At 34.7% G+C, this 72,089-nt stretch overlaps 1 protein-coding gene, 1 long non-coding RNA gene and 1 pseudogene across 3 annotated transcripts; 1 reads left to right on the top strand and 2 right to left on the bottom strand.

The window, feature by feature from the left end:
• Positions 1 to 4,969: 4,969 nt before the first annotated feature.
• LOC129901216 (uncharacterized) lies at positions 4,970 to 7,197 on the bottom strand. Its single transcript, XR_008769792.1, has 3 exons — positions 6,973 to 7,197; positions 6,067 to 6,108; positions 4,970 to 5,228 (listed from the first exon to the last, which is right to left on the bottom strand). It is a non-coding gene; the product is annotated as an uncharacterized LOC129901216 (long non-coding RNA).
• A 4,563-nt stretch (positions 7,198 to 11,760) lies between these two features.
• LOC129899824 (long chain base biosynthesis protein 2a-like) lies at positions 11,761 to 48,543 on the top strand (annotated as a pseudogene).
• On the bottom strand, positions 46,975 to 52,569 carry LOC129900850 (cyclin-dependent kinases regulatory subunit 1-like). Of its 2 annotated transcripts, XR_008769710.1 has the most exons (4): positions 52,304 to 52,569; positions 52,150 to 52,210; positions 51,208 to 51,440; positions 46,975 to 47,810 (listed from the first exon to the last, which is right to left on the bottom strand). XR_008769710.1 is itself a non-coding variant. In XM_055975929.1 (3 exons), exons 1-3 carry the CDS (start codon positions 52,354 to 52,356, stop codon positions 51,288 to 51,290), a joined length of 267 nt encoding a protein of 88 aa, XP_055831904.1. In that variant the 5' UTR covers positions 52,357 to 52,569; the 3' UTR covers positions 50,973 to 51,287. The 2 variants fall into 2 exon arrangements, 1 of the variants encoding a protein (XP_055831904.1); XM_055975929.1 differs by lacking the exon at positions 46,975 to 47,810 and having other exon boundaries at positions 50,973 to 51,440.
• Between the last annotated feature and the right edge of the window lie 19,520 nt (positions 52,570 to 72,089).

Below are 72,089 nucleotides of genomic sequence, written 5' to 3' on the forward strand. Positions count from 1 at the left end.
TTGAGAGTTTTCCCAAATTCTCAAATTATAAAGAGGTTATGGCCTCCCGAAGTCAGCTTACCCGAAACGTGACTTTAAGAAAAACATATTTGATGGCTTCTATTTTGATTTGGCTTAAGGGTCCTTCTTGAGATGTATTTTACTACACATAAATTATTCATATAACTTGGCATCTACAACGAATCATGTCATTTTAAAATTCAAAATTAAAAGTCCTTGAATTTATAATCGTTAGCTTACGAATAATCCAAAATGCAAAAATACGGAATGTAACATTCTTCCCCCCTATTTAGAACATTCGTCCTCGAATGTTAAACCCGCCTCATAAAGTCTTATAAGAGATTTGGGGGAATAGTCTCTTTTTTTTTTCTTTTTTTTTTTGCAACAACAAATAGTTTCATATGTCAATCAATATAATTAATCGAGAGGTTTAGATTACCTGTAGGCGTAGAAAACAAGTGAGGATACTTATCCTTCATCTCTTCCTCGGCTTCCCAGGTCATCTCTTCTCTATTGTTATTTTGCCATAATACTTTGACGGAAGCCACATCCTTAGTACGTAACCTTCTGACTTGGCGATCAAGTATAGCTATAGGGTTTTCCTCATAAGAAAGTTCCTCCATCACCTGGATATCATCCATGGGGAATACTTTAGAAGGATCACCAATGCATTTGCGAAGCATCGACACGTGAAAAAAAGGGTGCACTGCTTCCAAATCAGATGGTAGGTCCAACTCATATGCAACCTTGCCTATTCTCCGAGTAACCTGATAAGGGCCAATGTAGCGCGGGCTAAGCTTTTCTTTCTTACCGAATTTCATTACCCCCTTCATGGGTGACACCTTCAAAAACACCCAATCACTAACCTGAAACTCTAAGGGTCGACGTCGATTATCTGCATATAATTTCTATCGACTCTGGGCTGCTAATAACCTTTCCCGAATAAGCTTGACCTTATCAACAGCTTGTTGAATCATATCAGGTCCGATTAACTTAGCCTTACCAACATCAAACCAACCAATAGGTGACCTGCACTTCCTGCCATATAAAGCCTCATACGGTGCCATCTGAATGCTAGAATGGTAGCTGTTATTATAGGCAAACTCAATAAGTGGCAAATGGTCATCCCAAGTACCTCTAAAGTCAATAATACAGGCCCGTAACATATTTTCTAGCGTCTGAATAGTGCGTTCAGCTTGCCCATTAGTCTGAGGGTGAAATGTTGTACTAAGATTTATTTGTGTTCCCAATCCCTTCTGAAATGATCTCCAGAAGCTAGCTATAAATTAAGCCCCTCTGTCTAAGATAATAGATATGGGAATCCCATGAAGTCTTACTATCTCTTTGATAAATAACCTCACATAGTCCTCTATTGAATATGTAGTTCTAACTGAAAGAAAGTGGGTTGATTTTGTCAGTCTATCTACAATCACACATATGGAATCATACTTCTGTGGAGTGCTAGGTAAGCCTGTAAAAAAATTCATATTAATTGCTTCCCAATATTTTCTCAAGTATTCTCTTAGTTAATTATGCCGTTCATAGACCTCCTCCGTTTGTCGACTCGCTTTAGTTCATTATAACGCACTCCAAGTTCTACTAGTAAATCGAAATTTCACCAGGGTAATATTTTGGTACTCCAATATTCTTTCTTTACCCTACTATGACAATCCATATTCTGGAATCCTCGGCATCATGTGTAACTTTCTGACTTTGACTTGAAGGTCTTTAACTATCATTTGTTTTTACCTCTTGATCTTGATCTTTTGGGTTGGTTATCAATTAGTGTTAAGGTTCCTTCATCTTATAACCTTACCGTCATCCAGTAACCAGTAATCCGCCTATTCTGATTGTCTCGGTTAAGTCATTTCATAATTTCCTTTACCCTAACTGGCAATATTTTAGGCATAATATCTTGAGTCATTTCTCTATTTTTGACTCAAACTTTTCTATTGCCCCTTTACTCAAATTTTCTCTTACTTCTCTTACCACACATACTATTGCAATCTTTATACGAATATGTGTAGGTGCTTAAATCAGCCCAGAAAATACCTAAATGTCGCCACGTTAGTCTTTATGCAGTTCCTATATTTTCTCTTACCTCTTTCAGTTGATATCAGAACTTACCTATGGCTTTTGCCCCCAATACTAATTATATCTCTATAGTTTTTCCTCAAACCATCTTATACTTTTTTTTGATGTATCCGGAATATTGCAATCGCATTGTGGTTACTAAATTCTTATTCTACTTATCAAGTAATCACTTGATATCACCCTTAGCATACCAATATTCATAGGCTGCATAACCAATCTTGTAGAATTTGTACAACGTGTATTCAATTCTAATCATAGTCTTTCCTTCTCTTGGCTTATTCTGCTATAAATTTCTTATTGTACTAACACTCACTTGCTGTCTATTTTGTCATACTTGCATCCCTTCCTTTACTTACTATTAATTTTTCTCATTTTCTACCATATGAGAGATTTCTCTCCTTTGCTACTTGTATATCCCAATCTTATTAGCCGATAATTACGTTGCCAACATCTCAACCTCTAATCTAGTATAACCTTGCTATCATTTATAATATCTTCGAGCTACTTGTTACTATTCTCATGTTGTATTCGTCCTTTTTATAAGCATCCATCTTTTGATGTCACACTATCCAAGATTTTTACCAATAATTCTGAGCACCGTCTCAAATATCATCTTGGTTTTATTTTTCCATTTATTGCTGACTTTCAAATTTTTCTAACTTGTTCCAGCATGGGATCTCATATGAAGTTTAGGTGTTCACCTTAACGTGTTGCAGTGTCAGTTAATTTCATCTTACAGTTATATTTTTCTCATCCACTTCCCCCCTTTAGGGTGTACCCATATCATTATCTATTTATATTCTACTCTATGTCCCCATTTCAAATTTTCAAATTCATGCGATTCTTTTCCAATACATTATCTCTGTCTTTCTTTATATCATCAATAACTTAGATTACCCATGTACGAAACCTTAACACAATTACAAGGTGATGAGAATTCCCGATATATAGTACAAAATCTCGTCTGATAAATGGTACTCAAATGATATAATTAATGTAGCAATTCATTCAAAGCCACATTCCATTTATTCTAATCAGTAATTAGCTAGTGTTTATAATCGTTTTAAATTCTCTATTCGGTAGCACTTATATTCTAGTGATCAGTGTTCCAAGCTTTCTTATAACGCTATCTTTATCTCAATAGATATCACATGTTCCTCTAGTAAACTCACAATACATCCGTTATTTTTGCAAATCTACATTTCCTATCATCTAAGGATTTCACTATTTTTCGAGGTGAAGTCACATATACACAATACTCCTTTATGCCTTATACGCTTTCACCCTTGTCGTGTACCCAATACTAACTTTTAATCTTACTCAAAATCATATCCATTAGCCACTTTTCCGCCAGACTTTACTTATTTTCATAACGATTCTCATCATACTCACATTATATTCTGTTCTTACTCAATCCTATAGTGTAACACTTTTTAACCTTATTCACGATTCTTACTAAGGGTCAATTATACTCGATGGACTAAGCGTACTTAACCTTTTTGTAAATTATCCCTTAGTATCAAAACCCCTTTCGAATCATCCTAGCATTTAATGAACAACACATGAAATACATGATCCTGAATATTCCACAAGTTTATGTTTTTCATTCACCAGTTCCATCTCCAATTAATTGGTTAAGGACTAATAAAATGTTATCATAAGGCATTCTTCAACCACCACCAAAAGGAAGCTAGAATCCAACGAGCACCACCGGACCTCTTAGTGCTTGATGCACCTGGTTTACCTCCAAGGTTATTCTTTAAATTTTGAATGAATTATTTAATTCACAAACTAATTGTTGAGTGCCTTGTACTTCTCAATGGAAGTAAAACTTAATTATGAGACGTATTTTTTTTTCCTTCAACAAAAGCTTCTTTTAAGGAAAACATGCGATTGGAAGTTATCTTGGTTCGTTTAAATCAATTCTAAATAGGCTTTTTCCGAAATAAAATTTCCCAAATAAAAATGGTGTCCCTTAATGATGAGATTGGGGTATTTCTTAACTCTTTACTACAACACAATAAATTTACCTCATGGTTATCAACCTTCAAAATATATTATGAACTTATGTCCCACTTTCTCTTCTTTTTTTTTTTCTGAAAAAAAAATGGGCAGAGTTTCCTCTGTATTTCTTACTATCCCAAAATCTGCACGCAGAAAATACCAACAATGCCTCACAGGTTCATCATATATATATTCATATCATATCGCAGCCACACAGGGCACCCAATATCAACAACAGTATGAAAATGATGGACTTACCTCTTATGTCTGACTCGAACTGCACCTGTTACACTTTCATGTCTACTTTTTCTTTCAATTTTCAACTTTACATTTCAATCATACTTCAATATGCTTACCTTATCCACCATACCTCTTTCGCATCATTACTTACCCGTATATTGTGTAGCTTCCAATATCATCAATCGTTTTCTTCTATCGATGTCGTTCTTCAGCTGAAATCAAAAGATAGAAAAAAAGAATTTCATGTCCTATGGCTGGGCTCTATCGCACGATCTTAGATATGAAAGAAAGGCAACGTCCTAAATGTCCTGTAGCCTCCTGTTTATAGATGTGGTGCACAACACACCGATAAACAAGACTCTACTAGACACGGTCTGTAGACACTCCGAGGATGAACTGCTCTGATACCACTTTTGTCACGACCTAGCCCCGTGACTAGTGTCCAAATTGGACCCTCGTATACACACATATTATCTATAGTCAATCGGCAATTAAGCATGATAAAGTATTTATATGGGTAGCACGTTGTCTCAAACTGTTACTTATATATATACTAAAATCACCTATTTCTTGGGGAGTCTTAATTGTCAAAAATAAGATAACATAATATGTAAGCCGACAAGGCTTCCATTCTGAATGTAAACGTCCAAAAACATAAGTCATACTAGTACACCGGACAACATCTATATACAACCCACTCATATGTCTACAGACCTCTAAGAGAATTAACAATAGCATATGACGGGACAGGGCCCCGTCGTACCCCTAAATACACAAATATATACATTATAAGGATTAGTACCCAAAGTTTGGGCTCCGAGACAATGGAGCACTTCAAACCCATTGAGTAGAATCCTAAGTTGGCGGCTCTCCAAAATGAGTATTTGTACCTGCAGGCATGAAATACAGCCCCCCGAACAAAAGGGGGTCAGTACGAACTATGTACTGAGTATATAAAACATAAAATACCGTAAAGGAGATCACATCTGAAATAAAGATTCAGGAGTCAAGTATCATAATCAATAAATCATTGTACCTGTGTCTTATAAAATGAAGACATGCATATCATCATCATATATCGTACCTGGCCCGTTATGGGACTCGGTGTCACAATTATATCAATATATCGTCATATGTATATATATACCATACCCGACCCTCTAGCAAGGGACTCGGTAAATAGAGTAGTGTACACTGATACCGTACCCGGCCCATTATGGGACTCGGTGCCATAATTATATCGTCATATCATCATAATATCATATTATCATATCACGTACCCGGCCCTCTAGTAAGGGACTCGGTGAATAATATAGTGGAATCCATACATGATAACATACCCGGCCTATCGTAGGACTCGGTGAATAATACCATAACAATATGCACGAATAAGGTATCATTAGCAACCTTGCGAAATTTGATCATTATCGGAGACTTAATAGAATAAGCAAAATAGTCCATCATTTGAAACCCAAGACAATAGTCATTATGAATCACACCAATTATGGATTATACTAAAATATGAATTATACCACAACATGAGTTATACCAACTAGGATGGCTGGAATCATACACATGAGTCAAGACATAACAATATAAATTTGAAAATCAAGAACGGTAGCCATCCGAGTATATCTACGAATAAGAGTTTCTTTGGAATTTAAGCATACGTCATTCGTTCGTTTCATATGGATCATGCCAAAAGAAGAAAATGTTAACTTTACATACCTTTAGAGTTTATACGTATATGTTGTCCAATATTGTCTCAACCTATATTAAAACGTTAAGCACTATGATTAAGCTATGGACAAGAATAAAACGTAGTCTATCGTTAGTAGGTTATTTCTAAAAAAAAATGGACAGCACCTCCCCTATACCGCTCACTTTTCCCACTTTCAAACCAGCCATATAATCATCAACCAACATCAACAATCCAAAATATTGACACAAAATAAGATTTATTATTCATGTTACCAAAGCAGTAAATTCGGAAAGTCAAGTACCTCACGTTGTATCTAAATTTTGAAAATGAAAACGGCAAAAATGGACTTTATAACCTTCATGAAACATTTATATCTCTATCTTAAGTTTCCAATGCAAAAGAAATCAACTCAAAATTCATTTTCTACAAAGAGATATCATCAAAATACGAACAGCTATACATGAAGGAATTTTCAATCCAGAATCTGGACAGAATTTGTCTTATGATTCATGCTCAGTTTTCGACATAATAACAGCAGATATAGACTAAGACATAAACATAAGAGTTGTAGGTACGTGTATTAGCTTTCCAAAACATGTTTAATATCTAAAATCGAAGGTCTACACAATGAGATATTTCAGAATTACTACCAGCTACTCAATTCCAAAAACGGGTTTGAACATTCACAATCTTCATACACCTTTTTCCTCCAAATTCAAGAACAACAACTCGTCAACAACATCAAAACAATATCAACCATTATTATACATCATCAATAAGATAATTCCATCTATTTAATCTACCTAAAACAACCCTTTAACCCATAACTCTCAACAAATCACCAAACTAGTTTATAACACTATTTTCTCCGTTTTAATCCGTTAAAACTCTAACTAAACTTGTTAACAATGAAAAGGAGACTTTAATATTACCTTAAATTTGCAGCACCACATAAAATCTTCTCCTTATTGGCTGATTTCTAGCTCAAATTGAAGCCAACGCGACGTACAACAATTTTCTCTTCATGAGCTTCGGATTTCGGGACTTGAATTTTGGTCGGATTTGGGATTTCTCTCAAGAACTCCCTTTCTCTCTCTCTCTCTGGAAATTTCCAGAATTATGTTGGTCTAAAGTATGAAGGAATAGTTACAAAAAATCAGATCTAATTTCGTGGGTATTGGGCCTGACCCGAATTAGAATTGGGTTGGGCCGAATTCACTATTTAGTTTGGCCTGTCAGACTTAAAACGTCTATATCTTATTACTCCGATATCACATTTCGTCCTACGACCTATGGTTGGAAAGATATTTTAATTATCTACAACTTTCATGTTGAGAGTTTTCCCAAATTCTCAAATTATAAAGAGGTTATGGCCTCCCGAAGTCAGCTTACCCGAAACGTGACTTTAAGAAAAACATATTTGATGGCTTCTATTTTGATTTGGCTTAAGGGTCCTTCTTGAGATGTATTTTACTACACATAAATTATTCATATAACTTGGCATCTACAACGAATCATGTCATTTTAAAATTCAAAATTAAAAGTCCTTGAATTTATAATCGTTAGCTTACGAATAATCCAAAATGCAAAAATACGGAATGTAACAGGATGCCTAACCCCTTCCCTTTAGGATAACTAGAACCCTTATCTAGAATCTCATAAGCTAAGTAGACCACTAATCGGAGATCATTTTTAGCATTAAATAAGTTAATTATTTAGGTATCCTAATTTACCTTTAAAATAATTAGGTGGCGACTCCTTAAAATTAAATAATTTAGGAATCATCAATATGTTGTACACCGTTTGACCTCGAATTAAAATGGAGTATAACAATATGGATGAGAATCCCTCTACAAACCTTTGATAATACCCGGCCAAACCCAGGAAGCTCCTTATCTCTGTCGGGGATGTGGGTCTGGGCCAATTCTTCACAGCCTCAATCTTCTGGGCATCAACCTGAATACCATCTCCGGATACAATGTGGCCTAAGAAGGCCACTGATGCAAGCCAAAATTCACATTTAGAGAACTTTGCATACGGTACCTGGTCCCTCAAAGTTTGTAAAATGACTCTAAGATGATAGGCGTGCTCCTTTTCATTCTTGGAGTAGACCAGAATATCATCTATGAATACAATCACAAACATATCAAGATATGGTTTAAACACTCGGTTCATGAGATCCATAAAAGCCGCGGGGGCATTAGTCAACCCAAAAGACATGACCAAAAATTCAAAGTGGCCATAACGAGTCCGAAAAGCAGTCTTCGGAATATCACATTCCCTCACCTTCAACTGATGGTAGCCGGATCTCAAGTCTATCTTTGAGAAACACGTGGCACCCTGAAGTTGGTCAAATAAATCATCTATTCTGGGGAAAGGGTATTTGTTCTTTACGGTGACCTTGTTTAGCTGCCTGTAATCGATACACATTCTAAGGGACCCATCTTTCTTTCGCACAAATAGGACGGGAGTACCCCATGGTGAGACGCTCGGCCTAATGAATCCCTTATCTAACAAGTCCTTCAACTGCTCCTTCAACTCTTTCAACTCGGCTGGAGCCATTCTATATGGAGGGATTGAGATAGGCTGGGTATCAGGAAGAACATCAATCCCGAAGTCGATCTCCCTATCAAGAGGGACTCCAGGCAGGTCCTCAGGAAAGACGTCGGGAAACTCCTTGACAATTGGAACCGACTCAAGGGATGGAGACTCAACATTGCCATCTTTCACTCAGACAATGTGATAGATACACCCTTTTGAGATTAGCTTCCTGGCCCTAAGGTAAGAAATAAACTTACCCTTAGGCATAACAGGACTACCCCTCCACTCTATTACAGCTTCGTTTGGGAATTTGAATGTGACAATCTGAGTTCTACAATCAATAGAGGCATAACAGACATAAAGTCAGTCCATGCCAAGGATCACGTCGAAATCAACCATGTCTAACTCAACCAAGTCGGCCAAGGTATCCCTGTGATGAATTGACACAGTGCAATCTCTATAGACTCTCTCAGCTAAGACAGAATCACCGACAGGATTAGCTACACTGAAAGTCTCAAGAAGACATTCGGGAATTTTATTGAATTTACTAGCCACATAAGTAGTCACAAAAGATAGGGTGGCACCCGTATCTATCAACACATAACAATCAAGAGAAGAGACTCGAATCATACCCGTCACGGAGTTTGGAGAGTTCTCTTGATCTTGGCGACTATCCATAGCATATAAACGATTTGTACCTCCGTCGGTGCCTGAAGTAGTGCCCCTTTGATTAACTCTAGTCGGTGGTGCGGTGGTAGAATGCTGGGCCCTGCTCTCCCATGCTGGACACTCTCTCTGAAAGTGGTCTCTTTGGCCACACTTATAGCAACCAGCCCTTCCCGCTCTGCACTCTCCCAAGTGGAACTTACCACACTTGACGCATGGTGGCTTCCCTTGCGAGCCTTGACCCACGCTAGATTGGGATTGCGAACCCCGGGGTCTGAAATCCTGGCGACTCTGTCCTTGCCGATCATACCTGTTCTACGGCATAGGTGCACTGGCGGTGGATGAGGCATAGTTGAGAGGCCTCTTCTGGAAGAAGGACTTGTTGCCCTTGCTTTGTCTCTGTTCACTCTCATGGCCCGCGGATTTTGCCTTCTTACTCAGATGCTCCTCTCTGTCTTTTCTTTTCTCATCCTCTACTTGTTGAGCATACACCATTAATCTCGAAATATCCATGTCTGAGATCAACAATGCTGCTTTGCATTCCCTCTTCACATGCCTCCCTAATCCGGAGATGAACTTTCTCATCTTTGACCTCATATCTGGGATTATTTCTGGAGCATACCTGGATAGCTGGATGAATTTCAGGCCATACTCCTTAACTGTCATACCCTCCTGTTTCAGATTCACAAATTCCTCCACTTTTGCTTCCCTCAATTCTCGGGGAAAGAAGTGGTCAAGAAAGGCTCCCTCAAATTCATCCCACCTAGCAGGTTCAGCATCTTCACCTCTACCTTGTTCCCATTGGTTATACCAAATGTTCGCCACATCCTTGAGTTGATAAGACACCAACTCAACCCCCTCAATTTTCGTAGCATGCATAGCTTTTAGAATTTTCCATATCTCATCAATAAAGTTTTGAGGGTCTTCGTCAACCTTAGAACCCGTGAATGCCGGTGGATTCATCCTCAGGAAGTCTCTAATTCTAGTGGCAGCAGATGGCTCTTGGGAGCTAGAGCTAAGAGTCGGCGAACTTTGATTACCACCTCGGGCAGCCATTAGTTGCGTGAGCATTGCAATTGCCCCCTGAAATTCTGCCTCTGATGTGGGTGCAGGTGGAGTAGCTGGCACTTGGGGTGCCTCCGAGTATCTCGCAGGTCGGCCTCTAGCCCTTGTCGGGCGTGCCTCGGACTGGGGCATCTCGGCGTTGTCAATATTTCTCTGGCTAGCCGTACGTTTAGGAGGCATTATCTGTAACGTACAAACGCACGAATTAGAAAGGAGTTTTATAGAGTTTAACTCTATCGCACGAGTTCAGAGTATGAAAGAAGTGAAACAATTCCTAATGTCTTATAGCCTCCTGATTATAAGTGTGGTGCACAACACACCCATAAGCAAGACTCTACTAGACACGGCTTCATAGACTCTCTAGGACACTTGAACTCTGTGCTCTGATACCATGTTTGTCACGCCCCGGGAGGGTACCCTAGACGTAACCGACACCCAAAGGCCATTTCTGACCTTCGAGCGAACCACCTGGTCCAGTCACACATTCATTCAATCACATTCTCTTAGCGAAAACTCAATTAATGAAATACTATTCGCAATATGAGGGCCGAAGGCCAAACATTTATAAACTCGACAAACACATAAAATAAGACTCCTCAAAATAACCGTTCAACCTCCCCACACTCCAGTCTATGAAGCCTCTATCTAAGTCCAAGAGGTGCCAATGACAAGTCCATGGCTACCAATAATCAAAATAAAGGAAATGACGACAAAACTGTACAAGAAGACTCAACATCCTCCGAGAACTAGGAGGACTCACCAACTAGCTGGGAGCGTAGGTGGATCTTCAACGGAGCGCCGGTTGATGACCGCTAGTACCTGTTTCTGCATCATGAAACGATGCAGGCCAAATGGCGTCAGTACATGGAATGTACGAGTATGTAAAATGGCCGAATACAACGAACATCAAGGAAGAATTTATCAATTCGGAAGCTCAATTCAAGAGGAATAACAACTCAATCAAATGTCCTAAGTCTAAACAAGAATATGATTTAGACGGGACCAATCACGTACAATTCAACTCAATCTAACAATAATATATTTCAAAAAAAAAAACACAGACCCACATATATACTCTATCATCCCACAGCAGTTGTAAAATTTTTTTTCTAAAAAGACTAAAGAATATAGGTCACAAAAAGCATAAACACTACAATAAATTATTGAGATATTACACAATTTATGTTGCAAAACTTATATAGAGTGAATTAGTTCCGGATAGATAAAGATACTTTGATCCACAATTTCTTATTAAACGAGTAGCAAAAACAAAAAAAAATCAAATAATTTAAAAACTTCATAATTTTTGTAAAGATACATCGAATATGCCTTTCCCGCTCCTACTAAATAACGTAGTTGAGACGACAAATTATTGAGACCTAGTCTGTAATATGGTTGTTCTTGCTTAATAGGGAAATTTAAAAGAAGTTGTCTGGCAGTGATCTGGGATGGAGAAGCAAAAGAGTAAGATGTACGTATAATAAAAGTCAACTGACTAGATGCATCCTTGGTTTAAAATCTTAACAACTTTTCCATTTCCTCCTTAATTTTCTAAGAGTTGAAGAAATGGTGAGCATTATTCCATATTTCACCTCTTTAACCACCTACTTCAGCTGTGCCATATATATATATATATATATATATATATATATATATATATATATATATATATATACACACGATTGTTTACCTATTTTTATTTTTGTCTTCTTTTTATTCTCATGATTAGGATGTTTATAGTCTTCAAGAACAATAACTATTACGGGTGAAATGAAACTTCTAAAACGATAAATAATTTGAAATAACTATTTTTAAAAATCATGATAGATAATTTGACACCGAGTCTTATGATGTTCTCTTACAGGGACATGCACCCATCAGCAAAGGACATGAAGATTTCATTATGCGGTTGTATAATCGCATTCAGGTAACAATTAATTATTGCAAAACTAAAATCACAACATTCATGTTTTATACTTGAATTGTGTAAATCCTTATTAGTTATTTAATGCTCGATATAATGTTCCACGATTCTCGACTAATTTAATCTTTGTAATGGTTATATCCGCTAAGCACCAGTTCAATTTAAATAAAAAGGATACCTCCCTCAATTTGGTAATTTATTGGTGGTATATCCCTCGTTAAAAGATGAATTATATATACATTTATTGTTATACAAATGGTCCATATATATACCCTTTTCCGCTGGCAGAAGTGAAAAAAAAATTGATTGTGAATTTATTTTAAATTTTTTATTAAAATAAAAATTTATATAGAGATATATTTGATCTTTCTCACACATAATTTTTTTGTTTTCTGTGATTCAACAACTAATTTCAATTTTTTATCGTAAGATAAAATTTATTCACTTATTTTCTTGTAAAATCTACCATAGATGTCTGGCTTGTTTTGTAGATACAAAAAAAAACTAACAATATGGCCAGAAAAATGAAATACGAACAAGAAAATTAAATTATGATAAGTAAATAGATCCATAAGGGGATATATAAATTTCAAATTAGCCGTAGAACCAAAGAAGTTAAAAAGAATTATTTGTGATTAGAAGGATCAAATATATCCATATATAGATTTTATTGAAGAGTTTAACTTATATCCATCGATATCGATGATGGAGACAATTTCGTTACACAATCAAGTAACTTAATGGGCAAATACATTTTACTAATGAGTTACCAACTATTTTTCAGCTTATCTCTTTCTTTTCTTAATTTTAATTTCTTAAACACGTCGTTCTTAATCCCCCTCTTTCTTGCAATAAATCTTCCGTGTTCATCTTCTAAGTCCGTTAATCTTTGCAAATTGGTACCTATTTTTACAAATGAACTTGTTTGAAATAAGAATTGATCGTTTGTATTATTATAAATTTCTCTTAGATTTCTGGATGCAATATAATTCTATCGACTATCGGAAAAAAAATATTTTTTATGATCAATTAAATAATAAAATTATAGTCTCATTATATGATGCAATCTTGATAAAAACTTTCCCTAGACATTTGGATGCAATTTAATGACTATCTAGAAATCTTATTAGTCTTTCGACAACTAATTTTAAAAGTGTGATGGAACAATATGTTGGCCTCATTATAAAGAAATATTGCTGATAATTTTTTTGTGGTGGAGTAATTATTTCGAATTTTTTTTTTTACTTTTAAAATCAACAATTATAGAATAACCACAAAATTGCTCTATCTCTATATTTTGATCAAGAAAAAGTTGATGTATGCCATATTAAAATAAAACTGGTGATTTTTTCAATGGTGTGTTGCGGATTGTTTCAATCATGTTAAAAATTAGAATAAAACGAAGAAGATATGGAACCCTTTGTATATTTTGTAAACAATAAATGTAGAGTCTTTGTTACCTTCTACCATTATTTTTCTTATCTATAATTTAAATGTAAAAGAAATTTAAATTCTTAAAAACTACTAGTAATTGTCCATTAAGTTGTTTGACAGTGTAAGAAAATCTTTACATAATATTAGTTAAACTCTTTATTTAATTAAAAATAAATAAAAATTAATTATTTCACTTCCATTTGAAAAGGGTATATCTGGGTCATTTATGTAAGGATAGGAGTATATATGATTATCTGTTTAACGAGAGGTATATCAACTATAAATCACAAATTAAAGAGATATACTAGTATATATTCCCCGCGCGATGCGCGGATAATATTAAAGAAAGTAATTATATTATACATTATGTTCGCACATATATATTATTTGTTTGAGCATATTAAACTTTGTTTCACAACCATATGCTCTTTCAAGTATTCGTAAAAAAAATTATTTACTTTTCTAGTAAAAATCTAAGACTTAATTTTATATTTCATACTAAAAGTCAAATTAATACCCAATTATCGTATGTAATAAAAAAATATAGAAGTGTTAAGCATAATAGTTTTTAGCTTTTAAGTAGTCAAGATAGCGTATTATTATTCTTTTGTGTGTGAAAATTTATTATCTTTAAGTTAAAATTCAAGAAAAAGATATTTTTCAATTCATGCTCAAAAGTTATCTGTCAATTCATGGCAAAGTTAAATAAGTATAATTTTTCAATTCAAGAAGTATTTGTTAGAAATTGACATTAGAGAAAGTGAGAAAATTATAACCATATCCAAAACTATATAATTTATTTTTATCTTTTAATTAATTCATATTTTATATAAAAAATAATAATTAACAATACACGTATAAAAATACCCCACATTAAAAAAACTAACACCCTTATATAACTTTTGTGATTTTAATTAAATTAAAAATATTCCTCATCTCAAAATCAAATACAAATAATTTTATCCTTTTATATTACAAAGATTTTTAAAGAAAAAACAATTTTACAATTTATGTACTATAAAATTGATAAATCCTCACATAAATAAAAATAAACCTAGAAATTTAATGAAAATAAATTTTATGCCGGTAATATTTGCCTTTTGGGTGGTTTTAAAGTTGATTCACGTGTTATCCCGCAAATTAAGTAAAGATAAAGAGCACTCGACTCTAATTGATTCCTCGCATTAATTCTTTACAACTCCTGTGGATCAAATCATATTAAAATTTTTAAAGATAATTTTGTTGAATAGAGAAAAGAAGACATCCCACGAACTTCAATAAACCAAACAGAACAAGTTTCATGACTATAATTAATAATATCAATGATAACCAAAATAAATAATTAAATAATGGCACAATGATATCAAGTATGATTATTTCTTTTGGATTTCATATATATTTATTGTGATCAAGATTTTACTTGAAGATCCAAGTAATAGAAAGTTTTCGCTTAATGATTGCATGATAATAACATTTAAGTTTTAAATCGATAACTGATTCTAGAAATTATTATTATTTTTCAATAACTTTACTGAAGAAATTATTATTAAGTTTCAAATCAATTTTAGCCATAATTTTCAATTTATGTCCACCACTTAAAGACAGGTAGAACAATGCATAATCTTAAATAATTAGTGCATTTTCATTAGTTAAAAAAAAAAGATCATAAGAGAAATTAAATATACAAAGATTTACCTTTTCATGAGTTATAGTGTTTATTATAGCCTTGGTATTTTGTTTGGTCTTTTATTGAGAAACTTGCTTTTTTGCATTGTAAAAATTAAAAAGAGAATGGAGATATGCTGTTAAATTTATTGAAGAATACGGTGGTTGAGTTTTGGGGAGGAATAGAGAAGTTAAGGCAAGTGGGTGAGAAATTTTAGGGGTTGTATGAGGTAGTTGATATTTTATTAGGTCTATCTTGTTTTGATTGATTTTATTAATATGTTTTTTACACATTACTTATTTAACATTTTTTATTATTTGACAATTGTCATTTTTAATTTTTGTGGTGATGCCATGTGCCAAGTCGTCCATAACTATAGATTTAAATAATTTTAATTTATTTTTTAAAACTTAAAAATCAAGTATTTTTAAAAAACGGAAAAATCAAGTATCTCAACTATCTTTTTTGGTCATTTTCATTTGATTTTTTATTCTCAATGTTTTGATTTAGAATGTGAAAGTGGGAAGTAGTTGAGATATATTAGAGTTGATAACTTTGAAATCTCAAATTATTTTTTTTTCTTTTGATATAATCTTTTTAATTTACAAATATCAAATTTAATTTTTTGTTCCGATATAATCTTTTAACTTTCAAATGTCAAATTTTAAAAAAAAATCCGATAAAATCTTTTTTGTTGATAATTTTAAATAATTTAAATATGGTAAAAATAGGAAAGTTATAACGACCTCCAAAATTGTAAGTATTAATTCAAATTTTTCTAATTTTTTTTATATAAATTTATTTAAATATAAAAGAGTTGGATTTCAACTCAAATTAAAATGCAGACAATTTTTATGATATAAAATTAAAGCGTCTCATAAAAAAACATATAGAATAGAGATAACTATTGAATTTTTTTGGTTATTTGTGGTTACATTGACTTTTTTCTAAAATAATTTATTTTTTCAAAAATAATTCTATGTATGAAAGATGTAATTAAACAAATGTGCCGTGAGAAGTAGTGAAGATACATTAGGAGTTGATAAAAATTAAATTATATCATCTTTTACATATTTTGTTTGGTTATTTTCATTCTCTTAATTCTCAATGTTTTGGCTTAGGATATGAAAGTGGGAAGTAGTTGATATATATTAGGAAATAATTCTTTCAAATATCAAGTTTTAACTTTTTGGTTCCTATATAATCTTATAAATTTCAAATATTAAATTAATATTTTTCCAATAAAATCTTTTTTTTTGTAAATTTAAATTGTTTAATTATGATAAAATGGGGAAGATGTAACCATCTCCAAAACTGTAATTATTAATTTAAATTTTACCTTTATCTTTGTAATTATATATATATATATATATATATATATATATATATATAAACTATTTATATAAAAATATAATAAAAGAAATATGAGTGCTGGTTATGTTGCACTTTATTTTCTAAATACTTGATACTCGTTAAAACAATTCAACCAAATAGGTAATTCCTATTTTTTTGGTGTTTGTGGATATTATGCGTTTTCAATATCATATCTTATTTAATGGCTGATTTTTTTTTCTTCTTAAAAATATAGTAGTATAATATGAGAGATATTTGAAAATATTTTAAAATGAAAAATTTTAAAATCATTACTATGATTATAAAATTTTCACAATTTGTATTTAAAGAAAATGAAAAAAATAAAATTAAAATAAATACATTATTCTGAAATTAAATTTATAAAAAAAAGGTATAAAAACTTAAAAGTTAGTTAATTATTACCTAATTTAACTAATGTAACTAATTATTTTCCAAAGATGACACATGGAAAATTCATAGGCTACCACTTGGATGAATGTGGTGGCTTTATCCTCTCATTTTAATAATATATAGATATCTTATTTAATGGCTGACTTTTTTTCTTCTTAAAAATATAGTAATATAATATAAAAGATATTTGAAAATATTTTTAAATAAAATTTTTTTAAATCATTACTATGATTACAAAATTGTCACAAAGTTTTAACTTTTTGGTTCCTATATAATCTTATAAATTTCAATATTAAATTAATTTTTTTCCTATAAAATCTTTTTTTTTGTAAATTTAAATAGTTTAATTATGATAAAATGGGGAAGATGTAACCATCTCCAAAATTGTAATTATTAATTCAAATTTTACCTTTATCTTTGTAATTTTATATATATATATATATATATATATATATATATATATATAATGTAATAAAAGAAATATGAGTGTTGGTTATGTTGCACTTTGTTTTCTAAATACTTGAAACTCGTTAAAAAAATTCAACCAAATAGGTAATTCCTATTTTTTTGGTGTTGCTGGATATTATGCGTTTTCAATATCATATCTTATTTAATGGCTGATTTATTTTTCTTAAAAATATAGTAGTATAATATGAAAGATATTTGAAAATATTTGAAAATGAAAAATTTTAAAATCATTACTATGATTATAAAATTTTCACAATTTGTATTTAAAGAAAATGAAAAAAATAAAATTAAAATAAAAACATTATTCTGAAATTAAATTTATTAAAAAAAGGTATAAAAACTTAAAAGTTAGTTAATTATTACCTAATTTAACTAATGTAACTAATTATTTTCCAAAGATGACACATGGCAAATCCATAGGCTATCACTTGGATGAATGTGGTGGCTTTATCCTCTCCTTTTAATAATATATAGATATCTTATTTAATGGCTGACGTTTTTTTCTTCTTAAAAATATAGTAATATAATATAAAAGATATTTGAAAATATTTTTAAATGAAATTTTTTTAAATCATTACTATGATTTCAAAATTGTCACAATTTTGTATTTAACGAAAATGAAAAAAAAAATATTCCAAAATTTAAATTTATAAAAAAAAGGTATAAAAACTTAAAAGTTAGTTAATTATTACCTAATTTAACTAATGTAACTAATTATTTTCCTAAGATGACACATGACAAATTCATAGGCTACCACTTGGATGAATGTGGTGGCTTTATCCTCTCCTTTTAATAATATATAGATTAGATTAAAAAAATTGGTATATTAAACATTTTTCCCTTAAAAGAATAGTGTACACTTCTTCAAAATGAAGCATACAATTTACAAAAATACCACAAAATATGAGTATGATCTTAGTACCTATAACATCAAAAAGAAATTACAATTACTAGTTTGAGCGGCTAATAAGTGATAATGATAATACTAATCCAATGAGTCGATCAAATTAGACATCACTATAGAATGTATATTTGTCACGCTCCAAACCTTATAGCAGGCAAATAGCATATGAACTCATGCTATATGAATGTCCATTAAGCTTATAATATAATTTATAACTATACAATATCAATTTATTAGTACAGAGCCCCGACATATCGAAACTCTAATTATAAGTACAATCAAAGAATACTAGACATCTTAGCTCCAGATGAAAGTGGAGCTCACCAAATATTGTGTTGAGTATGCAACAATTACCTAATACGGGTGATGGCAGGGAGCAATAATTTTGATTCAGAAAAAGATTCTTTTTAAAAGAAAAATAATAAGAAAGAAGCAAACAAAAAACAGAAAAAATGAAAAAGATGTTAAAACATTGATTCACACGCATGAATCACACTTTTTGTGTCACATTTGTACAAAATATTTAAGTGGTTCAAATTCAGAGTAGTAGAAATGTTCAATTGGTATAAGGCTCGGTTAAGATATATAAGCAAAATATGCGGATAATTTTAAGAGCCCGTCAATATCTTGAGCCAAAAAATTCAACAACATATACAGACATATATACTCTAACTAGTAAATGCTACCCATACTGAGCAAGGCGCAAGCACAGTATTGCAAACGTTAGAATGATGCCCTAACCATACTAATACAAGTAAATTTAAACTCATGGCGGATTTCAATCATCATCTTGTGAATTCTTATAGCAATTACGTCTAGAATTTCTTATTCAATTCCATAGACAAGGAGAGGTGGCGGGAATTTAACTCTCTAAATTTCACTTTTTTAACACCTTACACTTTTCTTCATGTTAGCAGAAACGTGAAAATATAAAGAACAAGGAAGAACAACATATTTAAATTAGTTCGGATCAGAATGATCTTATGTCCACCAGATAATAACTGTCTTTAGATTAACAAAGAAATGGGAGAAATTTCAAATACATCTAAGAGAATTGCTCTATCAATTCTCTACTTTTCTGATGTATTTTGCAAATGACTTAGAATATGAGAAGACAAGAGAGAGATCTGATGAGAGATGCGTTTCAAATGAATCAAGGGCTACCTATTTATAACAATAAATTCTTGCTCTTGATGTCATCCATGACATCATATTGTATCAAGATGTCAAAGTTTATCGAACTTTCACCTATCAAGTTGCTACATTAATTTATCTAGAATCTTGTCAATTTTAACAAATCTCCACCTTGAAAAGATTCTCTATTTTCAACTCTCTCAATAACTTTTGATTGTGTCTTCAACCTCAACTCTTTCAATCTCCACCATGGTTTGTGTTCCGAGCTTCCACATGAACAACTCCAGCCAAAACTTCTAAGATTATTGGGAAATTTCATTGTAAAAAATAAGAAGAATCAAACCTTTGTTGAACACACTAGCTCCACCTAGCAGTTGTTCTCCCAGAGTTGCATCAGTTGATGCATACTCCCACCAAGTCTTTGCAAGCAGGACTATCTTGGTCAATATATCTGCAGCGTTATCATTCGTGATAACCTTCTCGACCTTGATATCTCCCTCTTCAACGACATCTCGAATGAAATGGAATCTGATATCAATATGTTTGGTGCGCTTATGAAATCTTTGATTTTTAATCAAATGGATAGCACTTTGACTATCACATCTTAGAGTTGATTCTAGTTGAACCAAACTCAATTCTGCCACCAAAGCTATCTAAGCGACAATAGATTATAAAATTGATTTTCAACTAATGGCACTGCCAACGAGAGCAAAGATGTATCTAGTTGTGGACCTTCTTCTATCAAGATCCCCTGCATAGTCAGAATCCACATAACCAATAATTGAAATACCTTCACTTTTTCAAAAGGTTAGGCTAACACCAAAAGCTCCTTTGATATATCTCAATATCCACTTGACAGCTTTCCAATGCCTTTTTCCTGGATTGTCCATGTACCTTCTTACCACGCTTACAGATTGAGAAATAACTGGACGTGTGCACACCATAACATACATAATACTACCAACTACGCTAGCATAAGGAACTTTTGACTTATGCCCCACCTCATCCTAGACTAAGGCATTTGTCTAAGGCATTTGTAACTCTGAAAGCTTAAAATGAGAAGCTAACGATGTATTTACAAGCTTGCTCATATGTATATTGAATCTCTCAAGAACCTTTTTGATGTACCTCTTTTGAGAAATATGTACAACACAATTTTCTCTTGAAATCTCCATTCCAAGGATTTTCTTTGCAGCTCTCAAATCCTTCATGTCAAACTTCTTGCTCAACAGTTTCTTCAACATATTTATCTTTGTAATGTTTTTAGCAGCAATAAGCATATCCTCAATATACAATAATAGATAGATCATATAGTTACCAGATATCTTCTTGTGATACACACAACTATCAAATGCACTCCTTGAGAATCCATGTATGGTCATGAATGCATCAAACCTTTTGTACCATTGTCTAGGGGATTATTTCAAACCATGTAAAGACTTTTTCAGGTTGCATACATGATCTTCTTTCCCTCGGCTAGGAAATCTTCAGGCTAATCCATATAGATTATCTCTTTTAGATTACCATGTAAGAAAACAGTTTTGACATCAAGTTGTTGAAGCTCCAAATCAAATTGAACAACCAATGTTAGTAGCACGCAAATTGAGCTATGTTTTACGACTGAAGAGAAGATCTCATTATAGTCAATTCCCTCCTTCTGACTGAAACCCTTTGCAACCAATCTCGCCTTGACCTAGAATCTTCCACTTCTGGAATACCTTCTTTCTTTCTGTAGATCTATTTGCATCCAACTGTTCTCTTCCCCTTTGGACCCATGCCTCATTTTTTTGAAGAGACTCTATCTCTTCCATTATGGCTAACCTTCATTGTGCAGCATCTTTGCAAGAAGTTGTTTCAACATACGAAGAGGGCTCGAGGTCATTAATCTCATCTTCTACAGCTATGAACGCATATGCAATCAAATTTGCTTTCTCTATAAGACATTTTGGTTTTTATATCTACCTTTTGTCCCTTCCCTTCTCAATTGTGTATGGTTCATTGACAGCAAATTCTTCAAGATTTACATCTTTTAACTCATCAACTTGAGTCTCTTGATCCTTTTTTTGGTAAGCTCCACCGATAGCCCCACCTGCTTGTTGTTCTTGTTTCTTGATAACTCCATAAAAACTTTACAAGGATTAAGTATAAAGGATTCATCAAAGATAACATCTCTACTAACTACAAATTTGAGTAAAGACAAATACCAAAGTTTGTACCCCTTTACTCCATCTACATATCCTACGAATATAGCCTTTTTAGCCCTTGGTTCAAGCTTTCCTTCATTAACATGATAATAAGCCGGACACCCATATATTCGCAGGTATAAATAGTTAAAGGGTTCACCTGACCATACTTTATTCAGAGTCTTAAAGTCAATCATTGATGTCGAAGATCGATTGACAATATGAGAAGCAGTGTGAACTGCTTCAGCCCAAAACACTTTGGACATTTTAGCTTGTAATAGCATACAATGAGCCTTCTCAAGAAGGGTCATTTCATTCTCTTGGCAATCCATTATGTTGTGGTATGTTCCTAATCATCTTATTTCTTGTGATCCCATGAACCTTACAAATATTATTGAATTCTTCACTGCAAAACTCCAAGCCATTGTCTGTGTGAAGATACTTGATTTTTCTCTCCATTGGATTCTCAACCAAATTCTTCCATTCATTAAATGCGTCAAAAGCATCATTTTTGCCTTCAAGAAACATACCCAAACCTTTTGTGAAAAAACATCAATTAATGTGAGAAGATACCTCTTTCCTCCCTTCGATGGAAGATGAGAGGGACCCCATAAATCTAAATAGATGTAGTCTAACACTCCTCCCGTCTTATGCTTGCCAGTGCTAAAACTGACCTTCTTCTACTTTTCTAGGACACAATGCTCAAAAAATTCAAGTATGCTGATCTTCTCACTGTTCAAAAGGTTGTATTTTCTCAACATTTCCAGTCCTCGTGCACTCATATAGCTTAGTCCCATGTGCCATAATCTTGTCTTCTCATCATCAGATAACTGTTGCACTATAGATACATTAATAGAGCCAACAATGGTGTTTCCTGCTAGTGTGTAGAGGCCATCCTCCAGCTTAGCCTTCAGCATGACTAAAGAACCTTTAGCCACCTTTATTGTACCTCCCTCGCTCATGTACTTGTAGCCTTGTTTATCTAAAGTACCGAGGGAGATCAAATTCTTCTTCAAATCAGGAACATGATGTACTTATGTAATAGTCCTCATGATTCCATCATGGCAGCAAACCCAAATTGAACCAATGCCAACTATTTTACAAGTTGCATTATTGCCCATTACTACAGTTCCTCCACTTGTCTCATAGCTGCTGAATCAATCTCTTCGGAATGTCATATGCAGAGTACAACCAGAGTCTAACACCTATTTTTGTCATAGACTCCACTATTGCATGATGTTGTTAGTACATATTCATCATCAGAATTATGTACCTGCTCAACAATGAATGCAGTTGCCTTTTCTTTGGACTTTGACATAGGACAATCTCGTTCAAAGTGTCCCTTCTTATGACATCCCCAACACTCGCATTTTTCTTGTTCACATGAGAATTTGATTTGTGCTTTGATTTGTTCCATCCCTTTTGACTAGTACGACCTCTCACAAAGAGCCCACTAGCTTTATCATCTTTGTCTCTTTCAAAATACCTCCGCACATCACAAGAGTCAAGTTCTTGCCGCACTTGCTCAAGAGTGATAGGCGTCTTGATATACGTCATTGAATTCTCAATATCACGATATTTTGAAGTTAATGAAAATAGCAAAGCACATGCAAGCGTCTCTTTATCCTTCTTAATTCCAACAATCAATAAGTCCATCATAAGTTTATTGAATGCATCTAGATGGACTTGCAACAAAGTAATTGACTCCATCTTAAATGTGTGAAGACGTTGTAATAACATCCTTATTGTAACTGATCGGTCTTGGTAAAGCCCTTTCAGCCTATCCCATAACTGTTTAGCCATCTTTTCGGTACTTGTACTCACTTCACAAAGTACGTTAGGTGCAAGGGATAGTTGGACTGTACTCAATGCACTCCTTCAATCTTCTCATTGTCGGAAACTGATGTGGTATTGGGGTACTTCCCGTTAATAGCATGGATTGAACCTTTCCTCCGCAGTAACACCATTATTTGGATTTTTCAGATATTGAAGTTGTTGCATCCATTAAATCTATGAATGTCAAACTTCATGGAAATTGTTACTTGTTCTTCCTCTTCTATTACAAAGTATTTGAAAATACAGGAAATCAAAGTAATTCTTTTCTGATGTGGAAGTTCAGACTATGCTACAACCACACAGCATACTCAGACAGAACCTTGACTTTGATATCAATTGTTAATGAAAACGTGAAAATATAAAGAAAAATAAAGAAGAACAATATTTAACGTGGTTCGGATCAGAATGCTCCTACGTCCAGTAGAGAACAACTTTATTTATATTAACAAAGAAAGGGGAGAGATCATATATACATCTAAGAGAATTGCTCTATCAATTCTCTACTCTTCTAATATATTTTGCAAATGGCTTAGAATATGAGAAGACAAGAGAGAGATGCGATAAGAGGTGTGTTTAAAATGAATCAAAATCTACCTATTTATAGAAATAAATTCTTGCTCTTGATGTCATACATGACATCACATTGTGTCAAGATGTCAAAGTTTACCAAACTTTCACCTATCAAGTTACTACATTAATTTATCTAGAATCTTGTCAATTTTAACACTTCAAAACTAGGTCCTTGAAAAAAAAACACAACTTAAGAACAACATCATATCAAAATGGTGGCCTAGAAAGTGTTTGCTCTTAGGACTGCCCATGAACTTCAATGTATACATATCAAAGACTCATCTTAATCTTGAAAATGAAGATGAAAACCTCAAGAACCCTATAAAGAGCTCAAGGGAGGCCAAGAACTAAGCACTTGTATTTGTGGACATAACATAAGTGGTGAGTTTAACATCCATTAAGCATCGGGAGGCTTTCTTCCTCTTTATGCGAGGCCTTTTGGAGAAAAAATGTAGACTAACATAAAATATATATGGTCAAAATAATGGAATAAAATGGAAAAGTAATGACACCAAGAATTTTACGTGAAAACTCTTTTAAATAAAGGATAAAATCATAGGCCAAGAGGAATAACTGATATCACTATAACAAGAAATTTTATATTGTGTAGTCAATATGACTACTACACACTCAAAAGAAATAACACTCTTTTGACTTTCCACTTTACTAAAAATATCGCTCACACTCTATTTTTCTCCACACACTATTTTCTTATATAGTATGTGGTATACCTCACAACTCTCTATATTTTTTTTCTTTCTCTCTGTGGTGTGTTTTATAAATGAACTGAAGCTCTTAATTTATTAGGGTTAAAAGGTGTCAATTTTTCTTCCGTATATGAAAGTTGGTTGGTTCCATCTTTCAATTAACTTCAGCAAACTTTGCCCACCTTTTCTAGGGCCAATCAGAAAATAGGAAAGTTTGTAATTTGCAATTGGTCGATACCAACTTTCAACTAACTTCAGCAAACTTTGCCCACCTTTTCTAGGGCCAATCAGAAAATAGGAAAGTTTGCAATTTGTAATTGCAAATTGCTGCATTTTGTTGAATTAACAAAAAAGTGGGTTGCAAATTTGCATCATTTATTGACTTTGCAAAATAGAGTTAGACCCCACAAATCTCCCCCTCTAGTCTTATTCATTGGAAGGAGATAGTACCGAGCTTCTAATTTGAGTTCACGCCAGTAATTTCTTTGCATAATTCGAACTTGTTCCTTGTTTTCACTTTGGCCATCATATTTACAAGATTCTCAATTGTAGAGATCATCTCAACCTGCATAGATTTGTCTTTTATCTTTTCTAGAATCTAGTGATATCTCATGTCTATGTGTTTCGTTCTCGCATAGTACATGGAGTTCTTCCTCAAGTCTATTGCACTTTGATTGTCACAATAAACGACATACTCTTTTTGATGCAAGCCAAAGTCTTGAAGAAATTGCTTGAGCCATATCATCTCCTTGCCTGCTTCAGTAGCCGCAATATACTCAACTTCAGTTGTACACAGTGCATCATACTTCTGCAACTTCGAGTGCCATGATATAGCTCACCTTGAAAATATAAACAAATATCTAATAGTGGATTTTATATTATCAAGGCCACCTTCCATATCTGTATTTGTATAGCCTTCATGATTAGATTTGATCCTCCAAAACACAAGCATTCATCTAACCCTACCCTCATACATCTGAGTATTCACTTTACACCTTTCCAAAGCTATTTTTCTGGTTTGTTGAGAAAGTTGCTGACAACACAAACTACGTGAGAAATATAAGGTCTAGTGCATATAATTGCATACATTAAACTTTTAAGGATGGAGGAATATGAAACTTTGCCCGTGCTTTCTTTTTTCTCTCGAGCTGTAGGACATATCTTCTTTCTCAACTTCATATGACCAATAAGAGGTGTGCTAACAACCTTAACATTCTTCATGTTGAAGCGCTCCAGTACACATTCAATGTACATCTTTTGTGACCAGTAAATCTTTCTTTTTTCTCTGAGACGAGTAATTCTCATTCTCAAAATTTTCTTAGCATGACCCAAGTATTTCATAGAAAAAGACTTACATAACTCTTTTTCAACTCATCAATCTTGAAAGTATTCCTGCCCACAATCAACATATCATCCACATATAGTAATAGAATGATAAAATCATCATTAGAAAATTATGTACAAATATACAATAATCTGAAGAAGTCTTCTAGTAGCCTTTCTCCGTCATAACATATTCAAACTTCTTATATCACTATCTAGGAGCTTGTTTTAGGCCATAAAGAATCTTTTTGAGTTTGCACACAATTTTGTTTTACCATTTACTTTGAAACCCTCAGATTTTTCCATATAAATCTCTTCTTCTAGATCATCAAGAAGAAAAGTTGTCTTCACATCCATCTTCTCAATCTCTAAATTAAGACTAGTAGCCAAATCAATAATTATATGAATGGATGGCATTTTCACCACAGAAAAAAATATTTGTCAAGTCAATACCCTTCCTTTGACCAAATCCTTTAACAACTTATCTAGCTTTATACCTGGGCTTCAAGTTGTATTCTTCAACTTTATTTTTGAACACCCACTAGTTCTTCAAAACTTTAATGCCCTAGATAATTTCACCAACTCATAAGTAGGTTCTCATGCATAGATATTATCTCATCTTGCATGGCTTCAATCCGTTGATTCTTATGCTCATCTTTAATGTCCTCCTCATAACATTTAGGTTCACCCATGTTAGTGAGTAGCACATACTCATTAGGTGAATAACGAAATGAATTAATACGATTTCTTGTGGATATCCTAAGAGGAGTATTTGATTCATCCACAACTTCATGAGCAGGAGCATCATCAATAACATCATTATTGTTATCATCAACATCAATATGTTGATCCAAAACATGATTTTGTACATCACTATGATCATGAATCCCACTAACATCATGCACACTTGTATGAGGAACTTGATCAAGATGAACTACGCCATCTTAACTTGAAGATTCTAGTTTCTCCACTTTATCAATAAATTTAATGGTTTGATTTTCCATGAAGACGATATCACGGCTTTTTGCAAGCTTCTTTTCAATTGAATCATATAGCCTATAATCAAATTTATCAAGGCCATAACCAATGAAAATGCATTGCCTTGTCTTATTATCTAACTTTGACTTTTTATCTTTTGGCACATGTACAAAGCTTTGAAATCAAATACTCTCAAATGGTCATAGAAAACATCCTTGCCATACCAAACTCTATTTGGAACATCAATTTGAAAAGTAACAGTAGGATATATGTTAATAATAAGTGCAGCGGTCAATAAGGCCTCACCCCAAAAGGAGTTCGACAACTTTGCTTCAGAAAGCAAAAATCCAACTCTTTCCATCAAGTCTTGTTCATCCTCTCTGCTAACCCATTAAGTTGAGGAATCTTAGGAGTAGTATTTTGGTATCTAATACCTTGATGCTTGTAGTATTCGTCAGCTTATCCACAATATTCACGACCATTATCAGTACGAATATATTTTAGTTTTTCTTTCAACTAAAGCCTGAAACTGCTTAAAGACATCTAACACTTGGTCTTTAGTATTCAAGACATAGACCTAAAGTTTTCTTGAGCAGTCATCAATGAAAGTAACAAAGTAAAGTGAACCACCCAGAGTCCTTATTTTCATTGGACCGCATAAATTAGAATGCACCAACTCAAGCAACTATGACTTTCTTGAAGGAGGGTTAGACTTAAAGGAAAATCTATTTGTTTTCCAGCCAAGCTATGCTCACACTTTTCTAATTTAGCACTTTGACAATCTGATAACAATTTCTTCTTAGCTAGAATATTAAGTCATTTCTCACTACTATGGCTAAGCCTCTTGCACCATAATGCTGAAGATTTATCATTCTCAACTACATTCACAATATTGGAATAAGCAGAAGTCGTAGTCTAGTATAGACTACAATGTTTGTTACCACGAACCACAACCAAGAAACCCTTAATGATGCTTCATTTTCCTCCATCATTGGTAGTAACATATTCTTTATCATCTAGAATACCGATAGAAATAAGGTGCATACTTTACATTGTTCAAAACTAGTTTAGTTCCAACATTAGTTTCCAAACAAATTATACCAACATCAACCACCCTGGATACAGTCTCATTATCCATATTCAAGGTTCCAAAGTCACCAAGAGTATTGATAGAAAGAGAAAAACTCCTTCCTATGTCACGTGAGATGCAGCACATATGTCCACAACCCAACTTGACTTATCACAAACAATATTTATCAAATCTGTATCAAGAACTGTAACAAGATCCTCAGTGGTGATGGTGGCTAGGTAATTTTTGTTACTATCTTCTTTATTTTCTTCTTTGTCTTTGTTCTCCTTCTTCAACTTTCAACAAAACTTCTTTGTGTGCCCTTTCATGCCATAATGATAGCACTCAATATCTTTAAGTCTACCTCTAGATTTAATTCTGTTATGTTCCCCATTAATAGAACCACGATTCTTGTTTCTCCCTCTAAGGCCAATCACAAGGACATCCAACGAAAAAGAGCTTTGAGATTTTCTTCTCATTTCTTTGTTCAAGACACTACTTTTGGCGAAATTCATAGAGATCACACCATTTGAAGTAGAATTTGATAATAAAATTCTAAATATTTCTCAAGAGTCTTGTATGGAACCAAGTAGAAGTAAGTCTTGAATGTTTTCATCAAATTTAATTCTCATAGCAAATAATTGGTTCATAATCCCCTGAATATTATTCAAGTGATCTATAATCGGAGAACCATCATGATATTTTAAACTTAACATCTATTTTCTTAAGAATATTTTGTTGTTCCCAGTTTTGCGAGCATACAATCTTTCAAGATGCTCTCATAGGGTTCGAGAATGTGTCTCTCCATAAATATGTTTCAATACATTATCATCAATCAATTGCCTAATAAATCCACAAATTTGTTTGTGCAACAAATTTCACTCTTCATCTGTTTTATTTTCAGGCTTTATAGTAGTAAAGACTGGTTGATAAAAATTCTTAACATAGAGCAGATCTTCTATTTTTCTCTTGCAAATGGCATAATTAACGACACTCAAAGTAACCATTCTACTTGTGTTTGGCTTCCATCATTTCCTTGAAAATATAAATATTGTAAACCAACACTCTGATACCAGTTTGTTGAAAAAAAATGTGGACTAGCACAAAAAAATATATGTAGTCAAAATAATAAAAATAAAATAGAAAAATAATGACACCAAAAATTTTACGTTAAAACTCTTTTAGGCTTGAATCGGTGCAAGCTAATTTAGGAGTTCAATTATTCTCTTCATATTGTCTAAGGTTTCCCAAGCCAGGGAGAAATGAAAATAGTTAAGCTTGTACGGGCATAGCTAGTGGTGGAGGTCGTGGAGTTTCTTGACCTTCATGCCTAACATTAGATCTTAGGGCCCTTTTTACTTGAGGTGTATTATTTGGTTGACAACCTTGACCACTCTTCTAAACTACCCAGAAATTAGGCACCTAATTTGATGCAACTTTTCAGGATACCATTTTCTGTTTGGCTAGTCTTTATAGTACTCTTACGTGCCATTTCCTACAAAGTCTCAAATCACACAAAGAAATTCTAATACTCAAAAAGAGGGCTCATGTTATTTAATTTAGCTTTTTTGTCTTCTCAAATGAGATCCTATTCAACAACCTTCTCAAATCCTTTGGATACCTGAATTGCCCCGGTAAGTTCAAAAATGCAATACGAAGCTACCCATAGATCAAATCATGAAATAAAGCATAATTTCTCAAAACGGGGATTTGAATTATTACAAAGATCTATCTCTTTATCTACCTACGTTAGTAATGAAAGTTAATTAGCATGATGATAAGGAGATTAGAAAGCTTTGGTTGGATAAAAGGAATGAGCTTTGGAAGAAATGGTGGTGATAATGTGACTATGTATCATATTATATATATTTATGATATACTTTAATTGCATGCACCATATAGGCAGCGATGATTATATCTTAGAGGGATTCACTCTCTTTTGAAGAAATCTTTAGGTTATAAAAAAAACCCTGACAAAAAATAGTATTTTCCATATTAATGTTGACGAATGCATAGAGGAATTTGTTGATATCCTGGGATGTAAGTTAGAAAATACTTTCACGGTTTATCTGAGGCTTCACTTGAGACAGAAAAGTATGATAAAACTATTTGGCAAGGTCATTTCAGACAGAAAAGAACGATAAACTCACTCTATGGAAGAAACAAGATATATTCTTTGGGGTAGTAATATCATTAATAGAGCACTACTAAATGAACAAGAATTAGTGAAAGATAAATTCTATAGATAAACATCAAAATCTATCACTAATCCTATTAAGTGATGGATTAGCAACAAAGTTTTAACTAATTTCTGGTTTTTTATAGTGGCTTATTAAACTGAATGTCAACATATACCTAATGTTCCTCTTTTAAATGTAAGTTACATTGAAGAGAAAAATATATTTCTATGGAATGTTAATGCAGGTAAGGATAACTTTATTTAGTCAAATGACAGATGGTTGTGAAGGACAACAAGGGAGATATGTTGGATGTGAAAAAATTTATAGCACACAATATAAGCATGTTGTTCAAATGGCATTGGAGGTACTTTATGAAGGCCAGTGAAATATAGAAGAAATTGATTAATGTCATTCATGAAAAAAAATGGGTGAAGAATTATTATACAAGTAAAATTGGAAATATTTCAACCAGTTCACTAGACTGGAGGTGGAAAATGCATTGAAAAGTAGATTTTGGACAAATTTGTAGGTTGAAGATGAATGCTTGAAGGATAATATTCTCTTCTTCTTAATTGCTAAACAAAAAAATATGATATTGTGGCTGAGTGCTGACTTTAGAAAAAATTTGAATAATTGGGAGATAGAGGACTTTTGTCAATTGTTGGAGTTCCTGAATTGGTTAACAGGCAAAAGTGATACAAAAATATTACTTAAATAAAGCAGATGTATAGTGAAATGCTTCTTGGTCCTGTAAGATGATATGGAAGACTATAACTCTTAATTATTGTCACGATCTGAACCCGGGTGTGATGGCACCTATCCTTTCCCATCGGAAAAGTCAGCCTAAAATTCAGTATTTATAGAGAATAAAGCAGAAATAATCTAAATAAGTAAATAATAAATAAAAGCGGAAGTCTTTCAACTTAATTACCCTCAAATATTAGTTGTCACATGTACAATCGCTAAAGAAAATAAAACTGAAATAAAGTACAAGTCTCGCTATGTCTTCAACTCTCAAATAGAGTAAAACATAAAAATACAGGAAAGCTAAGAGTATGCTGGATGTCAATAGCTACCTCGCCCAAAAATCCTGAAAGCCTCGAATGCTCAGAAGGAGACGGTGATCAAAGTCCAGACTCAGAACCTATACAAGTGTAGAATTAAGAGTGAGTACCAAACAACGTGGTACCCATCAAGCTAACCAAAAAAACTAAGTAAAATCTAATAGAATACACGAACTCCTTTTCCAACCCAACCAAACCTCCAGACTAAAACCTGCACAGAAATCAGCCCAACCTAACAGTTTATACTATACAGTTCAATAAGGTTCAGATCACAACTCAATATCAAGAGATGTATCATATAAATACTCACAAGTCATAAATAGATATCAAACTGTCAACACAAATATGTAGATTATGTATATGCACACTCAAATGATCATGCATGTATGCAATAGCCGGCAAAGACCTAGGCATAATAAACTTTGATCGGAAATGAACTCGGTCTTATAATCTCTAATCGGAAATGACCTCGATCCCACAACCTCATCGAAAATAATATCGATCATGCAACTCCACCAAAAATGACCTCGACAATATTATTTCATCAAAAATGACCTCGACCTATCAATCTCTTGTCAAAAATTACCTCGGCAATATCATATATCTAATCGGAAATGACCTCGATCTCAGAATCATATACCTCTTATCACAGTGTTTTAGAACCAATGCAAACAACATGTTCACATAAGTAATGAGGAATAATCAATTCAAACAAACTGCATCACAATTAGTCTATCAAGTATTTCACCAAATACACCTAGATATCTAGATTACGGCATGTATAATTCCACTCTCAATAATAACATACATCATTTTTTATTAAGTCCATCAATTTATTTTAAGTTAGTTCATATCACAATTAAACACATAACTTCATCCCCGTACTTCCTAACACACATATACAACGGGATATTCAGAAATTCTAAGAGATTCACAGAGTTTTAAGAATCCACTTGCCTTAGCCAATATGCGTTCGATCAATCCTCATGAGCTTTCCCCTTCCGAATGCACTCCAATTCACCATAATCTATGCAAATTCAAGTTTTCAATCAAAATATAGAACCAACAATATCCAAATCATATCTTTGAAAACTGGGTCCAAACTGATCCAAAATGCCCGAAAAAACCAATTCCGAAAATGAGAAAAAAAAATCATTTTTTTTACATGAACTAAAACGGAAGTGGATTTGGACTTAAAACAAGCTCACAATCATCAAAACATTGGAATCATGTTTTCTTGAAAACCCTCAAAATTTTGACTCAAAACCACATATTGAAGATGAAAATTGCTATATAATCAACGAAAAATTAAGTGAATGGGTTGAAATCAGTTACCCACACGTTTTTACACAAAACCCCACTTGAATCACTTGCCCCCGAGCTCTCAAAGTTTGAAAATGGGGGAAAATGATCTAATTCTCATTCTTTAGGAAGAACACTGTCCAGGCACATTTTACTCTTCGCGATCGCAAGGACTTGTTCCTCGCAATCGCAATGTGTCAGAGGGTGAACTCATTAATTGACCCTCGTGATCGCGGAGTGAGCCTCACGATCGTGATGAATTACCCACGTGGTGCTTCGCGATCACGACTAGTCCTACACGATCACGAAGGACAATTATCCCAGCACCAGATTGCAAATACACAGCAGATTCTCTAAGTTTTAAATTCTCTGATTGACCTTCGAAATTCGATTGGAATCCCGTATACACAACCCATATATGCCACCTTACTAAACTCGACGTTCTGGACTCAGTGAAACCATTAAAATTTAATTTTGAGGCCTCCTATACCCGAAAACCAAAAAGTCTCAACTAAAACAACTTTATGCCTCAAATAATCAAAATGCCATCGGGGCTTTCAAACAATACACAAGAACTCTCCCTAGACCTAAAATCACCCTATGAATCTAACGAAGTCATCAGAATTTAGTTTCGAGCATCTGATCCCTAAATGTAACCAAAGTCAAACCTTTGGCCAAAACTAAAATATTTCCAACTCCACCTAAATCTATGATATGACCCCAAATGTGATTTCGTCAATTCTCCCAGACCAATTTCAACGTTCCGAAACTAGTGGAATTGATGAAATTCTATTTTGAGACTCAAAACTTTAAATGACCTCAAATACCACTTTTGAGCCATTCTAAACTTCTAAGACTCAAAGTTTACCAAAAATCTCAACTTTTCAAGAAAACTATGGAACCGTCATCAAATATCAATCAAATATGACTCGGAGAAACTACCGAGAGGGGTACACTAGTATTTTTATGAAATTTTCCAAAAATGACCTTCAGGGTCATTACATCATCCACCACTAAAAATCATGTTCTTCCTCGAACATAAAGTAAAAGAAAGTACCTGAAGCCTCAAAAATTCATAGATATCAGGCCCGCATATCGTCCTCCGACTCCCAAGTCGCCTCTCCGGCTGAGCGGTATCTCTATTATACCTTCATTGAAGCTACCTCTTTGATCCTAAGTTTACAGACCTGTCTATCAAGAATGGCTATGGGCTCTTCCTCAAAAGTCAAATCTTGACCTAACTCTGCTGTCACGATCCAAACTAGGGCCTAGATGTGACACGGCAATTAGGATTTCCGAAGAAAGCCCAACCAAGCCTCTTAGCATATCATAAGCATACATAAGGTAAACAATAAGAGGAAACTCATAAAATTCCAAGAATATAGCACATCTAAAGAGAATCATGACAATATAGACTTCTTATACATATGCCCAACATACCTCTACATGACTACATAGGCGAGGACTAGGACATGCTCCAAGCTCACCCTCAAAGAAAGTAATGAAACTACATAGAATAGTCTTTAAACATCATCGTAGTCTAAGAACAACAATAAAGAAAAAAATGACTCGGGTTTCCCTCGAAACATGAGGACTTACCACACTAATATTCAATGAAACACCAACTAGCCATGGAGAGAGGATAGAGTGCCTGACTCTACATTGTGATATAATGTAGGCAAAAAGTATGCATTAGTATGTTTGAATATACTAAGTATGTAGGCAATGCAATGCATAGAAAACCATGTTTGTGAAAATGACTATTTTAAGTAGCATGATAGAAGTAGTAAAAATTATACGTAGTCACAAGAAGGATCAAGTCATAATAAACCATAAGATTATCATATAAAGTAAAGAATAGGATTATTCATTTAAAATATAAAAAGACCATACATATGTGGGATAGAAACCATAACCGAAAATAAGACCATGCGAGTTATAACATGGAATCCCGTTGTCTCCCCATACAATGAAGAAAAAAGGGAATCTACTTGCCAAGGTAGACTCTACCCCGCTAGGCGAGTCATAACTTACGCTATATGTGGATCCACTAGCTAGGTCAAAAAGGGAAATCCTACGGTGGCATGTAGTTATGGGACAAGAGACTTTATATAAGGGACCCATATTTCAATCCCCTACCTCAAGTCCATATTTGGTGCTAAGTCAAATCTCACGAAATACATTCATAGCATGAGAATCGTAATGGACATATATCATAATCATGATCATAGGTTTGAAATCATAAAGTAGCTCATTTTCATAACATAAGAGCAATGCAGGTATTGTCGTTCCACATTACAAATCATACATAAATAGTTCATATCATTAGGCCTTAAGGCACCACATTGTTCCCTAAGTCATTTTTCCATAATTTGCATGAAAATCATAATTTGAAACATAATTATAGTCAATGATCATAATTGAAATACATAATCATAATTCATACTGTGAAATTAGGGTAAAACATGAATGCATGATCAATTGACTTGAAAATCATGAAATTGACTTGAAAACATGCATGATCATATACTTTCTATTAGCCCATACATAATTCGTAAAGATAATATCATTTGGAAGTATAATTGAAAATACACATAATTCATAACATGAACCTTAAAGATCAATATAGGAAAATTCATGGAAAAACTCTTCAATTCAATGCAATAACCATCAATTTATATCAAAATAGACTCATAATCATAATTTGAATCATAATTCATGCAATTGGAATAGAGATCATAAACCCATAAAATTCCATACTTGGAATTTAATAGAAAACTTGAGAAATTGATTGGGCTTCATGGATGAAAGAATCCATGAATCAATACCCACATACCTTGAGTAAGAAAACCAAGGAATTTGAAAGAATTTGAGAGTTTTGATGGAGGGCTTGAGTAAATTTTTTTGAACTCTTCAATGGATTCCTTGAGAGCTCTTGTAGAGAGAGAAATATTTGAGTAAGTGAATTATAGAAGAATGAATGGAATTAAGGATTTAGGGTAGTTTATAGAGTAGAATTAGGCCCTGAAAACGTCTAGGTTCATTAACTAACAATTAGGGAAAAGTCTAAAGTGCCCTTACTTAAAAATTGAATACGGGCAAAATTTCTTGCCCAGGTCTGCGATGTGGAGCTGCTCCCGGATAGGCCAATTTTTAGCGAATGGAATTTCGGCTAAATTTTGACTCGGAAAAAAATTACACTGAATGGGAACAAGTGGGCGATGCAGAGCTTCCGCACACCTTACTGTTTTGTGTAATTTTTGACAAAATTTATATTTCGGTACACAAGTCCTAAAAATCCATCGAGACCATTTTCCCGCAGGTTTTAACCCCTCGATCGACATTCTAGACTAGGATTTGCCAAAAAGAATAAGGAAAATACGTTACGCGAGCGGACTACTCCTAAGGGATTCTTAAGGCACTTATGAGCATTTTAAGGGATGTTACATCTACCATGTCAAGAGATAATACATGACACTCGTCCGAAACATACTTTCGGAGCGTGGAAACATGATACATATGATGTACCTCTGATAAGCTAGTTGGCAGGGCCAATCTATAAGCCACATCTTTCACTCACCCCAAATTCTCAAATGGGCCAATAAACTGAGGTCTAAGTTTGCCCTTCTTCCCGAACCGCATCACACGTTTTATGGGCGACACTCAGAGCCAAACATGGTCACCATCCATGAACTTCAACTGTCGAAGCCTCCTATCCGCATAGCTCTTTGCCTACTCTAGGCTGTCAAGAGCCTATCCTGGGTAATCCGAACCTTTTCTATGGCATCTATGAGAAAATCCATATCTAAAGAGTCCATCTCAGTTGAATCAAACCATCCTATAGGAGATCGACACCGCCTACCATATAAAGCCTCGAATGGGGCCATCTTAAGCTGGAATGATAACTGTTGTTGTAGGCAAACTCTGCTAAAGGAAAATGCTGATCCCACCTAGCACCAAAATCAATAACACAAGCTCGGAGCATGTCCTTCAACACCTAAATCACCCGCTCGGACTGGCCATCAATCTGTGGGTGAAAAATTATACTCATATCAAGCCTAGTTGCCAGGCCCTCCTGTAAATCCTACTAAAAGTATGAAGTAAACACTGAATCTCAATCTGAAATAATGGATACTGGAACTCCATGAAGCCAAACGATCTGACTGATATACAACTAAGCTAGTCTGTTAGCCGTATACTTCACCTTACGTGGAATAAAATGGACAGACTTGGTCATTCTGTCAACCACCACCCATATAGAATCATAACCATCCACTGTGAGAGGCAAACCCACAATGAAGTCTATGGTGATCCGCTTCCATTTCCAAGTAGGAATAAACATCCCCTGACTCACACCTCCAGACCGCTGGTGCTCACACTTGACCTGTTGACAGGTCAAACACTTGGACATAACTCTGCAATGTCCTTCTTCATCCCACACCACCAATAATGCTGACTAAGGTCATGATACATCTTTGCAGCACCTAGATGAATAGAGTATCGAGAGCAATGAGCCTCCTTTAGTATCAATTTGATCAAATCTCCCACCTTAGGCACATAAATCCAACCTCCAATCCTCAAGAAACCCTCTAAATCAAGTCTAGGCTCTTTGGCTTCACCCCTCAACATCTGTCTCGAATGAGACATTGTTTTTCATCATCAAACTACCTCTCCCAAATCTGGTCAACTAAGAAAGAGCGGGCCTCAATAAAAGCAATAAATTCTCCACTCTCCTCAGAAACTCGCAATCGAACCAGACTATTTTCTAATCTCTTAACATCTCTAGCCAGGGGCCTTCTATCAACACTAATTTCAGCGAGACTCCCCATACTAGGAGCCTTCCTACTCAAAGCATCGGCCACTACATTGGCCTTCCATGAGTAATACAAGATAGTCATGTCATAGTCCTTTAATAACTCAAGCCATATACGTTGTCTCAAATTCAGATTCCTCTGGCTCAATATATACTGAAGAATTCGATGATTAGTGAATACCTCATAATGAACACCATACAAGTAATGACACCATAGCTTCAACACAAATACCATTGCTGCTAACTCTAGAGCATGGGTAAGGTAGTTCTTCTCATGCGCCTTCAACTGTCAAGATGCATATGCAACTACCTTTCCTTTCTTCATCACAACTCCACCCAAACCAACACCAGAAGTATCACAATACACAGTGAAGTCTACACCCTTCTCTAGTAAGGTCAAAATAGGAGCTGAAGTCAATAAGGCCTTGAGCTTTTGAAAGCTCGCCTCACACTCATCAGACCAATGAAAATATACCGTCTTTTGAGTCATTCTAGTCAATGGGGCTGCAATAGTAGAGAATCCCTGAATGAAGTGTGAGTAATATCCAGCCAAACCCATAAAACTTTGAATCTCGGTAGGGGAAGTAAGTCTGGTCTAGCCTCTAACTGCCAAAATCTTGGTCGGATCCACCTGATACCTTCCTTGGACACTTGCCCTAGAAATGCCACGGAATCAAGCCAAAACTCACATTTGGAGAACTTGCCATCTACTTCTGCTCCCTTAACTTCTGAAGCACCAACCTCAAATGACTAGAATGGTCCTTCTCTATCTTAGAGTACACCAAGATATCATCAATGAAAATAATCACAAAAGAGTCTAGATACGGCCTAAACACCCCATTCATCAACTCCATGAACATTGTTAGGGGGTTGGTCAGCCCAAATAACATAACCAAAAACTCATAATGGTTGTAACTAGTCTGGAAAGCGGTCTTAGGAATATCTGATAGTCTAATTCTCAACTGATGGTACCCGAATCTCAAATCTATCTTGGAGAACAAGGCCGCTTCCTAAAGATGATCAAACAAATCATTAATACGAGGAAGAGGATATTTGTTCTTAACTGTCACCTTGTTCAACTGTCTATAATTGATGCACATCCTCATAGACCCATCTTTCTTCTGCACAAACAAAACTGGTGCACCCCAAGGTGATACACTAGGGCAAATAAATCCCTTACTTAATAGATCTTGCACCTGGTCCTTCAACTCTTTCAACTCTATCGGAGCTATACGATAAGGTGGAATAAAGATAGGCTTAGTGCCTGGCTCAAAGTTAATAGCAAAGTTAATATCTCTGTCCGGAGGAACTCCCGAAAGATCAATAGGAAACATATCGTCAAAATTCTTAACTACAAGAATAGACTCCATGGGAGGTGACTCAGCACTAGCATCTCGAACAAAAGACAAATAAGACATGCATCCTCTATCAATCAATCTTTGAGCATGCATTTAGGAGATGACCTAACTAGGGTAGGAACCACTAGTGCCTTTCCACTCGATCCTTGGAACACCCAGTATCGCTAAGGCCATGGTCTTAGCATAGCAATCAAGAATAACACGATAAGGAGAAAACCAATCCACACCCAATATCACATCAAAGTCTACCATCCCTGGTGTAATCATGTGTATCCAACTATCATACCCGGCTAAAGAAATAATACAGGATCGATACACTCGATCCACCACTAAGAACTTACCCACAGGTATAGAGACATGTACAGGCACGGGCACGCGATCACAAGTCATATTAAACCCAGATACAAAATAGGTAAACACATAGGAGAATGTAGATCCAGTATCAAATAACACAGATGCAGATTGATGGAAAATCGAAATGATACCTGTAATGACCATATCAGAAGACTTAGCCTCGAGCCTCTCAGGAAAAGCATAGCACTGAGCTCCTCTACCACCACCCGCCTAAATCGTACCCCTACCTCGCAGAACCACAACACCACCCCAGAGGCTCTACCACCTCTACCTATCTGAGCTCTACCCTAACCTTTAGTCGGAGGCACTGAATTTCTCTTTGAAGCCACTGAATAAGTGTGATAGGGCCCTGAATGAGTCTGTAGTGGGCATTGGCACATCAAATGACTTGAATCTCCACAACTAAAACATGACCTTGGGATAGGAGATTGCTGTGATGACACTGATGAAATACCATAACCACCTCAGCCCAAACTCTGAGATCCTCGGACTAACTTCCCATCGTTGGCTGCTAGCATAGAAGCATGAACAGGCCTCTGGTGCTAAAACTGATTGTCGCCCCTATGTGAACCTCTACCTCCAGATGAGGTACCCGAAAACTAACCACTAGCACGGGCCCTCTTGGGGTCCCCAAACTCCTCTCTAACCATCAATTTTGCCACCTTAGTGGTACTCGTAATGGATTAGAAGGAATCCCCCTTACGGGCCAATCTGAACACATAGGATCGAATAGAGAAGGTCAAACCCTTCACAAACTTGCAGACTCTCTCCATATCATCCGGGATCAACATTGTAGCATGCCTCAACAACTAGCAGAAATGGGTCTCATACTCAGCAACTGACATTCTGCCCTGATTCAAACTCTCAAATATTAGTCTACTCTCCTCCCGTACGCTTCATGGGATGAAGCAATCCTCAAAAGCACTAGAAAAAACTCCCCACTCAACCGGAGGGAATCCAATTTGTTTGGACCTCATGAATATCCTTCACCACTCCCTGGCTGACCTACGGAGCTGGAGTGCAACAAATCAAATACCCCAGGCATCAGCCATGCTCGTTCCTCTAACATCTCACAACACAATGTCAAAAAATCATGTGTATCCTCACTCTTACCACCCTGGAAATGGGGTGATTTCATCTTCTGAAACCTCTCATAGCACTGCTGATCAACTATAGTCATAATCATATCTAGAGCAATTTGTGCATCGGTAGCTAGTACGGGAACCAATGGTGGCTGGCCCACCTGAACCTGAACCACTGGGACCTGATGTTGCTCTGCAGTCTGTACACCAACTCTAGTTTGTGAACCCTGCGGTGTGCCCTGAGTGAAACTCTCCAACATACCCAACATCCTCAATAAGGTCTCCTAAAGCAACGATGGTGCAGGCTCTGGAAGAACTTGGTCCTCACCAATCTCAACTTGTGACTCTAGGGAGGCCTCTCTAGCACGACCTCGGGCAGGTCCCGCTTCTCGGGCACGAACTCTACCGGCAACCGCTCCACATCCTCAACCTCTGACTCGACCCTACTTCTACCCCTAACTTGGTCCTTAACAATTGTCTCAGGGACTGCCTCTCCTCTAACAATAGACGTAGATTTGGTCCTTAGCCTCTGCCAAAAAAATATGTCACACTCAGCACTAGCGATAATGACTTGGCACGATAAGAAAGAATGAATAAAGGAAATTTCTTAACAGTCTTCAAGCCTCTCGAAGATAATTACAGACGTCTCTATATCGATCCTCAAGACTTTACTTAGACTTGGCTTGTACACGTGAGACCTATGAACCTAGGCTCTTATACCAATTTATCACGACCCGAATTTGGGTGTGATGGCACCTGTCCTCTCCAATCAGACAAGTCAGCCTAAAATCCAATATTTATGAAGAATAAAGAGGAAACAATCTAAATAAGTAAATAATAAATAAAAGAGGAAGTCTTTCAAATTTAAGTACCCCCAAAGATTGATTGTCACGTGTACAAGCCGCTAAAGAAAATAAAACTGAAATGAAGTACAAGTCTCACTATGTCTTCAACTCTTAAGTAGAGTATAGCATAAAAGTACAGGAAAGCCGAGAGTATGCTGGATGTCAATAGCTACCTCTCTCAAAAATCCTAGAAGCCTCGAATGATCAGAAGGAGATAATGATCAAAGTCCAACCCAGAACCTACACAAGTGTAGAAGCAAGAGTGAGTACCAAACAACGCGGTACCCATCAAGCTAACTAGAAAAACTAAGTAAATCTAATAGAATACACGAACTCCATTTCCAACCCAACCGAACCTCTAGACTACAACATGCACAGAAATCAGCCTAACCTAACAGTTTATACTATACAGTTCAATAAGGTTCAGATGATAGCTCAATATCACGAGATGTATCATACAAATAATCACAAGTCACAGATAGACATCGAACTGTCAACACAAATATACAGAATATGTATATGCACACTCAAATGATTATGCATGTGTGTAATTACCGGCAAAGACCTCGGCATAATAAACTTTGGCTGGAAATGACCTCGGTCTCATAATCTCTTACCAAAAATGACCTTGGTCCCACAACCTCGCCAAAAATAACCTCGGCCATGCAACCCCACAGAAAATGACCTCGGCAATATTATCCCACCGGAAATGACCTTGGACTATCAATCTCTCATCAAAAATTACCTCGGGAATATCATATCTCTGACCGGAAATAACCTCGGTCTCACAATTATATACCTCTCATCATAGTATTTCAGAACCAATGCAAACATCATGCTCACACAAGTAATGAGTAATAATCTATTCAAACAAACCGCAATAACAATTAGACTATCAAGTATTTCACCAAATACACATAGATATTTAGATTACGGCATGTATAAGTCAACTCTCAACAATAGCATACATCATCTTTTATTAACCCCGTCAATTCATTTTAAGTTAGTTCATATCACAATTAAACATGTAACCTTATCCCTAGTACGATCCAACACACATATACAATGAGATATTCGAGAATTTTAAGAAATTCATCGAGTTTTAAGAGTCCACTTGTCTTAGCCAATACGTGCTCGATCAATTCTCATGATCTTTCTCCCTCTGAATGCACTCTAATTCACCACAATCTATGCAAATTCAAGTTCCCAATCAAAATACGAAACCAACGATATCCAAATCATATCTTTAAAAATCGGGACCAAAACTGACCCAAAATGCCCGAAAAATCTGATTCTGAAAACGAGGAGAAAATTCTAGAAATTTTTACATGAACTACCTCCTCAAGGTATTTGGAATTTACTAGTGAAAAAAGAAGTGGATTTGAACTTGAAATGATCTCACAATCATCAAAACATTGAAATCATGTTTTCTTGAAAACCCCTAAACTTTTGGGCTCAAAACCACATATTGAAGATGAAAATCGCTATGTAATCAACAGAAATAAAGTAAATAGATTGAAATCACTTACCCATATATTTCCACACAAAACCCCTTTGAATCGCTTGCCCCCAAGCTCCCAAAGTCTAAAAATGGGGGATAAGGGTCTAATTCTCTTTCTTTAGGAAGAACATTGTCCGGGCATGTTTTACTCTTCGTGATCGCAATGGCTTGCTCCTTGCGATCGCGATGAGCCAGAGGGTGAACTCATTAATTGATCCTCGCGATCGCGATGAATTACCCACCTGGTTCTTCGCGATCATGGCTAGTCCTACGTGATCATGAAGGGCAATTATCCTTGCACCAAATTGCAAATACACAGCAGATTCTCTAAGTTTCGAATTCTCTAATTGACCGTCGAAATTCGATCGGAACCCCGTATACAAAATCCATATATGCCAACCTACTAAACTCGATGTTTCAAACTCAGCGGAACCATCAAAATTTGATTTCTAGGCCTCCTTGACCCGAAAACCAAAAAGTCGCAACTAAAACAACTTTATGCCTCAAATGACCAAAATGCCCTCAGGGCTTCCAAAAAATACACAGGAACTCTTCCTAGGCCTAAAATTGCCCTCCAAATCTAATGGAGTCATCAGAATTCAGTTCCAAGCATCTGATCCACAAATTTTGACGAAAGTCAAACCTATGGCCAAAACTCAAATATTTTCAACTCAACACCTCAAATCCACGATATGACCCCAAAAGTTATTCCGTCAACTCTCTTAGACCAATTTCAATGTTTTGGAATTGATGAAATCGACGGAATTCTGTTCTGAGACTCGAAACTCCGAATGAGCTCAAATACCACTTTTGAGTCATTCTAAACCTCTAAGACTCAAAGTTTACCAAAAATCTCAACTTTTCAAGAAAACTATGGAACTGTCATCAGATATCAATCAAATATGATTCAAGAAAACTATCGAGAAGGATAAAATAGTCTTTTTACGAAAATTTCCAAAAATGACCTTCAGGGTCATTACAATTAGATAGCCTTGTTTGAGTGAGTTGCAACATGGGGACATACTTAACTTATAACAATCTACAGAAGAGAGGTTTTATCCTATGTAACAAATGCTAATTGGATCGTACAACAAGTAGATATTGCTGGTAGTCCATGGCACCACTTGCTACAAGAATTTATTTCCATGAGAAACATAAGAACACTTGCACTGAGCATTAATATGATTAGTTTCAAGTTTTGGTCAATTAATTTTTAGCGTACTATTGTAGGATTGTTTTGAACGGCCAATATGTAGTTCTCCGGATGCTTGGTTTGATGTGGTAAAGCGTGTGACCGATGATAACAAGAAGATACAAAAGTGAGTATTGAAAACTTGTTTCAATTCTTTATTTACTTCAACTATCTGTACTGTGTTCTGTTCTTTTTTATAAAACACATGTATTTAGGAGTAACATTATTGAAATCCTTTTAATTTTTTTTCTCAATCAAAAGAAACTCAAATTATGCAGGCGGACGAAAAACGTTTCAAGATGCCTGAACTTGGGATCATATAATTATCTTGGTTTTGCTGCATTTGATGAATATTATTCACCTCGGACAATCGAGTGTTTGAAAATATTTTCCGCAAGCACTTGTAGTACCCGAGTTGATGGAGGTAGACAAGTTTCTCATGTGCGTCTTTCTAGAATAGAGGGAGCCTTCTTGTTCTTAAAGGTCATTATTTGCTAAAACAGGAACCACAACAATACATATTGAATTAGAAGAGCATGTGGCTAAATTTGTTGGAAAGCAAGCTGCTATTGTTTTTGGCATGGGTTATGTAACAAACTCAGCCGTGCTTCCTGTCTTGATAGGAGAGGTACATAGAGTTACTATTGTATCGTTGTGTTTAACTTTTCATTTTTATTTTAGCTTAAAATATGGTCATTGCAGGGAGGTTTGATCATTAGTGATTCTCTAAACCATAGCTCTATTGTCAATGGAGCTAGAGGATCTGGAGCCACTATTCGTGTTTTTCAACATAATAGTAAGTTTTTAAAAATGCGTTCCTTCTCCTTGTTTTATTAGTAATATGTTTGGAAAATGAGGTATAATGTGTCATTTTCTTCTTTCTCTAGCACCATCGCACTTGGAGAGTGTTTTAAGAGAGAATTAATTCATAGACGGTGGACTAAGATAATCGTTGTGGTGGAAGGCATATATAGCATGGAAGGGGAACTTTGCAAGCTTTCAGAGATTGTTGCCATATGCAAGAAGTACGAGGTAGTTCGTTGAAGCTGTTTTCATCTTAATAACTATATGATTTTTCTATGAACAAGAACAACGAGTTCAACTTCTTAATACGCTAATCATCCTTCACTTATGGGACAAACTCTGTTTCATTATCGAAGGACAGACTATATTTTAATTATATACATTTTGGGACTTGTTTACCGTATTTCTCATGCGTCTTCGTATGTCTGATCTTCTTGATGCAGGCATATGTTTATGTGGACGAGGCTCACAGCATTGGAGCAGTTGGTAAAACAGGAAAGGGGGTATGTGAGCTCTTGGGAATTGATACTTCAAATGTGGATGTTATGATGGGAACTTTCACAAAGTCATTTGGATCCTGTGGGGGTTATATTGCAGGATCCAAGGTAGGTTTTCTTGATCATTCTTATGGGAATGCTACTGACCTAGCTTTATCATTAGTTGGATGCTTCTTTGTCACCAAATAGTTAAGGGATAATGCATAAGTACTATCTAATTATGATCGAAATTTCGATGACACATCTTAGCTTGATCAAGATTTTATTATCTCCTTAAACTATTTTAAAATGGAATAAATATACCCTAAAGATGACGTGGCACAAAGAATGTGCACACTTCTTGAAGGCAAGTGATGAGTGAAAAAATTGGACACATGTCCTTTTTTTAGTTGGTAACTTTATAATTAGTTTGTACATTGATATTAAAACATATATATTTAATTATTTTCATTTTTTTATATGTAAAATATTTATTTTAATTTCTTCCTCACTTTAAACTTTTTATTTTCTTCTTTCATTAATTTCTTATCTTTTCATTTTTAATTATTTTTAAAAATTTATGTGGATTTTTTAAAAGAAAAATTAAAGAGTGTCCTTTAATTTTAAAGTTTTAATTTTATATTTTATATTTGAATTTTTTCACTTATTTTTATATCGATTCAAATTAAACTTATTTTAAATACAAAGTATTTGGAATTAAATTTGAAATCAAATCAAAATGAAAGACAAGGAAAATAAAAAGAGTAAATAAAATCAATAGAAAAATAAAAGAGAAAAGACAATGAATGAAGGTAAAAAAAAAATCAAAAGCTTAAATACAAGGAAAATTTTTGTTAAAAAGATTAGGTCTATTAACTTAATTTAAATACAAAATAAAGAAAATAAGAAGATTTGAAAAGAACTAAAGACTTTAAATATATATATATATATATATATATATATATATATATATATATATATATATATGATTGACGTGACAGGCGTGTGTGTACAAACACATTCAACTTGCTTGATTGCAGGTGCCACGTTAGCACCAAAAGTGCACGAAAATGCAATAAAAATGAGTTAGGGAGATAATAGGACCCTAATTAAGTTAGGTGTGTCGCTGAAATTTCGATCATAGTTCAAAGGAGTACTTATGCAATAGAGATAATATGTAAACCTCACCCCCCCCCCCCCCAAAAAAAAAAAATTGTACCTCATTTTCAAGAAGACACTCTAACTTTGCATAGGTCCTATTACCCCTAAACAACTTCAAAATGATATTATCACCTCCTTTTTTGACCACTTGGCATAGAGAGTGCATATTGAATATTTGATAGTGTAATTTGTAATATACGGTTCTAACATTAAGACAACAATTTCAGGAACTTATTGAATATTTGAAGTACACTTGTCCAGCGCACCTATATGCAATTTCCATATCACCTCCAGCTGCTCAACAAATCATTTCTGCTATTAAGGTTTTGCTTGGTGAAGATGGTTCCAAAAGAGGTCAAAAATTCTTTCTTAAGTTTGTGTTCAGATTCTGACCGCTGGTAAAACAATATTGTATTGATCATTAGAGCAACTTCATTGTTATAGGAGCTCAAAAAATAGCACGCCTACGTGAAAATAGCAACTTCTTCCGCTCTGAACTGCAGAAGATGGGCTTTGATGTTCTGGGAGACTATGATTCACCTGTGATACCCATAACGCTCTATAATATTGCAAAATTACCTGCTTTTTCACGAGACTGTCTCAAACAGAATGTACACTTTCTTCTCTTGTTAATTCAACGTTATCCTTATCTATCTAGCTAATTCTTTGTCAAAAGAATGTCTATTCTCCTGTTTTTTTCCCTCACTTGTATCAATGTCTTAACACTCACCGCGTGGTCTGTTACTTTAGGTAGCCGTTGTGGTAGTTGCTTTTCCAGCCACCCCTTTACTTTTGGCTAGAGCACGCATATGTATTTCTGCTGCCCACTCAAAGGAAGATCTCATCAAAGCATTGGAGGTTAGAGTTTGCTCTTGAATTTCTTTCCCATTTCAATTCATAATTGTTCTCTTGTGTGCTCTACCCTCGTAATGGACTTCAAATTTATCCACATGGCTTTCACTTGAATCTTCAGTTAGAAGTGTTTTCTATTCCGTTTATTCTTCGACTCTCAACTCAATGCATCGTCTAAGAACAAGTTAAGAGGAGTTAATGGAACTTGACTTACTTCTTACTGAATGTCGTACTTAATTGAAAGTTCTGATTCTGAGAGAATTCAGGATGTTAGCGATATGGGTTGAATTCATAAGTGGATTTGAAATTTAACGTTAGTGTTTCATAATAGTTGCGATCCTATAAAGTGTATATGTTGGATGTTGGAAGCAATGGGTGCAATTAAACCCCACAAAACCTGGTTAGATCTGCCTCTAGACTCACTTGAACTTTTGCACACCAATAATAAGATGAGTTGGTCACTTTTCAGTTTCTCTGAAGAAAGGTATTTCACTCGTACATTCTTGTCATCTTGTGTAGAAGCGTCTTGTCACCAACGCTAAGGTAGTGTGCGTCTGCACATAAAAATTATGAAATTTAGAAAAAAATAATTGAAAATGGTATTTGGAATTGAATATATTTCACTTATATGCCCGTAAACTTAGCTGCTAGACTTTGATATATTTGTCACCTTTCCCAAATTCATCCTGGGGGTGGGGATGGGGATGGGGTTTTGAGAAACTACATTGTGAATAATTACAAACTATAGGCCCTCATCTCCGTGACCAAAAAAAAAACTGTAACACTGAGATGCATTGCTTTATATTATGTTTGTGTATTGCGAACTCTTTTGCAATAATGATAACATGGACGAATGTATATAAGTGTCTCAATTATTTATTCTTGTGCGAGTATCATCTGATTAGGCAATGTAGTATATCTTGTGAGAAAAAATAAGCCATGTAGATGTTGACTAGTTACTGAGAAGTTGTTGCTTTGGCCAGGTTATCAGCAGAGTTGGTGATCTATTGGGCATAAAATACTTGTCTGCTGCTTCAATGGAGACAAAAATACTAGATGATTTTTCTCATATGTCCTAGCCTAGTAGATAGGATTATCTGCTATATGTTGCTATATGGAGCCAACCTAAACGCAAAAAGTTTGTGCAAACAGTCTCAGAATAATGGTTTTTGTGTCTGCATGCACTATTATTCCTTTAACAATCTGTTAGATTCATAAGTAATTGCTTTGAGAAAAAGACGGAATAACAAATTTTAAACTTCTGTATTAAACTTCAAAGTAGATTACAAGTTTAGTTCTAATTTTAAAATGTAAAAATTAGTTAGTAACTCAAATGTTAGTAACAGTATTTATTTATTGCACTTTCATTTACTTCTTTGTTGAATATTTTAATGGCATTGCTCATCTCACAATTTTCAGTTATTTTCTTTAAAATCACCTTCAATAGTTGTATCATATTAGAACTAAAGAAATATTTGAAACACAAGTTATATGTTTTGTATAAAGTCTTTATAGGAAAAAATCGGGAAAACCCGAGGTTGAAAAACCTGATTTTTATTGGTTTAATTTAATTTATAAATTTAAAAATTGGTTTGGTTTGGTATTTTGAAATATCCCAACCAACTCAATATATGGTCACTTCTATCCGAGACAATCATTGAAAATTTAGTTCTTTATTCTTTTTTTTTTCATTCTTACTAGTAATTGAGACTTTTTTAAGCCTCAATAGAATTAGAGCCCGTTTGGATGGGCTTTAAGTTGGTCAAACCAACTTATAAGTCACTTTTTAGCTTTTGGACGTGTTTGTCTAATGCTAACTTTAAGCCATAAAGTTCTTAAAGTCAGTCAAAAATGAAAAGTTAGGATTTCTAATTCTTTTTTTCTAAGTGCTTAAAGCCATTTTGTTTGACCATAGAGATAACTTTTATATCCCTTATATTTTAACTAAATTCCCAAACTACCCTTTTTATTCTTTTAATCCTAAAATTCAAACACTTATTTTCAACATACGCATTTTTATCCAAACACTCAACTGCTTATTTATAAAAATAACTTTCAGCACTTAAAAGTTCTAAAAGCACTTCATACATAAAAGTTACTTTTTTTAAGCTCATCCAAACAGGCTCTTAGTAAAGTAAGTCCTAACCCTCCTTGTTTGTGCTTTATCATTTCAGGTTTCACTTTCAATAAATAAATAAAATTAGCTACTAGGCTCCCCACCTAGTAGAATTTGATACAGAAGGAAAAAAATTTACATAATTTAAATCTCAAAAAATTGCAAGTCACACAAATCAACTTAGAGGAGGTAAGAATTAAGATATTTATAAATAAAAATTTTATTTTAATACCCATAAAGGAGGTAAATCTTCCTCCCCCAACCCCACTCACCATCAAGTTAAAAGAACTCTATCAACAACCTATCTTTTTTTCTTTTAATGACCGTGGTGTCTGGGCCAGATTTCGCGCATCTCAACTAATCCGCGGGATACCTGTCACCTCCCACTTAATACCAAGTAATTTTGTCCACCAAGGCTAATAAATGAAGAATCACCTAGTGTTTTTTTATCTAGATTGAGATTTTGAACCTAAGATCTTAGAGCTCTCAACCACATTATTGACTATTAGTCCACACCCTTAGGTGCCATGTACAACAACCTTTTTCTTTAACTTCAAAAGAATATCTTCTTGTACAGATTCCCACCCCCACCCCCCAAGAAAGTATCTTTTCGTAAAGAGGTATTGGGTATTATCCTTATCCAGGAGAAGCAATGAAACAAGTGATTGATGTTTTTTTTCCTAACTGAGAAAACCCTCAAGGCCAGCTAACACACAATATCAAAACTCAGTGAATAGTGAATTTGCCCAACTACTCTCCACTTATAAACCAAGCTTTTGTCTGCAACAAAGTTCAAACTCATAACCTACGTCTAATCAACATATTACACGTCACTCGTACCGCTAAACAACATCTAACAGTTTTAAGTGCAATTCATAAATATTGTTTTTTCAATATAAGACAGCAGGATTATTTAAGCTTATTGAAGAGACATCATCCAGCTACCGATAAATGCTGTTGGCATAACTATGGATACCATTTGGCACAATCAAGACACGGGGAAGGGGCTTGGTGATGGTTACTGGTAAGGAACTCTGGGGATATTGCACCATGTTGAAAATGCACAGAATAAAATCAATGAGAGTCTCAGTCAGCTTATGAGATGTTATACAGACATTGCAGCATACTATGGGGTATTTAGCCAAAGCAGCAATCAGGTCTATCAAAAATATGAGATTCAATTACTTCCAAGTCACTATTATATGGAAGAATAGTAGCTTATAATTAAACGAAAAATTCTATGTTATCCTTATTATGTTGACCAAAAAAAGAAGGCTGAAACAAACAAGGTTTTTGTTTTCCCCGAACATCTCAAAATCCTTTGTGTCAAAACTCATTACCTAAATCCCTTTGCCTTGAACTTCCTCAAGGCACTAACTGGTCTTAAAGACACAAAACAGTAAGATCTAAGCATTCCCCTCCCAACCTAATGAACTTCCTGATCCCCAACCTTGTTCCCAGGAGGATAACAAAAGAAAGCAACCATAGTTTCCCTATAATCTCTTCACAACATGAATCCCACAAAAAACACACATTTCAATTAAAACACAAGAATACCATTTTGCAAAGAAAATAGGACTAAGCACAAGACGCCAACAAGTGGTAGTGATCTCTGTGCTACTTTATAATATACAAGCATCACAACAAGATAAAAAAGACATTGTTTTTCTTGAGCAGACAGACTTAGAATATGAAAATATGCCAATATAACAAACTGCAAAAGAACAACACGTCTTGCTCCAGACATTAACTAGACATCCAAGTGACAGCAACATAAAACTGCTCAATTAGAACAAGAGCTTCAAAGACCTAACTAATAAAGAGCAAAGCATTACCGTGTTTAGCATATCAGAAGCAGATATTTAGGTAGACATTTATATAAGATACGTTGAAAAGAAACAAGTAGCGTGAATCTTCACTTGGCAAGCATGGCTTGCTGAACTTGGTTCTCTTGTTGCTGTTGATAATTGAGTGGCCTCCTGAAGAGCATGATGTGTGGCTCTGGTCGATGAACAGCATAGTGAACCCATCCTCGGCTCTGTTGAACTCCAATTGCACGCCACTCATTCTAACAGTTCAATCATATAAGCTCATGAATAATATAAAATGTTAGCATACAAATAAAATCCTAAACAAAATTATTCCCTTTTCATACCTTTTTGATATGTTTTATTTGAGCCGAGGTTTATCGAAAACAATATCTCTACATTCACAAGGTAGGAGGTAAGACTACGTACATCCCACCCTCCCAAGACACCCCCACTTGTGGAATTACACTAGATATGTTATTTGTACACAAATAAAATCCTAAACAAATTATAGATTTCTTCTAGAAAAACATTAATTAAAACTTAAAATACTCCTTACAACAGCAACCCAATAAAAACTGTACATTAATGCCAAATTATTCAGCAGTTTGCTATGTGTGAATCCTCTATTATGTTCAATTTGAAATTTTATTTCACTACTAAATAACTTGTGTTTTAAACAAACTAGAGAACTTCTATTATCACACTCATGACTACACTAATGATAGAAACATGTAATTTAAATAAGAAAGATTGTTAACAATACCTGGACCTAACACTACTAATAATCCCAATTGATTGGCTTCACCTAGGCTAATTTTACTTCCGTTGTGTCCTGCTCTTGTTAAATAGAAATTCTTGACCAAAATGATTTATGTAGCACTTGAAAAATTAAAGAATCTCGCATACTTTTCTATCAATATCATGAATAATACTCATAAAATTGAAAGCAAAAATGTAAACACTCACTTCAGACAGAAGACGGTTCTTTGGTAGCAACTTGGCTACTTCAGGAGGAAGAACTACATGCCTGAAATAAAAAAACTCAACAAAAGGAGGATAAGAAAAAAAAACATAGGGAGTAAAAATACAAAGACAAAAAGAAAAAGATATAGTATAGTACCTATACTCGTAGGTGTCATCGAAGTACTTATCAGAGTACTGGATCTGACCCATTTCTTAGAGAAGAACAACTACTTAAGAGATTTGTGAACAAAAGAAATTAGCCAAAAATCCCTAATTTTAAGAAAGGGGGCTGGGCTGCTTAATCCTCTATAGTATTGAGCGGCTAGGAGAGGTGCGATCTGGAAAATACAGTAATAAACAAAATATGTGTTTGTTTAAGCAGTTCAAAATAATACGTTTAAATTTCAAAATCCCAACTTTTCCCCCTTAACCCTACAAAATTGGGTGTCATATGGAAACACAGCAACACTTTAGGGAAAATTAGCTAAATGGATGTTTGAGAGTTGAATAAAGGATAAGGGATTTATATTATTTTTTTTTGTTATAAATATTTAATTAGGGGTTAATTATTAAGAATTGGGGTTGATTTAAAATATTTATAAATTTAGGGTAAAAAATTAAAATATCAAAATTTATAATAAAAATTCTAAATATATTCATTTCCTTCATGTTTTGTAAATGATCTGTTCTGTTTCCTCCTCTTCTTCTCTTCTCTTCTCTTTTCTTTTTTCCAATTCTTTCTCCTTTATTCGAATTTCTTTGTTCTCCTCTCTTCTCTTTTCTTTTCCCAATTCTTTCTCCTTTATTCAAAAATCAAAGGTAGATCAACATTATTTTGTCAGTCTTCAAATTCACCTTGAAGACAATTTTAATTTTAAGGTAATCTCATTTTTTTTCCTCTTCATGTTTTCCTCCTTTTGAATCAGTGAAATAATGTATTATGTGATGTCATAGTTGTATATGGAATTAATTTTGTGGCTGCTATTGTTTTAGAATTTCTTCTATGTGTAAACAATCGATGGTTGTTTAAACAACTTGTGTTTATTTTATAACTTCGAGAAGTTTATTTATTTGGTCTATTTTATGATAATTTATGTATGTAGATAAAATGGCTAGCTCAACGGAAGAGGAGTCCGCTTCTGCTGGAGAAGCGGATAAGTTTCCACAAGCTCAAGAAACAGAAGAATTGACCTCATCAGCTCGTGGTTTAGTTAGAGAAGATGAAAGTGTAGAAGATGAGGAATCAATAGGTCAGGAAGATAAAAATGAAAGTGGAAAAGAAAGCGTAGAAGATGAGGAATCAACGCATCAGGAAGGACAAAATAAAAGTGGAGAAGAAAATGCAGAAGATGAGAAATCAACGGATCAACAAGAAGAAAATGAAAGCGGAGAAGAAAGGAAAGAAGAAACAAATCATGTAGTTTTCGAACAAAGAAAAAAAGTATTACATGATGAGAATGCTACCCCTTCAAAATCAAATGTGAGTGTTTTTTTAAATTGTTATTAGTGAAAACAAAGAGTAGGTATTTTAGCATGGTACTGAGACCCCCACCCCTAATCCAAATGCAATTCACATTCTTTTCACCAATTTTCCGAGGCTGAACTTACTAGAGTTTTAATCATGTCCATCCATCAATGGTAGCAGTAAAATGTTACTCGAAAAGAATGGAAAATTCAATCAGCATATTAATTTTCAGCGTGAATCTACATACTGGACTCTTAATCCTTTTGAAATAAAATTTATACATTTGTACACTACCTGAAAGCAGGATAACCACAGTTTTTTGTAGTTAAAAAGCCATTATTCTTTAGGACAAAATGGAGTGTAAAAAAATCAGCATTAGATAACTAGATCTTCTGTAACAATGAACAACTAGAATTTCAATGAGCACATTCAGTTTTCAGTGTAAATCCGCATAATAATTCCTTCTTAATCTGTTCAAAACAAGAGTTATACAATTATACACTACATGAGAATAGGATAATCACAGTTTTTTGTAGTGAAAATGCCATTATCAAATTAAACAACATTCAATAAAAAGCATTCAATACACTACATGTTTCAATTGACCATGTTTCAAACAAACAATTGTTATTTAAGCATCAACTAGTTGTTTAAACTACCACCAGTTCAAACAATATATGTTTGTGGATTTTTTATACTTTCTTTTAATTAATTAATTTTATAATCATGTACAGTTTGCTGATGACTCTGATACTGAGATTCCTAAATGCATCAAGTTCATTGATCTTACAAAATATAGCTTCAAGACACATTATTCCACGCACGGTGATATTTCGGGAAAGATTTTTGTAAAGTCACCTCTAGGAGGAAAAGCATTTCTTGAATTTAGAGGACTTCTGGTTGAACAAGATATTTTAGAGGTGTTTAAAAAAGGTTGTTTTGGGCATTTTATAGATATTCCGATGCAGCAGATAAATTTTGGGTCGATGATAGTTCATGATCTTCTACTCCGACGCATCATTTGTCAGAAAAAGTTAGAGCTATGGTTTGAATATGAAAATATGCATGTGTGTTTTGAATTAAGAGAATATGCCTTGATGACGGGACTACGATGTCACCCTTTTCCTTCTGAAAAGGCATTGGCTAGTCGGGTAAAGAAGGGTGAACTATTATGGGAATTTGTTTCCAAGGAAGAAAAAACTGTTACTGCTAACCTCCTCCTTGAAAAGATCAAATCACCCGAAACACCAAAAAATTATAAGTTTTCACTTGCCTTGATTTGGTTCTATTACTACATTTTATGTGCAAGAGATATATCATCAAGTGTTGATGCCGACATGACCAAGCTAGCTTGCAAGCCCTCGGTCTTCAACGAATATCCATGGGGTACCAAAAGCTATCTTTTGACTGTTGAGTATCTTGCAAAACCAATAAAATTTGAATACAACCTCTACGGCTTCCCTTGGGCATTCCTGGTAAGTAAATATTTTTTTTAATATTATTTTCTTTTAATATTTATATTGATTATAATTTATTGTTACGTAATTTAGGCTTGGACTTTTGAAGCTATTCCAAAACTTCAACGAAATGCTAAGAATGTTCCCCCTGAGAGAACATTGCCACGTATGCTAAGGTGGATGTCGTATGGAGGCCTAAAAAATCTATGGATCCATTCGGTACCACTGAAGAAAACGTAAGTCTCTAAAACCTGTTAAATAACCTGGGACTTGATTAAACAACCCGAGACTTGATTAAACAACTTGAGGTTGTTTGAACTAAACAATTTTTTCAATTGTTTAATATACATGATGTTGTTTATAAAGGAAGATCATAACATTGAATTTTTTGTTCTTTCTATGCAGGTAGTGCATCCTTTCCTGTTTCCTACAAATGTAGAAAAAAAGGAAAAATACATGAAGGACCTTGAGCCATTTTTCAGTGAGGAAGCTGATGAAAAAATTGATATGTTAAAAGCAGAATTGATTGGGGTGACAACAATCACAATGGGTGAAGTAGGAGCTAGGGAGGTTGGTGGTGAGGACAAGATCCCAATAAGGAGTGGGGCAGAGGAAAGGAGCCCGCAGAGTCCTTTAGTGAATTCTGGTGACAAATTTATTGATAGTCCAGCCAACTTTGATTTTGGTGGTCAGTATAGTGAAGCAGAAGTTGGTGCAGGATCTTTTGGTGTTTGTCCTTCAAATGCAAAGTGCTCCTGTGAATGTCTCACTTGTGCGGAGAAACAAAGACAATTGGAACTGGAAATTTCTAAAATGGAGGAGGAGTTCAAAGAAATGGGGAAGTCTGTCAAACAACTTGTAGAAGAATTATCCACTTTGAATAAAAAACTCGAGCCTAGGAGGATGTTAAGAAATTCCAAATACATAAGAACTCCATTTACAGCTGGTGCACGTAAAATGAATAAAAGGATAAGTGTGATAAATCTACTACCTGATATTTACAAGCCTCTTGACATTGATAAGAGCAAGGAAAGAGTGGAACCATAAACTAGGAATGTGTTTGTTGGGATAATTTTTGTTGATAAATTTGTGGTGGATCTTTTTGTTAGACTATTTCTTGATGTGGAAATATGATAACTATTTATGGATAATTTGTAGAAGATGCTATGAGTCTTTTTGTGATGTTGATATATGGTTGCTTAAACATTCACAATAGTTGTTTATGATGTTTATAGATGGTTGTTTACTAAAACAACATGATGTTGTTTAACAGCTTCAGTGGTTGCTTAAACATTAACAGTAATTGTTTATGCTATTCATAAAAAGTAGGCTTGTTAACAGTTTAAAATTTTTTCCTTAAAAAGTAGGTAAACAACTAGTGGTTGCTTAAACAAACACTAGTTATTTCATAAAATATCTAATTATTTATACTGGAAAATTATTGCTCATAAAAATATTGTTAAACAAGTAGTGATTGCTTAAACAAATAATTGTTGCTTAGAATAAACAACAAGAAGTTGTTCAAACAACTCCTGATTGCTTATACAATAACTTCATATCTCATAAAAAGTAGGTAAACAACTAGTGGCTGCTTAAACAACTATGGATTGTTTACAATAAACAACTAGTGGCTGCTTAAACAACTATGGATTGTTTACTTTAAAATCCATCAAATGACTCATTTGATGTTGAATTATTGTCAAGTCAATAAGTTGATGTTCAAATATTCATATAATCAAACAACATATCACTTGATCAATAAGTTATAGTTATACTATGTAACGACCCATTAGGTCGTTTTGAGTACTAGGACCTTTTATTTCATAAAAGACGCATCTCATAAATTTTTAATTGGATATTTTGGACTTTTCCATAACTATTGTTATTTAATTGAGGGACGAATTTAAATAACTAATTAAATTAATGGGTTAAAGTGGTAATTTAATTAATACCTTATACCATTTATCCATATTTATTAAATTAAAAGTTAATAGGGATTAGTATTTCTTTTTGTCATACCATAAATTACTGCTACTCTAAGACGGATAGATCAACGACGACGACGGCATTCAGGTGAGAAATTCTTTATTTTGTGCACTGTTTATGCCTATAGTTAATTATTACTAGGATAGATGGCAATCACTATTTGGTAAAAATAGAAGAGAGATGGATGAGTGAATTAATATGGGTTGAAAATTTAGAGAACTGGCAGGCACGAGGAACAAGGGGATAATGATGCCCATGATAAAGTGAAAATCTTTATTTAACTCCATCTGTGTTGGAATATTATACCATCAAATTAAGAATTGAAAGGAATTGAAATAAGAAAATGACTTATATAATAACTTTGTAATGATTGCCAAACATTGGAAAATTGTGAAAGTGGGTTGATGGTATAATTCGTAGTCTCTGCATTGTGGTAGTTGCCATAGTTGAAGTATATTATTCGTATTTTCTTATCAGTCTTCGATAATTTTATAGGTTTTCATTTAATTATCACATTATAATTCAAGTTTTGATATATTGAGATAGGTAATTAAATGTTAGATATATTATATTATATTATATTATATTATATTATATTATATTATATTATATTATATTATATTATATTATATTATATTATATTATATTATATTATATTATATTATATTATATTATATGAATATCATTAAAGTTATGTTATTTGGAAGAATTAAGACCTAACTCTAGACTTGAGATATTAGTTGGTATCAAAATTTAAGAATTGATTATAGAGTTGGGGTGAGTTGTTGGGTCTAGGTTAAACATATATAATACTGGTGTCTACGGGTTCGTTTGCTTACGAATATGGTATATTTGATAGATTGGAAACGTGAGGGATTGAAGAAAGGGAAATCACCGGTGAATTAGCTTGCTTGACTTCGGTTCTTCGGTTGAGGTAGGTTATGGTTTTTATTCTACATCATAGATAGACTCTTAATAGTGATTGATATTCATGGAGTAACATGTGTGAAGTTTACTACGCATTTAATTATTGTGGTCTGAATAATTGACATGTTATTGTGATTGGTCTAAAATCCCGAGGCCACGAAATCCATAATCTTGAACTTGCCCTATCAAAAATGGTGCCTTGAATAAAGAAGGCTTGATGAAATATTGTTAATGAAGTGGAATATAATCATAAGGAATGATAAATTAATTATATTTGGATCGTGTGTCACGTTCCGACACGGTATATTTGGATCGGGTGTCACATTCCGGCACGGTAATATTAAAGGGAAATAAATTAAAATTACTTAATGCTACCCATTCTCCAAAAACTCATATTTCAAAAGAGTGTGATTTGGAGGCTTGAGTCCTCATGTGTGATCTTGATATTGTTGACTGGTTATGTAATTGTTCATTGGTTGCCACCTGTTAAGTGTTGTTGTTGATTTTCCACTATTATTTTATGTATATTAATTTCTATTTTGAGTCGGACGATGATACCTACTTAGTACATGTTGTCCTGTACTGACCCCTACTTGTATCTTTTCTTGTTTTATTTTGTGGAGTGCAGCGAGTGTTCCACAGACTTCGACTCGACCTCAGCTCCAGTCAGTCTCAAGATCATCGAATTTCAGGGTGAGCTATCCTTCTAGCTCGTGATGGATTTTCTCGGTTATGGCATAGTGTCTTTAGTTTTTGGACACATTTTGTTATTTGTTCATTTTGGTGCTTGATATTTCCAGACTTAGTTTTAGAATTTAGATGTCCTTCATGTGATGACTTTCAGATTTTAGGGAACGTCAAGTAATAGATTTTAGTGGCTTTTGTTATTTTTGACTTTAATAAGATTGAGCTTCCGCAGTATTATCGTGATTTATAAGTTGAATCGTTAAGGTAAGTTGAGTTTTGTATCATTGGTTCTCCCACCTAGGAGGTTAAGTGTGGGTGCCACTCATGGCCCATTTTGGGTCGTGACAAACTTGATATCAGAGCTTTAGGTTCATTGATCTCATCACACAAGGACAGGTCTAGTAGAGTCTTGCGGAACGGTACGGGGACGCCTTTACTTTTCTTCGAGAGGCTACAGGACTTTAGGAAAACTCCATTCCTTCTTTCTTTCGTGATATTACTTGAATCCAATTGGTATCTAGGTGATACAAATTGGTATCTGACCTTCTTCACTTTACTTTCGCAGATGGTTAGAACTAGAGCAACAAGAGCACCTGAGCCAGCCATTGGGGTTGTAGGCAGAGAAAGAGTAGCAACGAAAGGCCGAGGTAGAGGTCGCGGAAGAAAGCCCACCAGGGGTAGGGTCCAAACAGCTGGGCCAGCCAGGGAAAGAGCAACGACCCCTCCACTGGCTGATGAGGTAGTTAGAGATGATGTTGTGGTGGAGGAGGAGCAGGTTCATGAGAGGGAAGCACCACCCCAGCCTACTCCAGAGATGATCCACCAGGTTCTCTCCTATCTTAGTGGGTTATCCGATTAGGGACAAGCTCCCCCAGCACCTCATATTCCAGGAGTTCAACATGCAGCTGTTATGGCTCCCCGCATGACTGCATCCTTGGGGACAAGCATGTTTCCTCAATTGACTACAGGGCCGGTAATGACAAGTGACCAGCATGATCTCTTTGTTAAGTTCTTGAAGTTGAAACCCCCAGTATTCAGGGGTACTGAATCGGAGGATGCCTATGATTTCCTTGTTGATTGTCATGAGTTGCTTCATAAAATGGATATAGTAGAGCGATTTGGTGTTGAGTTTGTGACATACCAATTTCAAGGAGACGCCAAAATGTGGTGGCGGTCTCACGTGGAGTGTCGACCAGCAGAGGCACTACCTATGACCTGGGCAACCTTTTCTGACTGTTTTATGGAGAAGTATATTCCCTGGACCTTGAGAGACAGGAGGAGAGATGAGTTCCTGAATATAGAGCAGGGGAGGATGTCTGTTGCCGCTTATGAGGCCAAGTTTCGTGCCTTAGCTAGATATGCTACTCAGCTTTGCTTCAGTCCAGAGGAACGAATTCGCCGCTTTGTGAAGGGATTGAGGTCAGATTTGTGAATTCCAGCTTTACAGGTTGCTGCTTCAGCAAAATCCTTTCAGGAAGTGGTTGATTTTGTGATAGAGGTAGAGGGGGTGAAGCTAAATAACTTCACCAAAGAGACAACGTTCAAGAAGTTCCATAAGGGAGGTGAGTTTAGTGGTTCTTACTCCAGAGGACAGAGTTCTGGGGATTATTCGACCCGTCCTATTCAGTCTTCATTGCAGGTTTCAGATGGAGGTTCGTTAAGGACTAGTCAGCCTTTTTCTAATTTTGGGGGTTATCTTCAGTCTTCTTCGTCTTCACAAAGACCCACTCTTGACCCTAAGACTTGTTACGGATATGGTGAGCCTGGACATATCAGAAAATATTGTCCAAGACAAAGTCAGGCTTGGCATGATCAGGGTTATAGAGTCCCAACAGTTAGAGGTGGAGGCGACGACTATGGTAGGGGTCGTCATTCTAGAGGACATGGTGGCCAAGATCGTGGTGGTCGCCAGTCCTGCCGGGGTGGCGGGCAGGTTGGAACTACTAGAGCATAGCCCGACAAGGGAAATAGTCAGACAGGTGACAGAGCCCATTGTTATGCTTTCCCCGGGAGGTTAAAGGCAGAGGCATCCGATGCTGTTATCACAGGTACTCTTCTGGTCTGCGATAGCTTGGCTTTCGTATTGTTTGATTCTGGATCCACATTTTCTTATGTATCTTCCGTATTTGCTGATGGACTTGATTTACATTATGACTTACTTGACATGCCTATTTGTGTTTCTACACCTGTTGGTGAGTCTGTGCTAGTTGAGAAAGTGTATAGGTCTTGTCTTGTGACTTTTGTGGGGAGCAGAACTTATGTAGATTTGATTATTCTGGAGATGGTTGACTTTGATGTAATCTTGGGTATGACTTGGCTCTCTCCAAATTTTGCTATCTTAGACTGCAATGCTAAGACTGTGACATTATCCAAGCCTGGGGTGGATCAGTTGGTGTGGGAGGGTTATCTCTTTTCTTCATGTTAAAAGGTTGGTGAGTAAGGGTTGTTTAGCCTTTCTAGCACATCTCAGGGATGATAGTTCTGAAGTGCCATCTATTGAGTCTATTTTGATAGTACGTGAGTTTATGGATGTTTTCCCCACAGACTTACCTGGTATGCCACCTGATAGGGATATAGATTTTTGTATCGACCTGGAGCCCGGCACTCGCCCTATTTCCATTCCACCTTATAGAATGGCCCCGGCTGAGTTGAGGGAGTTGAAGTCCCAACTTCAGGAGTTATTGGGTAAAGGATTTATTATACCGAGTGCCTCTCCTTGGGGTGCTCCAGTTTTATTTGTGAAGAAGAAGGATGGTAGCCTTCGTATGTGCATAGACTACAGGCATCTGAACAAAGTGACTATTAAAAATAGGTATCCTCTTCCTCACATTAATGACTTATTCGATCAGTTGGAGGGTGCTTGTGTTTTCTCAAAAATTGATTTGAGGTCTGGTTACCATCAGCTGAAAATACGGGCAGCAGATGTACCGAAGACTGCTTTTCGAACCAGGTATGGTCACTATGAATTCTTGGTAATGTCTTTTGGGCTTACAAATGTGCCTGCTGCTTTCATGAGTCTGATGAATGGAATCTTTAAGCCATATTTGGACCTCTTTGTTATTGTTTTTATTGATGATATATTGATCTACTCAAAGAGCCAAAAAGAACATGAAGAGCATCTAAGAACTGTTCTGGGATTGTTAAGGGAGAAAAGGTTATATGCCAAATTCTCCAAGTGTGAGTTCTGGCTTGATTCAGTGTCTTTCTTAGGGCACGTGGTTTCTAAAGATGGAGTGATGGTGGATTCCCAGAAGATTGAAGCAGTGAAGAGTAGGGCAAGGCCCACTAATGTCTCAGAGGTAAGGAGCTTTATTAGTTTGGCTAGCTACTACCGCCGGTTCGTCAAGGGATTTGCTTCTATTGCTTCCCAGCTGACTAATCTGACCCAGCAGAAAGTTCAATTTATGTGGTCGGATGAGTGTGAAGAGAGTTTTCTGAAACTCAAGACCTTGTTGACTACTGCATCGATTCTTGCCCTGCCAGTAGAAGGTAAGAATTTCATTGTTTATTGTGATGCATCATATTCTGGTTTAGGTGCAGTGCTAATGCAAGAGAAGAAAGTAATTGCCTATGCTTCAAGGCAATTGAAGGTGCATGAACGTAATTACCCCACTCACGATTTAGAGTTGGCTGCAGTTGTATTTGCATTGAAGCAGTGGATACATTATCTATATGGGGTAAAATGTGAAGTGTATACAGATCATCGCAGTTTACAACATGTATTCACTCAGAAAGACTTGAACTTGAGGCAGAGAAGGTGGATGGAATTGCTAAAGGACTATGATATCACTATTCTTTATCATCCAGAAAAAGCTAATGTAGTGGATGATGCCTTGAGCAGAAAAGCAGGGAGCATGGGGAGTTTAGCTCATTTGCAGGTTTCCAGACGTCCATTGGCTAGAGAGGTTCAAACTATAGCTAATGACTTTATAAGGCTGGAAGTAACTAAGAAGGGAGGATTTTTGGCCTGTGTGGAGGCAAGATCTTCTTTCCTTGACAAGATTAAAGAAAAGCAATTTGAGGATGAGAAGCTGAGTCGAATTCGTGATATGGTCTTGCAGGGAGAGGCCAAGGAAGCCGCGATCGATGAGGAAGGCGTCTTGAGGATTAAGGGCCGGGTATGTATGCCTCGTATTGATAATTTAATTCAGACTATTCTTGCAGAGGCTCATAGTTCGAGGTACTCTATACATCCTGGTGCAACCAAGATGTATCGCGATCTGAGACAGCATTATTGGTGGAGCAGAATGAAGCGTGACATTGCTGATTTTGTTGCCCATTGTCCAAATTGTCAGCAGGTAAAATATGAACACCAAAAGCCTGGAGGGACACTTCAAAGAATGCCCATTCCTGAATGGAAGTGGGAAAGGATTGCAATGGATTTTGTGGTTGGACTTCCAAAGACATTGGGTAAGTTTGATTCTATATGGGTGATTGTTGATAGGTTAACTAAGTCTGCTCACTTCATTCCAGTCAAGGTGACATATGATGCAGAGAAGTTAGCCAAACTCTATATCCGCGAGGTTGTTCGATTACAGGGAGTTCCAGTTTCTATCATATCAGATAGAGGTACACAATTTACTTCTAACTTTTGGAGGACCTTGCATGCTGAGTTAGGTACTAGATTGGATCTTAGTACTGCATTTCACCCTCAGACTGATGGGCAGTCTGAGAGGACAATTCAAGTGCTGGAGGATATGCTTTGTGCGTGCGTGATAGATTTTGGTGGTCATTGGGATCAGTTCCTACCCCTGGCAGAGTTCTCGTATAATAATAGCTATCACTCGAGTATTGATATGGCTCCGTTTGAGGCATTGTATGGGAGGAGATGTAGGTCTCCTATTGGTTGGTTTGATGCATTTGAGGTGAGACCTTGGGGAACTGATCTTTTGAGGGAATCGTTAGAGAAGGTGAAAATCATTCAGGAGAAGCTTCTAGCAGCTCAAAGCAGGCAGAAGGAGTATGCAGACCGAAAAGTCAGGGACCTGGAGTTTATGGAGGGAGAACAAGTATTGTTGAAGGTTTCACCCATGAAGGGTGTGGTGAGATTCGGTAAGCGAGGTAAGCTCAGTCTGAGGTATATTGGGCCGTTTGAAGTTCTTAAGCGTGTTGGAGAGGTGGATTATGAATTGGCTTTACCTCCAGGTTTGTCTGGAGTTTACCCAGTGTTTCATGTGTCTATGTTAAAGAAATATCATGGTAATGGTAACTATATTATTCGCTGGGATTCAGTCTTGCTTGATGAGAATTTGTCTTATGAGGAGAAGCCTGTAGCTATTCTTGATAGGGAGGTCCGCAAATTGAGGTCAAGAGAGATTGCGCCTGTGAAGGTTCAATGGAAGAATCGTCCGGTTGAGGAGTCCACTTGGAAGATTAAGGCTGATATGCGTGAAACATATCCACATTTGTTCGTCGAGTCAGGTACCCTTTTCTACCCTCGCCCTTCTTTTGACCATTCGGGGACGAACGGTGGGTAAATTGGTATCTATTGTAACGACCCATTAGGTCGTTTTGAGTACTAGGACCTTTTATTTCATAAAAGACGCATCTCGTAAATTTTTAATTTGATATTTTAGACTTTTCCATAACTATTGTTATTTAATTGAGGGACGAATTTAAATAACTAATTAAATTAATGGGTTAAAGTGGTAATTTAATTAATACCTTATACCACTTATCCATATTTATTAATTTAAAAGTTAATAGGGATTAGTATTTCTTTTTGTCATACCATAAATTACTGCTACCCTAAGACGGATAGATCAACGACGACGGCAGCATTCATGTGAGAAATTCTTTATTTTGTGCACTGTTTATGCCTATAGTTAATTATTACTAGGATAGATGGCAATCACTATTTGATAAAAATAGAAGAGAGATGGATGAGTGAATTAATATGGGTTGAAAATTTAGAGAACAGGCAGGCACGAGGAACAAGGGGATAATGATGCCCATGATAAAGTGAAAATCTTTATTTAACTCCATCTGTGTTGGAATATTATACCATCAAATTAAGAATTGAAAGGAATTGAAATAAGAAAATGACTTATATAATAACTTTGTAATGATTGCCAAACATTGGAAAATTGTGAAAGTGGGTTGATGGTATAATTCGTAGTCTCTGCATTGTGGTAGTTGCCATAGTTGAAGTATATTATTCGTATTTTCTTATCAGTCTTCGATAATTTTACAGGTTTTCATTTAATTATCACATTATAATTCAAGTTTTGATATATTGAGATAGGTAATTAAATGTTAGGTATATTATATTATATTATATTATATTATATTATATTATATTATATTATATTATATTATATTATATTATATTATATTATATTATATTATATTATATTATATTATATTATATTATATTATATTATATTATATTATATTATATTATATTATATTATATGAATATCATTAAAGTTATGTTATTTGGAAGAATTAAGACCTAACCCTAGACTTGAGATATTAGTTGGTATCAAAATTTAAGAATTGATTATAGAGTTGGGGTGAGTTGTTGGGTCTAGGTTAAACATATATAATACTGGTGTCTACGGGTTCGTTTGCTTATGAATATGGTATATTTGATAGATTGGAAACGTGAGGGATTGAAGAAAGGGAAATCACCGGTGAATTAGCTTGCTTGACTTCGGTTCTTCGGTTGAGGTAGGTTATGGTTTTTATTCTACATCATAGATAGACTCTTAATAGTGATTGATATTCATGGAGTAATATGTGTGAAGTTTACTACGCATTTAATTATTGTGGTCTGAATGGTTGACATGTTATTGTGATTGGTCTAAAATCCCGAGGCCACAAAATCCATAATCTTGAACTTGCCCTATCAAAAATGGTGCCTTGAATAAAGAAGGCTTGATAAAATATTGTTAATGAAGTAGAATATAATCATAAGGAATGATAAATTAATTATATTTGGATCGGGTGTCACATTCCGACACGGTATATTTGGATCGGGTGTCGCGTTCCGACATAGTATATTTGGATCGGGTGTCACGTTCCAACACGGTATATTTGGATCGGGTGTCACGTTCCGGCACGGTAATATTAAAGGGAAATAAATTAAAATTACTTAATGCTACCTATTCTCCAAAAACTCATATTTCAAAAGAGTGTGATGTGGAGGCTTGAGTCCTCATGTGTGATCTTGATATTGTTGACTGGTTATGTAATTGTTCATTGGTTGCCACCTGTTAAGTGTTGTTGTTGATTTTCCACTATTATTTTATGTATATTAATTTCTATTTTGAGTCGGCCGATGATACCTACTTAGTACATGTTGTCCTGTACTGACCCCTACTTGTATCTTTTCTTGTTTTATTTTGTGGAGTGCAGCGAGTGTTCCACAGACTTCGACTCGACCTCAGCTCTAGTCAGTCTCAAGATCATCGAATTTCAGGGTGAGCTATCCTTCTAGCTCGTGATGGATTCTCTCGGTTATGGCATAGTGTCTTTAGTTTTCGGACACATTTTGTTATTTGTTCATTTTTGTGCTTGATATTTCCAGACTTAGTTTTAGAATTTAGATGTCCTTCATGTGATGACTTTCAGATTTTAGGGAACGTCAAGTAATAGATTTTAGTGGCTTTTGTTATTTTTGACTTTAATAAGATTGAGCTTCCGCAGTATTATCGTGATTTATAAGTTGAATCGTTAAGGTAAGTTGAGGTTTGTATCATTGGTTCTCCCACCTAGGAGGTTAAGTGTGGGTGCCACTCATGGCCCATTTTGGGTCGTGACATACTATTAGTAGGGTCAATCAGTTGATGATCAAATTATCAAGTTGGGATTAATTACTAATTGAACGACTCGTTTGATGTTGAATTGTTGTCAAGTCAATAAGTTGATGTTCAAATATTCATATAATCAAACAACATTGATTTTATTATCACTTGATCAATAAGTTATAGTTATACTATTAGTAGGGTCAATCAGTTGATGATCAAATTATCAAGTTGGATTTAATTACTAATTGAACGACTCGTTTGATGTTGAATTATTGTCAAGTCAATAAGTTGATGTTCAAATATTCATATAAATGTCCAATTGAAATTCTTGTATAAGTAATAAGAAGTTGTTTGAACAACTTCTTGTTGTTTATTGTAAGCAATCAATATTTATTTAAGCAGCCATTAGTTGTTTCTTATAAGCAATCAATATTTATTTAAGCAACCCCTAGTTGTTTACCTACTTTTTACGAGATATGAAGTCATTGTATAAGCAATCAGGAGTTGTTTGAACAACTTCTTGTTATTTATTCTAAGCAATATTATTTGTTTAAGCAATCACTACTTGTTTAATAATATTTTTATGAACAATAATTTTTCAGTATAAATAATTATATATTTTCTGAAATAACTAGTGTCTGTTTAAGCAACCACTAGTTGTTTACCTACGTTTTAAGGGAAAAACTTTAAACTATTAACAAACAATATCCACTTGTAAAGTCCAATAGCAAAAACAGCCAACTTAGTACATTGATTAAGTTTCAAGTACAAAATAGATTGATTCGGTTACAAGTACGAATTTAAGAAGCTACACTACTACTTGTTCCTTCATTTTGTCTCGCTCTGAGACTACACGTAGTTCTTTTGTGACCAACTCTTTTGCATATGGAGCACTTATTTTTCTTCTTCTTTGAACCCCGCTCCAAGACTGAAGATGCACGTTTTCTCTTCTTTCGGCTCGATTTGCGCTCCACATATGGACAAGGTATTTTACTCTCCAAAAGCTCTAGAGGAAGCTCTCAAAATTCTTCAGATAACACTGGATGAATTAATTTTTCATATGCATGTTTGTATGACCATACTGAATAATATGGAGAAACAAAATCATAAACTCTTAATCCATAATCATCCCCGAAATGGGTTCTTATTGCTGCAATAGCATGTGGACAAGGTATTTTGTCCAAATCAAACTCTCTACAAGAACATGTTCTATTATTTAGATCAACCATAGCCACTAAACCATGACCAATGATGCCAAAAGTGTGGAAGCTTATTTCATGGTCCAATAGTGTATTGCCTATAGTTACATTTTCTCTTATTTTTCTTTCAACAGAAGGGACACATATGGTTGATGTGTTGGCCAACATCATACGCCTCTCATGAAATTTTTGAGCAAACCTCCTATTTATAGAATTGAATAGAGCAGTGATTGGGAATTCTCTTTTCACCAAGAACATCGAGTTAATTGACTTAGCAATGTTGGTGGTCATTACATCATACCTAGAACATCAAGAAATATATACATATTAACTAAGAATCTACACTATTGTTTAGTGTAAGCAAATATAATTTGTTTAAGCAACCAATGGTTGTTTATAACGTACCAGTTGCCAGGAAAGTGTGCTCTACTCCATCTGTAGAAACCAACATCCTCAAGATATTTGGCGACACTCATATCCAAATCTTTGATTTGTTGAAAATGATCATTAAACTCGTTCCTCTAATATGCTTTCGCTGCATCATAAAAATAATGTATCCAATCTCCACAGTGAAAGTTTTTGCGGATGCTTTCACCAAGATGCCTCACACAAACTCCATAATGAGCTTCAGTATAAATCTTTGAAATAATTTTCTTTATAGATGGATGTCTATTAGAAATTATGCATAATTCATTAGTGTTGGGAACGATCTCGAGTAATTATTCAAAAAAGTACTGATACAAGGCATCATCCTCCGAATTTACAATACAAAATGCCAAGGGAAATATGTGATTTTCGGTATCCAACGCCACAACAGACAACAACACTCCACCATACTTTCCAAATAAATGTGTTTCATCAACAGCTAGGACTTTTCTTGTATAAGCAAATCCATTTATCCAAGCTCCATAGGATACAAAAAAATACAAGAACCTGCCATAAGAATCAACCTTCAAATTTGTCTTGCTTTCTTCATTTGTAACATGAATTATATGACGGTACTTATCTATAACTTCATATCCGTATTCTGGTGTTCCTCTTGTCAAAGATTTTGCAATATAACTACCTGCCAAACATTTCCAATAACTAATATTGCATCCCAATTCTACACGAATTGTTTTCTTAATTTCTCTTGTAGATAGACTGTTTCCCTCGATAAACTTATTTTCAATGTGTTTAGCAACGACTTCAGTTGTTGTGTGTAGATGATGGCTTGTAAGATGTTGTACTCCACATGTGTGCATATTATGGTATATGGTAATACGAAATCTATCGGTACCCTTAAACTTCATAGCTCGCAGTCGCCACTTGCAATTCTTATCTACACATTTGACATTGTAGATTTTTTTGTGTGTTTTTTACCTACTCAAAACTAAAATTATTCTTCACAGCAGCAAGGTTCAATAGGATTTTCAATTCTTGTTTCTTCTTGAAAGTTAGGCCCGAGAAAAATCCTGTGTTGTCTTCACGACTGTGGCTACATTGTGTTGAGCCCTCAACCCCCTGTGTACTGGACAGATTAATAGAAGTATATGTATCTTCTTCTGTCCTTTCTGCCCCTTCGGTATTGTAATCAAAATCTGGAAATTCTGAAGTAGATTCAACTCTCGCTATATTGTAATCAAATCCAGAAAAATTTCCAGCTTCTTCTTGCCCTACTGTATTACTAGCAAGTCCAGGGAACACTCCAATTGCTTCTCCAGATTGTGGAACTTTTGTCAGCCCAATTTCAACCACATTTACCCTTAGAATGGGCCAACGATGATCATCTTTGTCAACATCAGCTAAATAAGTGAGCAAATCATCATCATCCTTTATTTCAAAAAAATGTGCTTTTTCCGTTGCAACAATGCTGAGCATGTAAGTGATTGAGAGATTCTTTGGCGCAAGACATAACTTACATCTAGTAATGATGATATCAACAAACTCATCATACACAACATTCCTCCTCACTAGTATCGGTACTGTAAGACCACCCTTCGACTTCTAACTATAACGCTCATCGGTCTCTATACATTCACCATGTAGATCAACTGCTAATAGTATTGTGTCCCCCATTAATTATCACAACACCTGTGGATATTATATAGATACATATTATAATTTGTGACAGTATTATAATCAGTACAGTATTTATACATAGATAATTTATTTGCAGGTTCGCAGTGCAAATAACTTTTGATTGTTTAAACAAAGTTTAGTTGTTTACATGGAGCATGCATGTGCAGTGCAAACTCTTAGCATAAATATCATGCTGTGCAATGCAGGTCATTTGCGTAAACATAATGCAGTTGTTTAAAAAACATGCAGTTGTTTAAACAACTGCATGTTGTTTAGTTGTTTATAAACAACGTGTAGTTGTTTATTAACAATATAGAAAAACAGAATGTTTAATTTAGGAAACGATAAAGAAGTTAAATTATTACCTTAAATCACTGAGATGAAATGTTATCCCCTTTGAAGCAAATTCCCAAACTATGTATTAACAAATTACTATCAAGAACACAGAAGTAACACAAATTAAAAAATCTTTGATTTAGTGATGAAGAAAAAGGCAAATGCAGATTTCATTTTTGTTCAATGAAGATAAATCTAACCTTAGTTTGAAGAGAGCAAGGAGTTTGGAAGGCTGAAATGTGTTGAGATTGAAAAAAAAAGAAAAGAAGAAGAAGATATGGAAGAAGACGAAGGTAATGTGGAAAGGGTTGCTGCTGTTCCCGCTAAAAAAATGAGCAGATTTGCTGGAAATTCGTTGCTGCCCTTTTGGCTAAACCCATTATATGTTGGGTCTGTTTGTAAATAGCAAAACTTTGGGGTGTATAAAAATATTTTTTTTAAAATTAGCATAACCCCTTAATCTCTAATTATACTAGAGTCCCTTTTACCTAATTCTTAAAACTTGTATCCTAAATCTTCAAATACATAACTCAAAGATCTCTTTTAATTCTATCTCCCAACACTTTATCCTACCGGTCTGGAAAAAAAATAGTAATTGTTTTTCTAAAGATTGCTAAGATAAAAATTATTGATGTTTTATAATCACTTTTATAAAAATAGTTTTCAGAAAAGTATTTTTGAAAAAAATCATTTTTGTTTGATGAATTCATTTGAAAAGTATTTTTGATAAGTAAATTATGTTTTCACTAATCTTTTTTAAAAGAGATTTTTTGGAGTTAAATTATGAAAAAGGTCAATTATCAATTTATATTTAATATTAAGATTATTTTAAATATCTATTATAAAATATTTAATTTATTTAATTTAAAAGTACATATTACAAATTTTCTTCAATATTATACATAGATAAATCAAAGAAAATATTAAATATTGATTTAATATTCACATGACAATTTATATATAATTAAAAACATCAAGCCAAATAAATTAAAAAATTTACTGCAAACCAAAATATAAAATAATAATATATAAAATGTAAAATTGTAATGACCCATTAGGTCGTTTTGAGTATTAGGAATTCTTAGTTCATAAAAGACTCATCCCGTAAATTTTTAATTGGGTATTTTGGACTTTTCCATAACTATGATTATTTAATTGAGGGATGAATTTAGATAACCTATTTGTAACGACCCTTTAGGTCGTTTTGTATATTATGGATTTTTATTTCATAAAAGACTCACCCCGTAAATTTTTAATGGGTATTTTGGACTAATTAATAACTAAGGTTATTTAATTGAGGGGTAACTTTAGATATTTAATTTAATTGGTGGGCTAAATTTATAATTTAATTAATACCATGTACCACTTATTCCATATTTATTTAAAATAAGTTAGTAGGGTTATAACTTTAAAATACCTAATTAATAAGAAAGGAAAAGAAAAAGAAAGAGAACCTTATCTGCGGCGTGCGCGAAATTTACATTCAGGTATGAGCTTCTTAAAGCTTCAATATTTGATAAGCTTCAATCTTTGATATATATATATATATTCAATAACTGTTGCAAACTAAGTAAAGGGAAGGAAAGTAAAAGCAATTTGTGTACGTGGGAATTGTCTTTAAGGGGACAAGTGTTAGTGGCCAATCATTGGTATAGTGATGATCCGTGATGGTGTAATTATTTTTCAATGGGTATGGACTAAATGATAGTATGGCAGGTATGAATTAAAGTTTTTGGGGACAAGTTTTAAACAAGAATAAATAAATAAATAAAAAATAAATAAATTGTAATTTCACAAAAATCCTATTCTTTGTTCATATCTTTTATACACCTTTTAAAACTTAACTGTTCCTTCTTTTTAGGTTGTTTGGACTCAAAAAAAAAATAGACAGTATTTAGATCTTCGTGAATATGGAATACTACATTAGTTGGTTGAATGTATTTACTCTTAAATGATAGTACGGAAATTAATAGAGTGCAATTATTTCAATCTTAAGTTACAATGTTAGTTCATTAAAGTCTTAACTATAAACTTGAGATTTAAGAAATTGATTATAGTAATATGGGTGTCTACG

The sequence above is a fragment of the Solanum dulcamara genome, chromosome 8, assembly GCF_947179165.1.
Source record: "Solanum dulcamara chromosome 8, daSolDulc1.2, whole genome shotgun sequence".
Taxonomy (NCBI): Eukaryota; Viridiplantae; Streptophyta; class Magnoliopsida; order Solanales; family Solanaceae; genus Solanum; species Solanum dulcamara.

Coding starts and splice junctions, on each gene's coding strand:
- LOC129900850 (XM_055975929.1), bottom strand. CDS start 52,356: ATGGGTCAGATCCAGTACTCTGATAAGTACTTCGATGACACCTACGAG. Junction 52,211..52,303: donor GATGACACCTACGAGTATAG/GTACTATACTAT, acceptor TTTTTATTTCAG/GCATGTAGTTCTTCCTCCTG. Junction 51,441..52,149: donor AGAACCGTCTTCTGTCTGAA/GTGAGTGTTTAC, acceptor TTGAACTGTTAG/AATGAGTGGCGTGCAATTGG.